This window comes from Oryctolagus cuniculus, chromosome 7 (genome assembly GCF_964237555.1).
Source record: "Oryctolagus cuniculus chromosome 7, mOryCun1.1, whole genome shotgun sequence".
Taxonomy (NCBI): Eukaryota; Metazoa; Chordata; class Mammalia; order Lagomorpha; family Leporidae; genus Oryctolagus; species Oryctolagus cuniculus.
Window position 1 is genome coordinate 151,671,358 of NC_091438.1, and position 68,048 is coordinate 151,739,405.

The 68,048-nt window shown below is 61.0% G+C and overlaps 2 protein-coding genes across 2 annotated transcripts; both read left to right on the forward strand.

Annotated features, from left to right (window-relative positions):
• Positions 1–1,927: 1,927 nt before the first annotated feature.
• ALDH4A1 (aldehyde dehydrogenase 4 family member A1) lies at positions 1,928–27,858 on the forward strand. The gene is made up of 15 exons (XM_008265808.3): positions 1,928–2,136; positions 10,573–10,666; positions 11,136–11,228; positions 13,038–13,085; positions 14,454–14,609; positions 16,347–16,496; positions 16,571–16,645; positions 17,623–17,810; positions 20,462–20,535; positions 22,293–22,489; positions 22,649–22,696; positions 23,395–23,547; positions 24,274–24,395; positions 24,926–25,044; positions 26,602–27,858. Exons 1-15 carry the CDS (start codon positions 1,943–1,945, stop codon positions 26,712–26,714), a joined length of 1,824 nt encoding a protein of 607 aa, XP_008264030.2. The 5' UTR covers positions 1,928–1,942; the 3' UTR covers positions 26,715–27,858.
• Positions 27,859–35,084: 7,226 nt separating this feature from the next.
• On the forward strand, positions 35,085–54,775 carry TAS1R2 (taste 1 receptor member 2). The gene is made up of 6 exons (XM_051858054.2): positions 35,085–35,407; positions 37,391–37,691; positions 40,063–40,818; positions 44,986–45,195; positions 51,461–51,584; positions 53,268–54,775. The coding sequence occupies exons 1-6, from the start codon at positions 35,229–35,231 to the stop codon at positions 54,194–54,196; spliced, it is 2,499 nt and encodes an 832-aa protein (XP_051714014.1). The 5' UTR covers positions 35,085–35,228; the 3' UTR covers positions 54,197–54,775.
• The last annotated feature ends 13,273 nt before the right edge of the window (positions 54,776–68,048 follow it).

The following is a 68,048-nucleotide window of genomic DNA, read 5'->3' on the forward strand; positions in this document are numbered from 1 at the left end:
TGTTCCAAATACAATGAAAATCTGAGCAGGCGTCGAGGTGCACTGGGTGAAGCTGCTGCTCGAGGCCCCTGCATCCCGTATCGGAGTGCCTCGGAGGAGTCCTGCACCCTGTGAATCACCCGGCAGGTGGCAGATGGTGGCTCAAGTGCCTGTGTCCCTGTCACCCATGTGGGAGACCCGGATGGAGCCCCTGGCTTCAGCCTGACCCAGCCCTGCCTGTTGCAGTCATTTGGAGAGTGAAAAGCTCTCTCCCTGTGTCTCCTCTCTCTCTTACTCTGCCTTTCAAATGAAAGGCAGAGTTACAGAGAGGCAGGGGCAGAGAGACAGAGAGAGGGGTCTTCCATCTGCTGGTTCACTCCCCAGATGGCTGCAATGGCTGGAGCTGGGCCAACCTGAAGTCAGGAGCCAGGAGCTTCTTCCAGGTCTCCCACATGGGTGCAGGGGCCCAAGCACTTGGGCCATCTTCCACTGCTTTCCCAGGCCATAGCAGAGAACTGGATCAGGAGTGGAGCAGCCAGGACTTGAACCCACATGGGATGCCGGCACTGCAGGTCGCAGCTTTACCTGCTACACTACAGCACAGGCCCCTAAATAAATCTTTTTTTAAAAGCAAGCAAATGAGAATTTAAAAAATGTAAATGGGGAAATTTCACATCACTTGTTACATTCACATCTCAGATAATCTATTTGGGAAGAGACAAAGCAGGAGTTGTTACATTGTTACAAACAGGAGAAGAGCGGCCAGAGAGGTGGTGACTGAGAAGGAGCACAGCCAGGTTCGGAAGTGGGGTCCTGTTCACCTCAGAGTCCCCATTTCTCAAGCTTCCCCCAGAGCGCCCTAGGACTCTGGAGCTGCTGGGGCCCAGCGTTCCCATTCCTGACTGTCCATGGCCACATTCAGGGCACTATGGCTCCCGTGTGAATGGGTCCACCTGACCAGGGCCTTCAACCGAGAAGAGAAATGGCCACTGCCCATTCCAAGTTGCCTTTGCTGTCTCTTTATGTAGCTGTCTTTCCTTCCTCTGCACTCTGAACACTTCAGCTCCCCAAAGTGTAATGAGATGGTGTTACCTGGAGGAAAAGGGGTGGTCTGAGATGGGCATCGCCACCCCATTTTACAGACTAGAAAACTGAGGCTCACAGAGGCTATGGGACTCACCCAGCCTTCTGTCAAGGACCCAGAGGCAGAGCTGACCAGCTAGCCGGCGAGAAAGACCACAGCAGAACTTCAGGAACAGAGTGGGTCTTCAGGACCTATGATCAGGGAAGACTTAGGAACCCGACGTTTAGGAGCCTTTGAGTGTTCAAAAAACTTTGCATGAGAAACCCGAATTTTTCTCTAGCAGCGGGGAAGAGGTGGTGCAGGAACAACTGGTCGCGTGGCCACACCTTCGAAGGAAAAGCTAAGCGTGGGCTTGCTCAAGTATTAGTTTGCATTGCTGCAACCTGCAAACTGGAGGCTGGCTGGCCCCGCGCCAGGCCGGGTGGCGTAGGGCGGCTGGGCCCTGGCCAGGAAGCTGCAGGCAGGCAGGCGGAGCAGTCCCCGGGGCTGCAGTCCCCGGGGCAGAGGCCCTGCGCGGCCGGGAGACTGGGGCGGACAAGTGTCCAGCATTCCACCTGCCCATGGCCCGGACCCAGCTTCACCCAGGCCCGGGCGCAGCAGGGCCTTCCGCCAGCCTCAGCACGTGTCCCATTCCCGCCCTCTTATTGGCTTTTGCAGGCTGCAACAAGACGGCCCCGCTGATTGGTCCAGGAGCTTCAATGTGCTACTCTGATTGGTCGGCGACGACCACGCCCTCCCCGCCCCTAGGTCATACCATAAAGCGAGGAAGGGGAACCGCCTATGTTTTTGGACTTTCCTTTGGAGTTCCCTTGCCCCACGTCACATAATGCCCCCTAAAATGCCAACACAGAGAGGCTGGGACTAACATGAGGCGACTACATGGAGAGGGGCCGCGATCTCGGGGATCCTGTCCCCCCTTCTCGCCGGGGTGGTGCGTTCCGGGCGGGGCCGCGTGGTCTGGCAGCTCCCAGGCGGACGCTCCGGGGAAAGCCGTGCCGGGAGCTGGAGATGCTGCTGCCGCCGCCGCCCGCGCTCCGCCGCGCCCTGCTGGCCCGCCCCTGGAGGGGGGCCGGGTGAGTGAGCCCGCGGCTGGGCGGCCCGAGAGCGCACCTGCTGACCCGCGGCCCCAACAGTCGCTGGGCACCCCCAGCGCCCACTGGGTTCCCTGCCCAGGGGCGTCTCTCCGCCTGGGGTCGGAGCTGCCTCTCGTGACCCCTGGCCCTGGCCTTCTGAGATCGCTTAGCCCCCTTCCCCCTCGGCCTCAGGCGGTCGTCTTCCCGAATCTGTGGCGGGGGTCGTGCCGCGGGAGTTGTGCCTCGGGGGCCCCCTGCTAGCCACACTGGGGACTGCCCTCGGTGCTCACGCCTCTTCCTCCGGCCTCGCTGGCCTGCGGCAGGCAGGGCGCTTCTATTTTTAGCACATCACGCTTTGCGCCTCCGCATGGTCTTCTCACGCCCTGGACCTTCCCTGGGATTCCTGAGCCTTCCTCCTCCTCCTCCTCCTCTTCCTCCTCCTTTCCCCCACACCCCCCACCCCGACCCCGGGGGTCTCGCTTCTCTCTGGTCCTCTCCCCCGTGTTCTCCCTGCCGAAAGAGGGCCCCGGTAGGTGGCTGGTGGCGCTCAGGGAGCGCTCGTGAGGCACCACACTGCCCCAGGCACGTGGTGGGTGTCTCAGCGCTGAACGAGTTCGTACAAGGGGACTTGAAAAAGTTCGCCGAAAAGGGGAATTAAGTGTGTACAAACTTTTTTTTTTTTTTGAACATCCACACGGTTTTTATCAAAATACATGCTTCCCATGGAGTTTTGGAAGAGTCTGCATATGCTTGGATTTAAACATTTTTTTTTGTACCCAAAATAACCTGGCCTTTTAATTCCACCGCAGTAACGGGGACACCGGGAGCAGCTGGGTGCAGCTCTACTTTAAACTCAGATTTGCAAAGCCCGATGCTGTTGGGTTCTTGGACTGCTGTCCCTTCTGTGGCGAAAGCTCACCTGGTGGGCTCCTGGCCCTGTCTGCCTCCCTCCCAGAGTTGGGTGCCTCCCGCCTGTTTCGCATTTGAGTTGTTTGCCTGACCCCTAGGGCCAAGACCAGCCTGCCGTCTCCCGGCTGCCTCTGTGCCCGCTCTGAGTTAATCAGTGTCCCTCTGCCTGCCCCCGCAGTGACAGGGCTGAGTTTCAGTTCGGCTGTGTGCCCTCTGCGGGGAGGGGGCGCGCTTGCCTGTCTCCTGCACCGAGCTCACCCCTCTCGGGCCCCAGGTGGAAGCCCAGGGAGGCGGGGTGTTCTAGATTCTCATGTTTACCCAGGACCTGCTATGTGCTCTTCTGAACACACTGGGGGCCAGAGGTACCCGGGCCTGCCAGGAGCCTTCAGCCGAGTTGGGGAGGCAGGCTTAGACATGAAAACATGCCAAAACCTGCTGAAAAGCAGTCCATATTCTAAAAGAAAAATCCCTAACAATAACATGTATCAAGTGGTCAATTCCGTGGGCCCAGTACTGTGCACTAGCGGCTGTTCCTGCACCTCGGGGCTCCTGGAAAACGGAATAAAAGGCGACTCCATCGTGGTGCGAGAAATGTTTGCAGCCCCTGCAGAGCTTTGCGCAATGCACACCCCCGGGAACTTTCTGAAGCTCCCCTGCAGGGCCCCATCTGCCAGGTGGGGTCCACGTGGGACTAATGCCCCATTTGCCCTGACTCCAGACCCAAGCTCCTCATTAGGAGGCCGCCCGAGCCGGGAGGGCGGAGAGTATTTTGCAACCAATCCCACAGCTCAGATTCCCCCTTCCAGTGGAGCCGCTGGCCTGGTGCCCTGGACACGGGTTCTCAACCTCCACACTTGGGGCCAGATAGTCCTGTTGTGGGGCTCACCTGTGCATTGTAGAATTTTTATTTTTATTTTAATTTTTTTGAGAGAGAGACAGATCTCCCCAGTCTACTCGTTCACTTCCCAGATTCCCCTGACAGGTGGGACTGGGCCCGGCTGAAGCCAGGAGCCAGGAACTCTCTCCAGGTCTTCCATGTGCGTGGCAGGGACCCAAGTATCCAAGCCATGGCCTGCTGCCTTCCATGGTGTGCATGAGCAGGAGACTGGAGTTGGAAGCAGAGCTGGGATTCAAGCCCAGGCCCTCCAGTATGGGATGCGGACGTCCCAAGCAGCATGAATGCCTGTCCCCGTAGAGTGTTGAGCTGCGTCCCCGGTATCTGAGGCTGGACAGCAGTGACACCCCCAGGCATGCGCTGTCAGAGGCCACCTGGGGGGCAGGACCCCCCCCACTCCCCGCCACGGTCGAGGTCCCTAGCTCCCAGATAACACTGGTTCGTTTGCTCAACAAGTATTCGGGGCACAGCTGCGGTGTGCGCGTGCGCGGCTTTCTTGATGGGGAAGCAGCAGCCAGGGAGGGCGGGCGACAGGCTTTGGTGTTGATCTTTGCTGCTGAGTGCCAGGAATCTCAGCCTTGGTCAATGTTTACTTCTAGAAAGTACAGAGAGAGCATAGAAGCATAAAAAAAAAAATCACCTGTTGTCTCAACACATGGAGGCAAGCGTGGTCGTCTTTGTGATCCATTCGTAGCCTTTGACCTTTCCACGAACATCTTAGCCAGCCTCAGTCAAGAGCCAGCAATGCCCTCGAGGTCTCCCTGTGGGTGGGAGGGACCGAACTGATGGGGCTCCCTGGGTGTGCATCGGCAGGCAGCTGGGATCAGAGTGGAGGCGGGATTCTGACTCGGGCCATCCAGTCCGGATGTGACCATCTGCGCCTCACTGCCACGCCACAATGCCCTGGCCCCAAAGCATGTGTGGGCCCAAGCATTTCAGATAAGGGCACTCAGCCTGGGCTTTTTTTTTTTTAATTAATTTATTTGAAAGAGTTTGGAGAAAGAGAGAGAGAGAGAGAGGTCTTCCATCTGCTAGTTCACTCCCCAAATGGCCACACTGGCTGGAACTGGGCAGATCCAAAGCCAGGAGCCAGGAGCTTCTTCCAGGTCTCCCACATGGGTGCAGGGGCCCAAGGACCTGGACCATCTTCCACTGCTTTCCCAGGCCATAGCAGAGAGCTGGATCAGAAGTGGAGCAGCTGGGACTCAAACTGGCACCCATTTGGGATGCAGGCACTGCAGGTGGCGGCTTTACCCGCTATGCCACAGCACCGGCCCCAGCCTGGAGTTTTAATGGAACCTTTTTGTGCCCCCTTTGTAGACTTGTCATCCCTCACTGAATGTGCCGGGGGCCCAGAGCTGTGTCTGGTACGTGCTAAGCCCCTGGCAAATGTTAGGTGAATGAATGAATTCACCATGCCAGCCCTTCCTTGTTCATAGGAATTTGTTGCAACCAGTCCCCACACAGTCACCATCACCACGTGGCCTTTAGCGATGGCCCAGGGATGGCAGCAGGTGACACGGTGACCTGTGATGTGCGTGGTTTTAGTCAGCTCCCTGTCCTCATTTCACAGATGGGACAGCTGAGGCCTGGGGACATAGGACGACTTGTCCGAGGCCTCCACTAGCAGACGGGGCCTCCCGCTGGCTGCCTGCTCTCTCCTCTCTCCACTCTCGTCCGTGTCCCTTGTTATACATCTGCACATTCTCTTTCAAAGTGGGCAGGGCATAGGAGCACTAACCGGGCACTTAGCAGACCCCAAGTCGATGCTAATTTTCCCTTTCTGCCCTAGTGCCAAACCCAGAGAAGGGACGCACGGGCTGGACCGGCACTGCCCTCTGCCTGGAGGTTATCCTGGGTGACAGGGGACCCCTCTCAGCCCACCTGGCTACTTACTTTTTGGAATCTCAAAACCACCTGAAGCTTCTCCTGCCTGCCCATCCTTTGCCTGGCCATTTTCTTCCCTTCCCATCCGTATTCCGTTCTCTCCTCAAAGAAGGGGTCAAGAGGGCAGGGCCTGTAGCCTGGGCCGCCTCACCTTACCCAGTCCCTTCTGCCCACGGGGAGGATGCCGTTAGCCACGGTGCCGTGATTGCCAGGGTAGGGGCTGCGGGGACCAGGGGCTTGCGGAGTGCCTGGTCCCTCGTGTGTGCCCTGTAAATATTTGAGCCATCGATGGGACCTACGCGATGGCGTGCTGGACTTGCTCAGGCCCGTGACCAGCAGGCGTCGGCCCCAGCGCCGAGCTTCCTGTGCCCGGCCCCTGGCTTTGTTACCACTGGACAGAGCATGGCCTGGGTCCTGGCCGGACCTTCTAGCAGCTCTGTGGACCAACGTGTCTGCTGCCTGCGGTTGTCCCGTGGAACAAAGATGCCCCTGGTGAGCACCTCGTGGCGTTATCTTGGGGATTAAATGATCTCCTGTAGGGGAGCCGGAGAGCTCAGTGGGCGACGCTGTGTCTCCTCTCCCACCCTGCGCGGTCCCCTGGGGCCGCTTCTGATAGGAATGCTAAGGACTGGCACCGGGAGTGGAGCCCAGGTGTCCTGGTCCCTTCCCCTGTTCCTATCAGCTACCCCAGATCCAAAACTCCTTCTGTTGGGGTTGACCGTGCTTGCCCCCGGGGAGGGGAGATACCTGCTGCTCTCGGGGCTCCCTACCCCCCAGACTCCCCTTCCTGCAGAAGCTGCATCCTGGAGTGGACAGAGCCCTGGGCCTGCGGACAGCCGAGTGACCTTGGGCAAGCCGCCGCCTTTCTGGGGCGGGAAAGAGGAGGCTCTGGCTGTATGCGAGGAGGACTGACCTGTCTCACCGGTCCCTGCTGCCCCGGGTCTCAGGCCACAGCGCGTCTGCACAGTGAGCAGGGCCTGGGGTCAGGTCCTGCTCTATCACTTAATGGGCTGTCCCATGAGCCGTGATCTGAGATAATCCAGCTATCTCAGTTAGTCCTTGGCACACACACAGTAAGTGCTTAATAAGCGCTCCTTACTGTCTCCTGCCGGCCCCTCCTGGGCCCTGCACACCTTCTCTCTGGCCTCCTTATCTCGCTGATAAGGGGGATTGGTCTTATCAGGCCCCAAATAAGGCGGGGAAAGCAAGAGGTGAGAGCAAGGTTTCCCTCTCATTTCTCCTGTCTTGGGGTTGGCCGTCCCTGACCCTGCTGTTGGGGGACCCCAGGGGCCTGTGCCCGGCTCCAGGTGTTGGCAGAGGAGCAGTGGCCTGAGTCCTGTCCTCGGGCCTGGGGTTGGCTCCAACCATCGTGTGCCCCTTGCTTGTTTCCAGAGGATGCTTGCTGTGGGCTTGATAGGTCGGTCAGGAAGGAAGGGGTGAGACTCCGGGTGTCCAGCAGGGAGGGGAGTGGACGTGGGCCGTGGACAAAGGCTGTTGCGCGGAGCTTGTGGCCGGCAGAGGCACTGCAGTGAGGGTTATTGCCAATGCTTGGGGCAAAGGGCGGTGCGAGGGTCCATGCAGAGAGGGGGTAAGAAAAAGCCAGGCTGGGGGCCGGCGCTGTGGCGTAGCGGGTAAAGCCGTGTTTGCGGGCACCGGCACCATAGGGGCTCCAGTTCAAGTCCCAGCTGATCCACTTCTGATCCAGCTCCCTGCTAATCTCTGGGAAAGCAAAGAAGATGGCCCCAGTCCTTGGGTCCCTGCACCCACGTGGGAGACCTGGAAGAAGCTCCTGGCTCCTGGCTTCAGATCAGCCCAGCCCTGGCCACTGGGGCTATTTGGGGAGGGAACCCCAGTATCAGCACGAAGCAGAGTAACTGTGCTGCCTGCCCTGGGTGAATGAATGAGGAAGGCGCTCCCCCTGGAGGACTGCAGTGCTGGGAGCGACCCCTCTCCAGGGCGCGGCTCTCGTCCTGGGTGGCCCACCAGCCGCAGCTGACTCAGGCTGAGTGCTAACAGGTCTCCGTGCCCCAAAGCCGCACATGGCCTGGCTGGGCCGGGGACAGTGTGAGGGTCCATGCAGTGCCGGGCCAGGGCCTGGAGGCCTTCCCAAGCACAGAGAAAGCCACAAGGGCTTGTGAGCCCCGGGGCCACGGTGGCCTCAGGTGGAGAAATTCCCTCTCTGACACTCCCTGGGGGGATGCAGGGGCGGGGAGCTGGTGGCCTCTGCATTTTTAAACTGCAGGTGGAACTGGGACTGAGCACCTGGGCGCCTGTTCGCCTTTGGAGGCTTCCCAGCGGAGGGACCGGAGCCGTGTGTGTGCTGCTGGTGCCCCGCGGGGGACACAGCGGGGACACAGCGCCACCCGTTCTGCAGAGGCTGGCCGAGACCAGCAGGTGTGGCTTTGATCTCAGATTTGCTTCCAGGCCTCTGTGTTCCCCCTCTGCCAGGATCTGGGCTCCAGGAGGGGGCTGGGCGGACTCAGTTTCCCGGAGTCCTGCCTGGCTCTTTGCCTGCGTGTGAGCTGCAGGAATGCGCTGCCATCAGCAGCCAAGCTCAAGTCCTGGCAGAACCTTCCAGATGGCCCCAGCTGGGAGGCTGGGAGACCTGCGGCTGCCTCTCCGTCCTCCAGGACAATGGGCGGAAGGTGCCGCACGGACTGTAACTCCCTGAGCACACGCAGAGCTTTGCAGCATTGTCTCCCTAACAACCGGGAACAGGTGACTTGCCCAGGGTCACTTGGCGTTGGTCCTCCTTTCCTTTCTTTTGTTAAGGGAAGGGTGGGGCCGAGGAATGTGCCCTGGCTCCTTTAAGTGTGTGGGGGTGGGGTGGGGGCTGGGGGTGGAAGGAGAAGGCCCCAGTGCGCCCTTTGCTCTTGGGGCCCTTGGGTGCCCTGGCCTCTCTCTCCTCCGCTGCTCCCCACAGGCCCCTTCTGCTGTTCCTCTCCTTGCTCCCTGCCCTGGGTCTTGGCACCTGCTCTTCCCCTGCCTACAATGCTCTCGCCAGCTCTGCTCAAACGACCTCCAGGTCTTGGTCCCAGGTTACCTTCCCCGGGAGGCCCCCCTTGACCACCCTGGTGAAGTAGCCCCACTGCCTCCTGATTTCCTGTTTCCTGTTCACCCTATGGGATTATCATCTTCAAAAGGTTTTATTTATGTGAAAGGCAAGGAGACAGATAAACAAAGAGAGATGGCAAGTGAGATCTCCCGTCCTCTGGTTCCCTCCTCGGTTGCCTGCAACAGCCCGGGCCGGGCCAGGCTGAAGCCAGAAGCCCGGAACTCCATCAGGTCTCCCAAGTGGGTGGCAGGGACCCAAGTACTTGAGCCATCACTGCTGCCTCCCAGGGTCCACGTTAATAGGAAGCTGGGAATGGAAGCGGAGCCAGGAACTTGAACCCAGGCACTCCGCCATGGGCCGCAGGTGCGCCAAGTGGCGTACCAAATGCTGTGCCAGTGTCGGCCCCCTGCAGTTGTGTCCATCTCCCGAGTGCGTCACCAGCTGCGCTTGGCTGGGAGCAGCCCGAGGCCTGGCACCGAGGTGCCTCCAGGGTCTAGAATGGCGCCCCCTGTAGGAGACCTGTCATAAGCCTGTGCAGTGCGCCCGGGACGCGTCTGCACTGTCCTGGGTTCTTTGACTGTCACAGCCAGGCCACTTGGTTCTCTGGCTGGACACAGACACCCCTGGCGGTGTCACCTGTGGCCCGCGATGGGGCCGCTTCGTAGTTTTGTCTCAGTGTAGACAGAAAGCGAGGTCTCTGTGCATCTTGCGAAGTGCGGGCACCCCCTCTTGCGCGATGAAGGACCACTGCTTTTCCAGGCAGCCGTAGGATTGACCCCCATCTGAGTGCATCTGATGCTGAGCAAACCCCTCCTCTGGATCTCCCAGCCAGTGCCTGAATCCGTCCCAGGCTTCTCCGGGTCTCCCTGGGGCCGCATCTAAACCAGAGGGAGGCCACGGGGCTTCTTCCAGACTCAGATCCGGTGCCTCCTAATCTTGGTCTTGAACTAGTCGGTTTCCTCTTAGGAAACACCCTCATTTCCCTAGACAGAGGCTGCTGGTGCCGCCCGCCCAATGCCCGCCTGGTGCCGGGGGCGTTGTCAGTATCCATGTGCTATGTCGTTACTGTCATCCTCATTTACAGAGTAGGAAACTGAGGCCTGGAAGGGGACATCCCAGTGCTGGGGACTGACCCGGGGGGTCTCAGCTCTGGCCCTGCTGTCCCCCTGCCTGGTAGGGGTGGGGGTCCCTTGCCGGCAAGGTCGTGGGATTCCAGCGAGGTGTTCTTGAGGCCCAACACTCTGGAGTCCGACACAGAGCCCCCCCCCCCCAGCCCTCCCTGTTGCTGTGGACTGAGCTCCAAGTTCATGGTCTGCATCTTGGATGTTGCGACTCAGCCCTCTGTGTCCGGGGAGTCCCAGGCTGGTTCACGTTCGGAGCAGGCTCTCCTCTGCTGCGTGTGGCCTTTTCAGCTTAGAGAAGGGTTCCCCGGGGGTCAGTTTGGGGTAAAGGCCGCCCCGTGCGGAAGTCAGCCTCTCCCTGTGCAGGATACGGCTCCGTGGCTTTGCATCCGTGCGTGCAGACTTCGCACGGCCTCGTGAGGCTGGCGGGGTTGGTCTCACTGAGCAGGCCCAGGGACCACAAGGCGGCTTTCCTCCTCTAATCCCCGGCGCAAACCCAGGGCCCCAGGTGGGAAGCAGAGGGGCTGCCACGGGCCTGACTGTGCCTCTGTCCCCGCCCCCGTGTCCAGGCTGTGGTGGAAGCACGCGTCCTCGCTGCACGTGGCCAATGAGCCCATCCTGGCATTCACCAGGGGCAGCCCCGAGCGCGAGGCGCTGCAGAAGGTAAGGGGGTGCAGGGCGCGAGTGGAGACGGTCCCCACTTCCCCTGCCTCTGGAGGTGGCTGGGGGAGGGCTGGGCTGGGGGGATCTGGAGTGGGGGAGTCGCAGGACCAGTGGGGTGGCAGCGGGGGTCGCTTGCGGCCTCTTAGGCCAGGTCAGAGGTCATAACCCCAGAATCTTTACACTTAACAGTCTCCGATTTGTTGCCAGTATACAGAAAACTGTGAGATTTCACATCAATTTCAGATGCAATTGTTGATCTTTTTGCGATGGGAAGACCTGGCCACATCGGCCTCCGCTTCCCCTGGGGTGATAACCGCTGGGGAAGCACTTGCCTTCTGTCCCCAGGGGACAGCACATGCCTTCTGATGTCCCCAGACCTGGCCTGGTCCCCCCTGCAGACCCATGTCAGGGTCTCCGGGGGAAGAAGGAGGCAGGAAGGGCCCAGCTATGCACCTGCCCCTCTCCCCAGGCCTTGACAGCCCTCAAGAACCAGACGGAAGCCATCCCGTGTGTGGTGGGGCATGAGGAAGTGTGGACGTCGGACATTCGGTACCAGCTGTCGGTGAGTCCGGCGCGGGGCAGGCCCGGCCCTTCCTGCATCTGGGGGCTCTCGCTCTCGGTCTCTCTCACTGACAGCTTGCAGGCATGTCCCAGGTGGTCTCCCTCTAGGCACTCCTAGGTTGTGAAGGCCAGGGGTAAACTTCCCCAAGCAAAGTGCTGGGCCTCTCCGTGCCAGCTGCTAACTGGGTCCTGTCCACAGGTGGGAGGGGCCATGTGGAGGCCCCAGCCAGCCTCCTCCATTAGTCCTGATGGGTACCCCCTGCAAGGTGGCCGGCAGCCAAGGGCCCACCTGCTCAGAGTTTATCCATCCAGGAGGTGGCACAAGCCTTATGCAGATGCTCCAGGGAGCTCGGGGGACAGTCATTCGGGGGAGAGTAAAGGTTGGCCCCTCTGCACGCCAGGTCACCACATTCTGGCTCTGTCCCGGTGGAACCCTCGGCAGGTGCTTGTAGGGTGGGGGGTGGGGTCCGTGCCTGAGAGAGGAGCCCGGTCCTGTGCCCCAAGGGTTCCAGCAGCAGCCTGGGGCAGAAGCTGCTCCCTCGAGCTCACAGAACGTGGCCGGGGCCTGCAGGGTCCTCAGCCTGCACCAGGCATGTGCCCAGGGGCCAGCCGAGAGCAGCGCCCACAGCCTGCTGTCTGGGCTCTGCGATGGCCTGGCCCAGGCAGCTCCCGGGAGTCCGAGGCCGCTGGGCTTCTTGACAGTGAGACTCGGGGTTTGGGGTTTGGTCACCAGCCCTTGGTGAGCTGTCTGCTTCCCGTTTTCCTCTTTGCCACACCAGCCACGTGGGCGGCGGTGGGTGCGAGGGTGGATCTGTGTGTGACGTGGGCGTGGCCTGCTTGAAGGCCCCAAGTCCTCCACACCTTCTTGGCCTCTGAGTGTTAAAAACCAGGCTCAGGTACGGGCAGGACACAGGTGCCTGTGCCAGGGGTTAGCATGATGGGAACAGGCCGCTTGCTACTCCAGCCAAGCCCTGTGCTGTCCAGTAGAACTTTCTCTTTCTTTTTAAAAAATTTACTTTTAATCTACTTGAAAGGCAGAGTGGGAGAGTGGGAGAGAGAGAGAGGGAGGAAAGGAGGGAGGGAGGGAGGGAGAGGTCTTCCACCTGCTGGTTCACTCCCTAAATGAGTGTAATGGTTGGGGCAAGGCAGATCCCAGAACTCCCACCTGGCTCTTCCAGGCCCTTCCAAGCCCTTCCCTCTTGTGCTGTGTCCCAGACTCATGAGCAGGGAGCTGGGTTCGAGGTGGAGCGGCTGCTCCAGGGTGGGATGCCAGCATCATGTAGCGGTCGCTTACCCTGCTTGTGCCACGACGCTGGCCTTGCGGTCAAACTTTGTGCAATGGTGATGAGACACTGTGGCCACGCTGTCCACCAAGCAGCCACCAGCCACGTGTGGATATTAGGCACAGGCTCGTGGCTCCCAGACAACCTGTTGGTGGATTAGCAGATGATAGAAGTGTTGCCGGCGATGGCACAGTCCGTCACCCCGTCTGGGCCTCCTTTGCGTGCTGTAAGGTGGGGAGCACACACCCCATTTTCCTGATGGGACCTGGAGAAGGGAAGTGAGCTGGGATTCGAACCCCTGCCTGCCTGACCACAAAGTACACGTGTTTTTCCTGGACCCTGACCCTTCCAGGGCAGGAACGGCGTGCATTGTGCAGTGGGTGCCCCTACCCCACCCACAAGAGTGCGGAATGGGTGTGGGCTGGGGTAGGGGGCGAGCACGTCCCGTGTTCCTGGAAGACAAGTCCTGTTCCCTGTGTGCCCGCACCTCCCTTCTGGGCAGTGATCCCGCCCTTCTCTCCTTTCAGCCCTTTAACCACAGGCACAAGGTGGCCAAGTTCTGTTACGCAGACAAGGTGAGTGCGTCCCTGCCTTGCCCTGCCCTGCCCTGCTAGCTGCTGATGGGGACCCCGGGCCTTGCTTCTCCCTCCGGCCATAGTGGGTAGGGGGAGCGGAGGAGGGGGGAGGGCGTGCCCAGGCAGTGTCCTGCCAGGACCAGGCGTGCCGCCGTCGTTATTTTGAGCCAAGTGCGAGTTGCCTTGGCCAGGGGCTGGTACGTTCCTGGACATGCCCATGGTGCTGGGGCCGACCTGGTGTGGAGACAGAAGATTCTAGAAGGCTGAGTCAGAACAGTTGGAGCCATCGTGGCTGGAAGGCCAGGCGAGGCGTTGGCAGGCATTGGGGTTAGTGGGCAGGGATGGGGCGACCTACGGCAGGGGCCCTTGGCGTCTGGGATGTGGCAGCACGTGTGCGTCTCAGGCTGCCTGCTGACCTCAGGGTGGGCTCGGGGCACCAGGTCCCAAGAATTAACATGAGGCTTTTTTTTTTTTTTTAAGATTTTATTTATCGGGGCCTGTGCTGTAGCCTAGCGGGTAAAGTTGTCACTGACAGTACCTGCATCCCATATGTACTCTGGTTCGAGTCCCGGCTGCTCTACTTCTAATCCAGCTCTCTGCTATGACCTGGGAAAGCAGTAGAAGATGGCTCAAGTCCTTGGGCCCCTGCATCCATGTGGGAGAAGCTCCTGGCTCCTGGCTTCTGATTGGCACAGCTCCAGCCGTTGCGGCCATTTGGGGAGTGAGCCAGTGGGTAGAAGCCCTCTCTCCCTCTCTGCCTCTGCCTCTCTGTAACTCTGCCTTTCAACTCTGCCTTCTATTTATTTGAAAGGCAGAGTTATGAAGTGAGATGGAGAGACAGAGGGACAGAGAGAGAGAGAGAGAGAGAGAATCTTCCATCTGCTGGTTCATTCGCCAATTGGCTGCCGTGACCCAGGCTGGGCCAGGCTCAAGCCAGCAGCCTGGAGCTCCATCCGGGCCTCCCACATGGGTGCAGGAGGGGCCCAGCCCTCCTCCCCTGACTTGCCAGCCACCTCAACAGGAAGCTGGATCAGTTGTGGAGCAGCCAGGACTTGACCCGGTGCTCCTATGGGTACCAGCGTCTCAGGCTGTGGCTTAAGCCACTGTGCCCCAAAGCCAGCCCCAACGTGAGGCCTTGATTAGACCATGAAAGGAGAGGGGAGCAGGGTTAACAGCCAAGGGCTGGGGCCAGCTGAGTCCCCGGCCTGCTGACCCACCTGGCAGGCCCCCGCGAACCTGATTGGAACAGCTGAGGGGCAGGGGTGCTGAGAGCCGTGGGAGCAGGGGTGCCCCCTGGGGCGGGGGGGAGGAGCCCTCTGGGCTCTCCTTGCTGCAGGAAGCAGCCCTGAGTCTTTGCTCTCCCGTCAGGCCCTGCTCAACAAGGCCATTGAGGCCTCCTTGGCTGCTAGGAAGGAGTGGGACCTGAAGCCTGTGGCAGACCGCGCCCAGATCTTCCTGAAGGCAGCGGATATGCTGAGCGGGCCGCGCAGGGCAGACATCCTGGCCAAGACCATGGTGGGGCAGGTGAGCAGCCTGAGGGCCCGGCCATGGCGGCGGCGGCGGCGGAGGGGCAGGGAGACCCTACCCGCTTCAGCAGAGCCAGGCTGCCCGGGCGCCAGCGGTCCTGTTGGAGACCAGAGATGTCCTCAAGGGGACAGACATTCTTAAATCATCAGACAAAGCAGATGCCGCTCAGCCCTTGTCCTGCCGTGGATGCGTTCCCTCCCCTCCATGTCCCTTGTCCCTGGGCCTTAGGCTTTGCTTGGACTGGCCATGGTCTGATGCCGCCATCTTGCTTCCTGGCTTGGTCAGACCCCTTCTGAGTGCCCTTGCTGCCACCTCCAGTGGCTCATGAGCCACCATGATCTCGGCATCACCGAGAGGCTGGTCCTCGTCCTGACCCCTGCCTCCAGGGCCCTTCTGTCCACTCTGTGTCCAGCGCCCCAGCCACCAAGGCCATCCAGCCCCTGGGGATGCCCTGGGAGCCGCAGGTGTTCCCTTGGCCTCTCTGCCCTGGGCCGGCTGCCTGGGATGCTGCTTGCCTCTCTCTGCCCGGTGAACGCCTCACCACCTGCTCTAACGCGGCTCTTCCCTCCTCCGTGAGGTTCCCTGAACCTTAGCCACGCAGAGAGCTCGTCTGGCCCCTGTTTTCCCAGAATGTGTGGTCTCGGCCACAGCTCAGAGCGCCCTGGGGGCACTGAGTTCCTGTGCGTTGCTCTCCCTTTGCACGCTTTTTGGGTGCAGTAGTCGTGTCTTGTACCAGCAGTCCAGAGTGTGCAAGGGAAAGGAGGCCAGGGAGGAAGGGCCAGTTTCACCACCTCCAGGCACTGAGCCGTAGGATGTTGGCTAAGCTGGGCTCCCAAGGGCAAATGACAAGAGGCTGAGCCCTGGTAGACCAGCGTCTGCTCCCTCATCCTTGTGGTGAGAGCTCCCTCTGCTGCACAGAGCTGGAATGACAGCTCCCACCTGTTCAAGGCCTCTGATGGGCTCAGCAGCCTCACACGTCAGCGGGAAGACAGACCCGTGGACATACACACTCATGCACCCTGTAAGATCATCTCTGGTTCTCATTATTTGGCTTAAGATTCAGAAGCTTCCAAGCAGCAGCTACACCTCAGCTCAGCTTCCCTGACCCGCGGGATGTGCACCTGCTATGCACCTGGGTGGCACTGTCATCTGGAGAAGCCCGTACCTAGTGTCCAGAGTCCTTGCGTGTGGCTCCCCACGGTCGTCGGGGAGAAGGGAAATCAGCCACCGGCCTCCAGGTTCTCAGCCCAAACCGGCAAGGCTGCGCCATACGCATCCCGGAGGAGGGAGCCGTCCGCATCCTGCCCACCGCGTCTCTGCCCTGCTCTCCCAGCGGCCGGCTTCCCCGTTCATGCCCGTGTGTCTTGGTGTCTGGAAGGTTCTGACCCCGAGTTTGGCTTGAGGATCTCATTCCTGTGGCTGTGTCCCCCCCGTTCAGAGTCGCCATGAAACCAAGGCAGCAAGTGTGAGACGCCTGCCCCCACGCGGCAGCAGTAAACGCTGTGGATCCTGCCGCAGCCCGGGGGGTGGGGGCCTGGCTGAGCGAGGCAGGGCTCAGCGGCTTGAGAAGCGAGGTCCTCTCCCTCCTTAGCCCCCGAGAGGGGACCTGGTCAGCTCCCTGGAGGTTCTAGTCCCTGCCAGGCACTTGCTGTGGCTGTGGGTTCAGATGTGGGAAGGGGGCTCACCGGGGACACCGAGCCTGCTCGCTGCTGATCCCGCCCCCCGCCCCCGCAGGGTAAGACGGTGATCCAGGCGGAGATCGACGCTGCGGCTGAGCTCATCGACTTCTTCCGCTTCAATGCCAAGTTTGCCATGGAGCTGGCAGGACAGCAGCCCATCAGCCTGCCGCCCAGCACCAACAGCGTGGTGTACCGGGGGCTGGAGGTACCCCGGGGCGCCAGGTGGGCGGGGTTTGCCAGACCGCAGGAGCCGGGACTCACCGTGGCTTCCTTCCCCAGGGCTTCGTGGCGGCCATCTCGCCCTTCAACTTCACCGCGATCGGCGGCAACCTGGCGGGGGCGCCTGCTTTGATGGTGAGATGTGGGTGCGGGGGGCCCAGCGGGGGCTGGCCGTGGTCCTCGTCCCAACCAACAAAGGCCGTCCTGAGCCCCTGGAGCCCCAGCTCTTGGTTGTGGGGAGCAGCGTGAAAACTGGAGGCAGCGCAGGGCCGCGGTTAGGTTACCCCTGGTCTGGGTCCCAGCTTTGTCCGTCTGTGTCTGGGAGACCCTGGGCGAGGCCCCGAGCAAAGCTGTGCTCCTGCGGGATCCACTGCAGCGGGCCGAGGAGGCGGCTCTGTCTGGGCTGAAGGCGGTCGCTCCCCGTGAGTGCTCACTGTCTGCCTGCTCCTGCTAAGACCTGCTTGCCGGTGATCCCACCTGTGCTCCCCAGCCGGAGGCTGTGATGACGCCCCCTGGCCAGGTGACCGAGCTGTCACTGGGGGGACATTTGTCAAGGTTGAATGGCTTAGTAAATGGTGGAGCAGACACGGGGGTTTGGAGTCTCTGCCATTGTCAGAGTGAAGGTGGCTGTCCCTGAATGAGCTGCCAGTCTGATGGGGGAGACGTAGGCCTGCCCTCAGACAGGCTGGGTAGGAGGACAGCTGACACAGTCATTGACTGGGAGGCCCGAGCCTCAGACGGGGCAGGTGGACACGGATGCCCAGCTATGTACCACGTGCCTGCACGGGGGTGTCCTCCAAAGTGCCCGTGCCCCTGACCCAGCACAGGTGCAGAGAACCCGCGGGCACGTGCCCAGCTGTGCCCAGAAACGGTGACTCAGCGGGGGGGTGGCTTCCAGAGAACGGGGTCCTTGGCTAGAGAGTGGGGTGGGCAGCCAGACCGGGCTTTGGGGTTCAGTGCCGGCCACTCGGAGGGGTGGGGTTGGGTAGGGGACATCCAGGGCAGCACAGGGCCTGCTGGTTGCAGGTGAGGGACCACCAGGCTGCGGAGCGGGGTGGAGATCGGAGCAGGAGGCTCCTGACCTCATGAGTCGTCATCTCCCTTCCGGGCAGGGCAACGTGGTCTTGTGGAAGCCCAGTGACACCGCCATGCTGGCCAGCTACGCTGTCTACTGTGTCCTCCGCGAGGCCGGCCTGCCCCCCAACATCATCCAGTTTGTGCCAGCTGACGGGCCAGTGTTTGGGGACACTGTCACCAGCTCAGAGCACCTCTGCGGCATTAACTTCACAGGCAGCGTGCCGTAAGTCCCCGGCAAGTGCCCCAGGCCACCCCTCGGCCAGCTGCTTTCGGGCTGGGGCTGGGAACCCTGATGCTGTGTGGCCATGGGTGAGCCATGCACCTCTCTGAGCCTCCATTCTTTCATCTGAACAATGGGCATGGTGTCCCCCATAGAGGAACGAGAGAGTGGACAGACAGGAAGGAGCTGAGTGGGGGCCGAGTGGGGGGGCCTGCAGGTGCTGGGCCATCTTGAATCCAGTGCCACCTGGAAAAGGCATGAGGGGGCAGGAGTCAGGGTTTCTTCTTGGAGGAGGTGGTACCCAAGCGGGAGAGCAGGCGAGGCAGAGGGGGAGAGGGTGGAGGAACCACGGGCCCCGGCAGAGACCCCAAGGCAGAAACACATGTGCTCTGTGGCGTGGCCAGGTCCCACGTGGCTGAGTGTGGCGTGAGGGGCTACAGGGCCCGAGGGTGGGGCAGGGCTTGGTGGGATACGAGGCAGGGCAGGCGGCAGCTGCCGGATCCTGGCAGTCATCTGTTTACTCACTCACTCACTGCCCGTCCAGGGTTTGCCGAGGCCCTGCTGTGCTCGGCTGTGCCCCTGCGTGCTCTGTGGTGAGGGAGCGCCACGGTCAAAGTCCCGGCTTCGGGGGACGAGAGCCCCTTAAGAGTCTGCACAGGTGTCCAGACTTGAACCTGAAGGTGATGGGAGCCTCCGAAAGTTTTTTTTTTTTCTTTTTAAGATTCATTTTATTTACTTGAAAGAGTTACAGAGAGAGAGAAAGAGAGAGAGAGAGAGGTGGAGAGAGACAGAGAAAAAGAGGTGGGGAGAGAGAGAGAGAGGGAGGGAGGGAGAGAGAGAGAGAGAGAGAGGGAGGGAGGCCGGGAGGCCTTCCTCCACTGGTTCACTCCCCAGATGGCCTCAATGGCAGGAGCTGCGCCGATCCGAAGCCAGGAGCCAGGAGCTTCTTCTGGGTCTTCCGCATGGGTGCAGGGGCCCAAGCACTTGGGCCATCTTCTATGCTTTCCCAGGTGCATTAGCAGAGAGCTGGATTGGAAGTGGAGCAGCTGGGACTTGAACAGGCGCCCATATGAGATGCTGGCGCTGCAGGCTGGGGGTTTAACCTGCTGTGCCACAGCGCCGACCCCGACCACAGAAAGTTTGAACAGGGAGTGGCTCAATCATTGAGGCCTGCTTCGAGTGGCCACGGCACATGGTGGCCCTGGTGTCAGCTGGCAGGTGGCTCTGTTCTTTGACTCCTAATAGTGATGGCCTGACCTGTGTAGTTGAAGCAACTTCATATAGAAATTCAAGTGTTGGTTCCCCTGGGAACAGGGACGCTCCAGGCACCCTGGGGGCTACCTTCCCCCATGCCCCCTTTGGCTGGCTAGGGGCAGGCACTGTCCAGTCCCCCACTGTCCCCACCAGCCCTGGGGCTGTGCGTCTGGGCTGCACTGTGTGCTTCCCCTCGCAGGCCTCACCCTGCACCCTCACTGATGCAGGAGAAGCCCCTGTGGCCAGGGCAGGTGCCTGGGGTGATGCGCTGGGGTCTGGGGCAGGTGATGACCCTGGGCTGGGCAGAGTGAGGTGACAGCATGGCAGGGGGGCCCGTGGCCGGTGCCCACCCGACTGTGAGGTCAGGATGAGGAGGAGAGGAGGGGTCAGTGGAAGGCAGGCACGCGTGGGTCCCTTGGCCAGTGGGGTGCCCCCCGATCATCTCGGGGTGATGTCTGAGGTGGCCAGAGGGCCAAGGTCTGCAGCTTCGGTCCCTCCGGGTGGGACACGGGCAGTGGCTTCTCCCCTCCACTGGCCTCAGGCTCCGCCAGCCGCCTTCCCGCCCAGGTTTGCTGGTGACAGTGGCCGCGTTAGAATTGCTGAGCAGGGCCATTTCCGAAAGGCCCGCTCTGCCAGCCGCGGGCCCCACGGGGCCCTGCCTATTAGCGGGCGGAGCGGGCCTGGCCCCATTTGCCACGCTCTGATGAGCAGCGGGCTTAAAGGTAGGAAAGTCATAAATTAGTATTAGCTACTGTGGCGCCGGCTCCCGGGTGATTAGCATTTTTATTGTTTTGTGGTGCCGAGGTTGGTCACACTCAGAGCCTGGGGAGGAGGCGCGGACCTCCGGGGCGGCAGCCCGGGGCAGGCGCCTGAGTTCCCCTCCTCGGTTGGGCCTAGGGTGCCCATCGCAGAGCCCGGCGGCGTCAGTGTGCCGGCAGGTGCCTGTGGCGTGCCCAGCGTGGCCCTGGACACTCGGTTCACGGTAGAGGTCATCGGGACCCTGCCCGGCCAGGTGGGCATTGCTTGCTCCCGTTCCCAGATGAGACGCAGAACTCGGGGTGCAGAGTGGTTGAGTCATGAGCCCACGGTCACAGAGCCCTATAGGTCTTGAGTCAGAACTGGAACCTAGTACCCGCCGCCTCCAAAGCCTGGGCCGTCTCTGCATTGCGTTGCTGCCCCACCTCCCTCTGCTGCAGCCCCTCCCCACCAGCTACCACCTGCTTGGTGCCCCACCCTCCGCCAGCTCCTCACTGCCGGCCCCAGCCCACCCCCTGCTGGGCTGCTGACCCCAGCCTCCCGCCCCAGGGTTTCTGGACCCCGCCCCTCCCCTGGCCCTGACATTCACCCACCTGGGTGCCTGAGCCCAGCTCCCTGATTCCCTCCCTGTCCTCTGGTTCCAGCACCTTCAGACACCTGTGGAAGCAGGTGGCCCAGAACCTGGACCGGTTCCGCACCTTCCCACGCCTGGCTGGAGGTGAGAGCCCCCTTTCCCACCCCTCCCCCTCTGTGGCCTCAAGGACCCCCCCCTTCCCCTGGCTGTCACAGAAGAGGAGGAGGGGGAGGCATGCAGTCCTGGGTGAGGGGGCTCAAAGCGTCTTGGACCCCAGCACCATCTGCCAGAACTTTCTGTCGGTGTCCACTCTGTCCAGCACAGCAGCCGCCAGCCCCATGGGGCCATCACGCACTTGAAACGGGGCAAGGGCAACTAGAGACTCGAGCTTTTGTTTCATCACGAGTTAAATTCCAATAGGGACACCCACGTGTGGCTGGCTGTGCAGAGGCCGTCAGTGGGAGTGAACTTGAATTTGAAGATGTGAAACCAGGCCAGTTAGCTAGAGTGGGGGTGGGTGGAGGAGGGGGCAGGGCCAGGTCTTGTAGCCACAATCTTCCCACAGAGAAGCCGTCCCGTGGTCCGGGAAATGTGGCAGGCGTTGTGGTCTGGGAAGTGTGGCAGGTGTCGTGGTCCGGGAAGTGTGGCAGGTGCCGTGTTAAACAGAGCACAGTGTGGTCCTCAGGGCTTCTGCTCTGAGAGGTGTGGCAACGTCCAGGGTCTGATCCTGCCGGAGCCCCATGGAGCAAGGGTTCGGGCTCACACGGCTTATAAGTGCCCCGCCCTAGAGAGGGGAGGGGCTGCCCCGGGCGCAGGGCAGGGGGTCTGAGGAGGCCACGGTGGGCATCTGGACCCCACTCCTGAGCTGGTGGGAGCTTGGATGGATGAGTCAGGGAGGGAGCCCCCTCCTCAGGGCCAGCCCCGCACAGCCAGTGCATCCCCTGTGAGCTGGCGAGCGCCGAGCCCTTGCGTGCAGCCTCCTACCTGCCACCTCCCTGGTGGGCAGAGACCACTGGGCAGCATCCCAGCCTGGGGCACGTGGCTCCATCTCCCTGTGCCTCTCTTTTCTTGTCTTTAAAATGGGACTATGGAGTGAGCATTGTGGTGCGGCAGGTTACGCCGCTGCTCGGGACACCCACATCCCGTAGCGGAGTGCCTGGGTTCGAGTCCTGCCTCCGCATCCAATCCAGCTTCCTGCTAATGCACCTGGGAAGTTGGCAGGTGATGGCTCAAGTGCTTGGATTCCTGCCGCCCTCATGGGAGACCCTGATGGAGTTCTGGGCTCCTGGCTTTGGAGTGCCCAGCCCTGACTGCTACGGGCATTTTGGGAGTGAACTAGCAGGTGGAAGATTTCTCTCTGTCTCTCTCTCCTCACTCTGCGGCTCTTTCAAATAAATGAAAACTAAACAACATTTAAATAAAGAAGTAGGCGTGCTAGTGGGAGGCTCTGGTGGGCTTCAGAGGGGGCTTCCCGCTGCCGTTGGCTGATGGTTCCCACAAGTGAGGAAAGTGGGGCTGGGGTCTTGCTGATGTGGTGTGGACTCCCCTCTCCCTTGCTGGCTGGGGGCACCTGGGGAGACTCAAACCTGTGCTTGTGTCTGGGACCAGCCCAGCCCCTAGGAGCCCTGGATCCTGGTCCTTCCTCTGACTTTGTGTTGCACAGTCTCAGTTTTGCCATCTGTGTAATGGGGGTGTTGGACCTGACCACCTTGTACCCTTCAGCCTTCTCTGGCCTGCTTCCTGTTGTGTAGAGCCGGGGAACAGGCCTCGCCGGGCCGCTTCTGGGAGGGTGCTCAGCCCTAGCTCTGCTCTGTGCACTGCTGGGGGCCTGGCGCTGGGGCCCTGGGCGGCCTGGGGAGCCCCCTTCCCCAGGTCACTCTCCCCCCTCCCCGGCCCTGTAGAGTGTGGAGGGAAGAACTTCCACTTGGTGCACCGCTCGGCCGACGTGGACAGCGTGGTGAGCGGGACTCTGCGCTCAGCCTTCGAGTACGGCGGCCAGAAGTGCTCAGCCTGCTCGCGCCTCTACGTGCCCAGCTCGCTGTGGCCGCAGATCAAAGGGCGGCTGCTGGAGGAGCACAGCAGGATCAAAGTGGGCGACGTGAGTGGCGCCCGCGTCCCCCGCCGCGGCCCAGCGGGTGGCTGATGGGATTGAGCGAGCCTGCCTCTCCGGGTGGGGGTGGGGAGCGCGGGGAGGGGCTCCCTTTGTCTCGGGCCTGCGGCCATCCTCTCTCCTGGTGCCTCCCGCCCTGGCCTCCAGCCTGCAGAGGATTTTGGGACCTTCTTCTCTGCTGTGATTGACGCCAAGGTAAGGGCCAGGAAGCAGAGCGCTTCCTGTGTGTGTGTGTGTGTGTGTGTGCTGGGGAGGGGGGCGCTGAGCCCTGGCCTTGGTGGGGGCGGGAAGAGATGGGGAGCCCTGACTGGGGGAAGACCCCGGCCCCGCTGTGTGGAGCGAGGCCCGTGAGGAGCCACAGTGCCCCCCGTAGCTTTGGAATGGGCAGAGTCATCCAGAACCAGAGAGGCAGGCGCACCACACACAGGCGTGCGCAGAGGAGCGGGCCTGTGTGTGCGTGCAGGTGCCTGTGTGTGTGTGTGTGTGTGTGTGTGCACGCGCATGCGATGTGCCTATCCGAGAGCATGTTCACGTGGGTCTCGGTGTGGCCGTACATGCAGGTCTGTGCACACACACACAGCCACGTCCGTGTGCACCCAGCACACACACGCACACCACAGACCTGCCGGTACCGGCTTGCTCGCACGTGAAGTCCTGTGGCTGTGTACTTTGCCTGTCTGTGTGTGTCTGTATGTGCACCTACAGTTGTACCACATGCACACGCACACACACACACACGAGTGTGCACGTCTGTCACGGCTCTGCCGGACACTGGCTTTTGCCCCCGCCCCCACTGCAGGACAGGGGTCCCTCGGGCACAGGTGTTTAGGGGTGAGCGCGTTGGGGCCACCGCTGCAGGGAGTGACCTCCCGCCTTCCTCTCCACCCACCCAGTCCTTTGGCCGCATCAAGAAGTGGCTGGAGCATGCGCGCTCCTCGCCCAGCCTCACCATCCTGGCCGGGGGCAAGTGTGACGACTCGGTGGGCTACTTCGTGGAGCCCTGCATCGTGGAGAGCAAGGACCCGCAAGATCCCATCATGAAGGAGGTGACGGGGGCGTGGCCTCGCCTGGCCTACACGCATGTGCACACTGGGCACTGTTAACTTCTCGAGACGTGACCCCATTTCTCAGATGAGGAAGGCGAGGCCCGGAAAGAGCATCTCACACCTGGAGAGAGCAGAGAGCCGGGTCGCAAGCTCAGGCCTCCTGACCCCAAAGCCGGGGCTCTGTCCTTGACGCCCCTAACCCTGGCTGGGGTCCTAGCACTTCCACTGCCCACAACAGCCAGCATCGGTACCAGCACAGAGGCTGGAACAGCTAGCCTTTGCCGACCCCCGCGTGGACTGGCCACAGCTGGGCACTAGCCTGAGCTGAGAGGCAGGCCATCATTCCCATTTTACAGATGGGAATCAGGTTCCCAGAGGCCAAGGCGCCTGTCCAGGGAGGCAGGGCAGGGCGGGGCTACCGCGGGGCACCAGGAGTGGGGTGGTCACCAGCTACTGCCAGAAGCCCCGTTTCCTGGAGTTTGGCAGGGAGCACCGGAGGGTTCTTGGGTCTTTGCCAGGTTGGAGCAGGGTGGGCGGGGTGAGGAGCTGGACACGTGACTGTGTCGGAGGGAGCCAGGAAGAGCCAGTCCCTGGCCCTTCGTGCGAGGGCTGAGGTGGGGGACTGAGCACTGGGGAGAGGGAAGACAGAGTGAGGAGACTGGGAGGGCTCTGGCCAGGAGGAGAGACTGACCCCAGGGCCTCTCTCTCTCTCTCTCTCTCTCCCAGGAGATCTTTGGGCCAGTGCTGACTGTGTATGTCTACCCAGACAACAAGTACAAGGAGACGCTGCAGCTAGTGGACAGCACTACCAGCTACGGCCTCACGGGGGCAGTGTTTGCCCAGGATAAGTGAGTGTCTGACCCAGCTCAGGCGCACACCGGCAGCCAAACTGTTTGTTGAATGTTCAGATGCCGGGGCCCTCTTGCTGACCTCAGAATTGGAGTCTAGGAGAAAGGAGGCCCGGGCCGGGGGCACCTGCTGTCCCGCAGAGGCCAGGCTCAAGCCAGGCCCCACGGTGCTAACCCTGGGGCTTTGCCTTTTCCTTCCTCCATGGCGCTGGTTGCTACCTGTGTCTGCCTCTGAGAGAGAGAAGGGCGGTGGGGCTGGAACCTGAGAGGGACCCAGAGTCAGGGTCCCCCACTCCTGGGGACAGGAAAATTGGGCCTGGATAGAACCTCCCGTGCAGACCTCAGCCTAGTGAGGCGGTACGCCAAGCCCCTACCTGGAGGAGCAGCCGGGCTCAAGGCCACCACTGGCAGCCACTCCAGTCTTCTGTCCCAGCTTGGCTCCGCCCCTGACCTGGAAAGCCAGTGTGGGCCGGGCAGGGGTGCTGGAGGGGGATGGGCTAACTGCCCTCCCACTGCTCCCCTGCCTGCAGGGATGTCATCCAGGAGGCCACGGAGATGCTGAGACACGCCGCCGGCAACTTCTACATCAACGACAAGTCCACCGGCTCTGTGGTGGGCCAGCAGCCCTTCGGGGGGTCCCGGGCCTCTGGTGAGTGGGTCCCCCTTTCCTGATTCCTGTGGGGGACTCTTGACCCTTCATCACCTCGAGGGCACGGAGAGTAACTGGGTCTGTGCACCCTGGGCTTCCACAGGCTCCTGGGAGAAGGTGCCACACCCCCTCCCCACTTCAGAGAGGACACTCGCGAGTGTAGTGGGGGCACCGAGGGTGTTGGTTCCAGTAAGGATTTTATTATGCAGGGGGAAGTCCCACATTGTAATTCACACGACACACTGGGGAAACCGACCACCCGAGGCTCCCAAAGTACCTTAGCCCCAGAGGGCGGAATTCTCACGGATCTGCATGGGAGGGGCCTCTGAGTGGCAGAACGCAGGTCTCCAAGGGCGGGTAGAGCCCTGGCGTTGGGCGAGCTCAGAGCCTCGGCGTCGGCAGGCGCAGGGCTGGCTGGGAGAACTCTTGGGAAGGTCTGAGGGCGGTGGGTCAACCCGAGCTTTCACTCTGCCGCTGTCAGGCGAGTCTGTTCAGAGTCCCCGGGCCTCTGTCCCTGTGTGATTTGGGGCCCAGCACCCTCCTGGCACGTGGAGGTGTTTTACCAGCCCGGAAGCTCCCAGAACCCTCTTCTTTGGGGTTTGGTGGTGGTTTCATGATGTAGGCGTGGCTGACACGAGCATCAGGGATGAGGGCATCTCCAGCCGCTGCAGTCCCCTGGGACGGGGAGGGCCCGGGAGCCGAGCAGTCGGACCCCTGGCAGCCGCTCCGCAACTGCCGGCGCATCCCGAGGGCTGCAGGGGCTCTGGCGGGGGCACAGGACGCTTCCCACTGCAGCTGCAGCCCAGACCCCAGCCTCTTCCCGAGTGCTCCCGGTCTCCCAGACGCCCTTGCTGCTGGCGCCCCAGTGCTGCGTTCTCGGCACAGGTGGGCTCTGCACTTCCTGCAGTTCATGGGAAATGCGTATCGGGAAAACCAACATGGACTGCAAGAATTTTATTCACCAAAATGAACTTATTCTTTATTTGAAAGGCAGAGTTACAGAGAGAGGGAGAGGCAGAGAGAGAGAGAGAGGTCTTCCATATGCGGGGTCAGTCCCCAAATGGCCGCAATGGTTGGGGCTGGGCCAGGCTGAAGCCAGAGCCAGGAGCTTCACCTGGGTCTCCCAGGTGGATGGCAGGGGCCCACGCACGTGGGCCATCTGCTGCTGCTTTCCCAGGCCATTAGCAGGGAGCTGGGTTGGAAATGGAGCAGCCAGGATGTGAACCAGTGTCCACGTGGGATGATGGTGTCACAGGCGGCAGCCTTGCCCGCTGTGCCAGGATGCCAGTCCCAAACTTATCTTTTAAGTCTGTTTTCCATGAACTTGTAGACGGCCCCTCGTGCGTGTGCTGGAGCTCTCAGGGCCCCTGGCACCCTGCAGCCTCGAGGCGGGCTCCCCTGTCCCTCTGACTCTCCTCAGCCCCAGGCCGGGTCCGTCTGCAGAATGAGCCTGGCCTTGCTGCTGTACCAGGTCCCTCTGTCGGGCAGCTCCCCCCTCCTCCTTCCCCTGCAGCCCAGAATCTCGGTCTCCTAGCTCAACAGGACTGTCTTCCACAGGAACCAATGACAAGCCAGGGGGCCCCCACTACATCCTGCGCTGGACGTCACCCCAGGTCATCAAGGAGACGCACAAGCCGCTGGGGGACTGGCGCTATGCGTACATGCAGTGAGCCCTGCTCGGTGCTGCCGCCACCCGCCACCCGGCCCCCGTCCATCTGTCCAGGCCACCGATGTCCCTGCACCGGCCCCGCCAGCCCCTCCGCCGGCTCCTCATGGGCGGCCCCTTTCTGGAACCACGGTGACCCCCTCCTTGCCCCTGGCCTGCCCCACCCTGGTGTCAGGTGCCCGGCTGTGGCTTCAGAGCAGGTCAGGCCCACGCCCCCCTTACCTTAGAAATTCCCCAGGGGGCAGCCCTGGTGCCTGCAGGCTCTCTGTCTCTCCGTCTGCCTCTCCCCAGCACTGGGGCTCCTGGCTCAGGGGCCTGGGGAGTGGCGAGGGCCCAGGAGAGAAGAAGGAGGCAGCTCTGGGCCCCGGCAAACCTCGGCACTCAGGGAGGCTGCTGGCCTGGGCTCCAGTGCCAGGTGTCCAGGCTGTGGTGTGGCTGCAGGGTGTGGGCTGCACCTGCTGGCCTTGCCCTGTGTGGCCTGGGCTGCCCACCTCACTCACTGTACCCCTGCCCAGACCCTGAACCAGGGACCCGCGCCCAACCGCGAGCCTTACAGAACCCCGGTGCCTTCTGCCCCACACGGCAGGGCTGGGGCCGCCAGAGGCCACCTGCCGGGCTGCGGGCTGCGGCAGCCCTTCCTGCTGGAGCTGTGATTTGGGAAAACCAAGGGTGGGCTTCCTTTTGCCAGGAGTTCGCCCGTCCTCCCTCGAGAGGCGTCCCCTCAGAGCCCTTGTCAGGGCCTGCTTTCCAGGTGCTGTGGTGGGACGCACCCCGGCAGGAGGCACCAAGCCGTGCCTGCAGGACGGCCCCTCCCCGCCTTGTGGGCCATGCTGTGTGGCCGGGGCGCCGTCTGCTGGACGTGGCCAGCTGGTGGCCGGGGGCCCCTCCTGCTGGTTGTGTTCCGGGCGGTCAGCAGTCTCTCAGACATGACTTTCAAGATGACTGTCAGACCACCGTGAGCCCCAGGTGTGCTGTCCCCAAGTGTACCCATTTCACGCCGTGGGCTGCAGCCAGGAGTGGGTGCCAGTGCCGCCCGGGCCCCGTGGACTCTGCTGTGTGCTGGGGTCTGTGCCGGGGAGGGTGTGGGCTGCACTGTGAGGGGGCGGTAGGACACAGCCAATGCCACCCAGTAAAATCCTGTCGCGGAACCCAAGCGGTGTCTTCATGGTGCGGTGGGCGGCCGCCAGCGACTCCTTCCAAGTCTGATGGCATCGATGATGTGGGGGGGGGTGGGGGGGCGTGGCACCCTCAGTGTGTCCGGAGAAAGAGTGGAGCCTGACAGGGGTGAAGGGGGGAACGCAGGACCCGGATGCCCTGGGTTTACATCCGGGCTCACTGCCTCCCAGCCAGGGGCTCTGCAGCCCCCCCGAACTTCTGTCTTCATCCGTGATTCAGGGCTGATCCTGTCACATGCATACACGCTGGGTTCATTCATGTCGGTGCTGAGGAAGGCAGCAGGCTCTGTCCTGGCTCACAGGTGACCCCTCGGCCACAGCTGGCCCAGCCACTCCAGGGGGCTGGTTTCCTGTGTCAGCCCAGCTGGGCCACCAGTACAGGACAAAGACGGAGCTCCCCCAAGCAGGAGAGAGGGCACCCAGACTGCCCTTGGCCTTGGACTGCAGTGTGTGTGTGCACACAGCTGTGTGCGCATCCTGTTATTTCTGTCTCGGGAGCCCTAACTCAGGCGCCACGGACTCTGCCTGTGTCCTCACTCACAGCGGTCCCAGAGGAGGCTGAGTTCCGGGGGAAGTATCGCTGCGACACAAACCCGAGTCTCTGCTTCCAAACCCCGTCTCCTTCACCCCATGGCCACACACCGTGCAGATGGCCTTGGAAGTTCCTGCTCGGCTGGCTAAGTGACGACTTGGTGGTGGTGGTGGTGGGGACCAGCCTGTTGAGCCCAGAATCTCTGGGTGGGAGCCCGTGCAGGAGCTGACTGTTGGGGCTGGGGGAGATGGGTGTTTGGGCCTCTCGCCACCTGTGGGTCACAGAAGAGGGGCTGTTTCCTGAGCCACAGAGACACCTCCCTGTCCCGGGGCCCCTCCATCAGGGCTGTGGGCATGAAGGGTCTCCGTCCAGAGGCAGGCAGGGGGACACTCCGCCCCTTGGCAGAGCCGCTCCTCCCCCGGCTCTCTCAGCAGCTGCCAGGGGTTTATGTAAGAGGGAGCTGGGCTCCAGCAGGGAGCCCATGGGTGACTGTGCCCAGGCCTGAGCTTGAGGGAGGGGAGGGCGGCGACATGTAGGCTCTGTCAATGGAAGCGGGTGGGGCTGGCTCAAGGTCATGCTGAGGAAGTAGTGCAGTTGGCCAAGGTCACGCGGGGGGATTGCTGGCCGAGAGCTGACCCGCCTGGTCTCCTCTCACCTTGACAGTGACCTAACATGGCAGCCTGTGTCGGGGCTGATGGAGGGGTGGGTAGAGCCCCACGGCGGTGACTAGGAGGCGGGTTGGGACCCAGCGCTGTTGGACCCAGCTGCTCCATCAGGTCCCCGACCTCCAAGCCCCTCCTCTACCACTGTCTTCTTATCGCGCCCTCCCCCAGCCCCCACCTTTGCTGCAAAGCTGTTGGGCTCTGTTCTCTCCGCCCTCCCTCGGGCCCAGACTCAGGCCCTCATAGGCCCCCTTCCTGCTCAGAACCTGCGGCTTCTTTGCATGGTTACCACAGTAAGTCCCCGTGTGTGCGGTGGCCCAAGGAGCCCCTCATTTCCCTGCTGTGGCCAGGGACCCAGCCCTGGGCCTGGAGCGTGAACCATTTGACTGAGGCCGGATGCCGCCGTCACCGCTGTCCCACAGGCCACCAGTTGAGCGTGCACTCTAAGGAAATGAGAGGGCACCTGTGCTGGCTGCTGGCCACCAGGCCGGCCTGGAACTCCTGGGGGGCTGGAGGAAGCAGCAGGTGCAGAGCCACATCTCCGTCGCGATCGTCCCCACTCTTGTTCTGCTGGGGGCGAATGGTAACAGGTAACAGGCGCTGCTCCTTGAACTTGGGCTGTGTGCCGGGTGTTGTGTAGGATGCTCCTCGGATCCTAAGCAGCCCCGTGGCGTTCGTCCAGCCACTCCCCTTTCACAGGTGAGGAAAATGAGGCACAGGCTGAGTAACTGGTCCCTGGGCAGGAAATGACCCAGCTGAGTTGCGGTCCCACATCTCCGATGGCCAGACAGGCCTGGGCTCAAGTCCCAGTCTTCACGTCTCTTCCTGCACCTTTCCCGCTCCAGCCTCAGACTTGACCTTCCTCCTGGAGCTGGGGATCAAATGAAATACTCAAAGTGCTGGCCCAGTGAGGTGCTCAGTAACGGAGACTTCTTAGTTTGGACCTCGACACGTGCGTGCCCAGGAAGGAGGAGAGGTCCTGCTAACTGGCCAGGTGCCCCCACCAACTAACCTGGAGCTTCCCCACCAGCCTGGGAGGGAGGAGGTCTTGTGGTAGCCCCATTTCACAGATGAAAAACTGAGGCAGGGGCAGAAACAGATCTTGTGCCAATGGCTGCACCTGCGCTGCTTGTCCTGGTCCCTGCCGGGCACATCAGAATTCTGTCCAGGCCTCTGCCGTGCCTGCCTTCAGCCCCAAGTGCCCAGGCAGTGGGCCTCAGTCCCTCGTTTGGCCCAGCATGGCTGGAGTGCACTGCGGGGGGCGGGGCATGGTCGGGAGGCGAGTGTGGCTCAAGGAGACAGATGCCTGGGGGAGGCCAGCAAGTGGCAGAGCCAGGACTGGGATCCCGGGTGGTCAGATCTTAGCGTCACAGAGTCACCCAGCCTCTCATTGGAGCTAAAACTGAGGGACCTGTGCCAGGCAGGAAGCCTCCAACACTGTGGTGTGATACCTGCCATCATTTATCCAGCAGGGGCTCATGTCTCATTGTTTGGGGGTGGCTGTGAAGAAGCTGGGAGGAGTCAAAGCCTGCTGGCCGGCCCCTGACCAGGCTGGGCCCTCTAGAGCCCCACACAACGTGCCCACCCCCTTGTCCCCATCCCAGCCCTTCAGGCCCCTGCCACAAGCTTCCTGCCCCTCCCCCCCCAGGCTGGACGTCCCCAGCTCCGTCAGGGGCAGTGTCTGAGTGCTTTCTGTCCAGTGACCTCCTGTCGGGGTGCCAAGGACAGCAGCCTGGAGTCCTCCTGAATCGGGATCCTGGCTGGGTGACCTTGGCCGAGTCACATGACTTACTTCTCTGAGCCTCAGTCTCTCCGGGTATAGAATGGGGATAGAGTGCTGACCGTGCTCTTTCCTACAGTGGAGCCGGCTAAAGGTGAAAACCAGCTTCACCCTGGAAGGGCTCAGTCACCGTGAGCTGTTACTTGTACGATCATCCACTCACGGGAGGGCTGATGACCTCGCCACATAGGGGGTCAGCTCCTCCCACGTCTGCTCCTTTTTTTTTTTTTTTTTTCTGGACAGGCAGAGTTAGAGAGAGAGAGAGAGAAAGGTCTTCCTTTTTTCTGTTGGTTCACCCCCCAAGTGGCCACTACGGCCGGCGCGTGTGGCCGGCGCACTGCACAGATCCGAAGCCAGGAGCCAGGTGCTTCCTCCTGGTCTCCCATGTGGGTGCAGGGCCCAAGCACTTGGGCCATCCTCCACTGCACTTCTGGGCCACAGCAGAGAGCTGGCCTGGAAGAGGGGCAACCGGGACAGAATCCAGCGCCCCAACCCGGACTAGAACCCGGGGTGCTGGCGCCGCAGGCAGAGGATTAGCCAAGTGAGCTGCGGCGCCGGCCCTCGTCTGTTCCTTTTAATCCAGCCTTCGACTTGGTGCAATGGAGAGCGTGTGAGCCCTGGAGTGCCACCAGCCCTGTGTTCAAGTCCCAGTGACCCTGGGCCATTCCGCCGCCCCACTTGGCTTCCTTGCCTGGACAGTGGGGACGGCAAGCCTCCCACAACTCTGATGGGCAGGTGCGGGGCCGCTGGAGCCCGCCTTGCCAAGGCTCCCCAGGGTCGCTCCCTTTCCTGTAGGCCGGAGCCTCCACCGCCCTTTTGGCGTTAGTTGAACTTGTGGTCATTCGAAACCTCCAGATCTCTTCCTGGCTGAGATGCCGCCTGCTCCAGGACAGCAGCCAAGAGTTTGGCGAGGAGGTGTTGGTGGGTCCTGGGCCCAGGAGGTGTCCCCACCACAGCAGAGTCCCCCCCCCCCACATGACCTTAGCTGACCCTGGGGACCCCCAGAACGCTGGCTCTTTGGACTTCCAGTCTTCCTCCTGCAAAGCGAGGGGCTGGGGCTGTCTCAGAACTGTCTCACAGCCCGCTGTCCCCACCCTCAGCTGCGCTGGAGCTGCGGCTGTGCTGCTAGGAGCAGGGGCTGGCGGTGGCCAGAGAACAGAGGGCAGGGACAGGTTGTGGGGGTGGAGCTCATGCAGCCCCCAGCCCCACTCCTGTGCCCCTGCCCTGGTCCAGCCGGCAGGGCGGGGGGAGGCAAGCGGTCGGGGAAGCCCCTCTGGGTCTTGAGCCCCTTCCTGTCTGGGAGCACCGGGCAAGCATTTGCCAAGGAAAATGGGCAGCTCCCGGGCCTGCCCTGCCGGAGCGGCCCCTCTGCCTAGGCCACGTGCTTTGCATAGGGCTGCCACGGCTGTCTGCTCTCTCTGCAGCCGGCAGCCACACAGATGTGTACATAGGGACCTCAGCCCTGGACTGGACCCCGAGGGGGACAGCTGTGTGGGGCCACACTGGGGCTCATGGTCTGTGTGTAGCACTGAAGGAAGATGACAGTGACGTGGCACTCCGGGTCCTTTAACACATAGGATGCATCCACTCGCCCCTCCTGGTTGATGTCAAGGCTGGAGTGGCCTAGAGGTCACCTGAGCCCACAGTCCGTGGACACGCCCCGTGGGCTGGCAGCACCCTGCACTAGGATCCACAGCCGTGTTTAGGGGGTGGTGTGTTTGTGTGCAAGGCTTTCCTTGGGATCCCAGAAGGGTCCTCACTCTCAGCGTGTTCAGAAGCACCGAGTCCATTTTACAGATGGGGACACTGAGGTTGGGAGAATGGAAGTGACTTGTCTGCACACTGGGGCAGAGCTGGACCAGAAGCCAGGTCCTCGAAGCTCCTTCCAGAGCTGTGCCCTCAGAGACATTGTCCATCCACAGCCACAGGAAGCGGCTCTGCACCAGTGGGATGCCCCACTCCTGCCCTCACCACTCCCAGGAGGACCCCATGAGGGTCTTAGCTTGCTCCAGTCCGCACACTCGATTTGGGGCTTCGAAGGAGTCACTGCTGCTCTCTGCACCTCTCCTGCAGGACGGGGAGATCGCAGAAGCAATCAGGCAGAACGGGGGCAGGTGTCTGGCCTGGGAGGTACGACGCAGCTCGGGCCGCCCGCATCCCAGATGGGAGGGCCTGGGAGTGAGCCCCAGCTCTGCTCTGGTCCCAGCTTCCTGCTAAAGAGCACCCTGGGAGGCAGCAGGGGACGGCTCAAGTCCCTGGGTCCCTGCCACCCACGGGGGAGACTCAAATTGAGTTTCTGGCTCCTGGCTTTGGCCTGACACAGTCCTGGCTGTTGCGGGCATCAGTGGCTGGGGGCTCTCTCTCTCTCTCCCTGCCTCGGTTTCTATCTCTCCACTAAAGCAGTTTTTTTCGAGGCAGAGTTACACAGGATGGTGGAGCCCACTGCACGTGCTCACGGGCGCCATTTATCTCCTGCTTCCCCTAGGCTGGCCCTGCCCGGCTTCCTCCTTACCCTGTCTCGGTGACACCTTGGGGCTGGCCTCACATACTTTTGATCGACTTAGCTGGGGCTGGGGGGCAGCCACCTGAAGTCCAGACAGGAGGCTGCCCCTGTGTGGGCCTCAGTTTCCCTCTCTGCGATGGGAGGGTTGGGGATCTCTGCAGACCCTCTCGTCAGCCACACTCAGCACCTTCCAGTGTGCACTGCCCTCCCCGGAGCCCCAAGTTCTGCTCCAGACACAAACCTGGCCCCCGCTCTGCCTCCTGTGCCACACGGGCTGACACAAGTCTGCGTGGAGCCGTCTCTGTCCATCCGACTCCCTGGGGGTGGTCATCCTTGCCTGTAGGAGTTTCTAACTTTCCTTTCTGCCTCTGCCCCATCTCTGTCCCTTGTCATGAGGTCCAAGGGGGACACCCAGAGGGGCTCGGTCCCCGTGGGCTCACAGATGGCAGCCGTGAGAGGGAGCAAGGCCAGCCCTCCCTCCTGGCCACCACCCATTCTCCCATACTCTTGCTCCTATTGCCTTTTTTTTTTTTTTTAATTTTTAAACAGTTAATGGATTGGGCTGAACTTTTTTAAAATATATATTTATTTTATTTATTTGAAAAGGCAGAGTTACAGAGAGAGAGGGAGAAACAGAGAGAGAGAGATCTTCCTTCTGCTGGTTCACTCCCAAGTGGCCGCAAATATGGGGCTGGGCCTGATTGGAGCCGGAAGCTTTATTCGGGTCTCCCACGTGGGTGCAGGGGCCCAAGCGCTTGAGCCATCTTCCATTGCTTTCCCAGGTGCATTAGCAGGGAGCTAGATTGGAAGTGGAGTGGCCAGGACTGGACTGGAAACAGGTGCCCATACGGGATGCCAGCATTGAAGGCAGTAGCCCTACCTGCTGTGCCACGGCACCGGCCCCCCTGCTGTTGCTTTTTAGTCAAAGCAATGACCTGGAGGTGTCACATGGCATGGCAATTAAGTGCCAGCCCTGGGGTCAGACTGTTTGGTTTGAATCCCGGCTCTGCCAGTGGTGCAGCCTGGGTGTTTCTGGCTTCTCGGGGCCTCTGCCTGCTCCCCGTGAAATGGGGTTGGGGACGGTCCCAGCTACTGTGAGCCTCACACGAGAGCCCTCGCAGGAGGCCTGCTTCTTGCTGAACACGGTTTCTGCTTTCTGAGCATCTGCACGTTGCCACGTGCCAAGCCCAAAATGGAGTCGCTCGAGCCAAGCCTTAGCAAAACAAAAATAAATAGAATCCAGGGGGTTGTGAAGCTGGGGGCCTCACAGTCCCCAGAGACCCTGCTGGGACCACAGCCTGGTGCCCAGGTCTTTCTCCCGTGAGCTCACACAGCGAAGCCCCAGCCGGGCCGTGCGCCCGGCTGACGCCACCTTGGCTATGGATCGTTGTCACCAAAGATAATTGCTTCAAAATAACTTATGCAATCCTTCTTATTTTGGCTTTGTCTTATTTCTTGAAATGACTGATTGTAGCGGTGAGCACGCCCAGGGTTCGCAGTGGCCTGCATGAGCCCATGCAGTGCTTCTCCGCAATGAATCCAGCAGTCCTGGGAGACTCTGTCTCTGTTGGCTACTTAGGTTGAGCACCTGTGCCTTTTTCGCAAATGCTTGAAGCAACAGGGGCACAGGCCCTGTTCTCAGCTGAGTGGCAGGTGGCTGGGGTGTGGCCCCTCAGCAGGACACCCAGGCCTCAGTGTGTGCCAGCAGAGGATCATCCCACCGCTGGCCTCCTCTCCACCCCTCTCCCCTGCCCCGGAACCTTCACCCGGACCGTCACTATGTAAATGTCTGTGCAAATGCCCTGGTGTCCAGCTGCCTGGTCTCCAGCGAGGCAGAGTCCCTCCTGAGACTGCCACTGGCCAGCCATGGGGCCCCAGGCCAGGAGAGCCTGCTCCTTCTTCCTCCTGCTGCAGGTCCTGGCTGAGCCGGCTGAGAACTCGGACTTCTACCTGGGTGGGGACTACCTCCTGGGTGGCCTTTTTACACTTCATGCCAACGTGAAGACCACTGGCCAAAACCAACTGCATGTGCCCAAGTGCGAGGAGTGAGTGTCCGGAGTGAGGGTGGGGTGGGGGGAGACGCCTCGCTCAGAACACTGCTCCTCATCCCTCCCAACCCTGTGTGCTGGAGCCACCCTGCTGGTCCCCGGGGAGGCCCCCCACGATCCATGGCACCACAACTTTGGCGATCAAGTTCTGAAACACGGAGACCTGGTGTTCCCGAGGGCGTGTCTGTTTATAACGTGGCGAGACGTTTGAGCCTGGAAAGGTTTTAGGTCTAATCCACCTGCACCCGCTCTGGCAACTGGGGGCTCCTGTGAGCCCACGGCCCAGGGGCTCTAGAATGCGGGTGCCAAGGCTTTGGGAGGAAGAGCGTGATTTTCTGCAGACTGGGGTGGGGGGAAGGTTTGTATTTTTAAAGTCCTGGTGGGGAGTAGGGGTGCTCCCAGGACTTGGAGGGGGGTCTCCTCTCCCCCCACTTTTCTGTAGGACTCTTGGGATGGCAGCAACTTGGAGACTGGGTGGCACGCTAGAGCCAGCCTGGGCTTATGCAGTATCTGTCCGTTCAGAGAAGATGGAGCATTCTGGGAGACAGACAGAAAGGAAGGAACGTGTAAAAGACCAGAAGCGCTTGCTGCACCATCTGTGTGGCGTCGGGGGTGGCGAGGGTGGTAGTGCCAGAGATGGTGCCGAACATGACATGGCATCTCCTGACACGTGGCGTAATGGCGGGGAGTCTAAGGAAGGTAACAGTGGTGATGGGGTGATGGTGGTGCTGATGTTGACACTGTTGATAGCAGTAGTACTGGTGATAACGAAATGGTGAAGAGGATAGCGATGGGGTGGTGATGATGGTAATGATGGTAATTGTGCTGGTGGTGGTGGTGGTGATGCTGGTGGTGGTGATGGCCGTGGTGGTGGTTGTGATGGTGGTGATGTTGATGGTGATGGTGAAGGTGTTGGGTTGTGATGGTAATGATTGTGGTGATGATGGTGGTGATGGTGGTGATGGCGATGGTAGTGATGGTGATAATGATGGTGGTGATGGTGATGGTGGTGGTGGTGATAGTGATGGTGGTGATGATGGTGGTAGGTATGATGGTGGTGATGGTGATGGTGGTAATGATTGTGGTGATGATGGTGATGATGGTGATGATGATTGTGGTGGGTATGGTGATGGTGGTGATGGTGATAATGATGGTGGTGATGATGGTTGTGGGTATGATGGTGGGGATGGTGATGATGGTGATGATGGTGGTGATGATGGTGGTGGGTATGATGGTGGTGATGATGGTGGTAATGGTGGTGGTTGTGATGGTAATGATTGTAGTGTTGATGGTGATGATGGTGGTGATGGTGATGGTGGTGATGATGGTTGTGGGTATGATGGTGGGGATGGTGATGGTGGTGATGGTAATGATTGTGGTGGTGATGATGGTGATGATGGTGGTGATGATGGTGGTGGGTATGATGGTGGGGATGGTGGTAGTAATGGTGGTGGTTGTGATGGTAATGATTGTAGTGTTGATGGTGATGATGGTGGTCCTGATGATGGTGGTAGTGTGACGGTGGTGATAGTGGAAGCTATGCTGGTGGTAATGATGGTGTGACCATGGTGATCATGGTGATGACAGTAACCATGGTGATTGTGGTGATGGTGGTCACAAGAATGTGGTGACATGATGATGGTGGTGGTGATATTGGCAATAGGGGTAGTGGTTGATCGTAGAGCTTATTTGGAGTAATAGTAGTCACATTAGCAGACCTCAGGAGAGGTGGCAGGAATCATAGGGGTGGCTGCGATGGTGGCCACAGGGATCCTGGCACCAGTGATGGTCACAGGGGTGATGGCGACCCTAGAGAGGTGGTATGGTGACAATTATGCGGAGAAAATGCCGGGATCTTCTGGAGCGGCTCTTTCTCCGTGGCTTTCCTGTGCTGGGCGGGGGGGAGCAGGCTGGCTGTCCCATCCCTGCCCCCCTCACCCTGCACCTGCTCCCACCCCACCCTCGCTGTGGCACCGACAGGTACGAGGTGAAAGTGCTCGGCTACAACCTCATGCAAGCCATGCGCTTTGCCGTGGAGGAGATCAACAACCAGAGCGGCCTGCTGCCGGGCGTGCGGCTGGGCTACGAGATGGTGGACGTCTGCTACATCTCCAACAACGTGCAGCCTGTGCTCTACTTCCTGGCCGGAGACGACTACTTCCTGCCCATCCTGGACGACTACAGCTCCTACGTGCCCCGCGTGGTGGCCGTCATTGGCCCTGACAACTCTGAGTCCACCATCAATGTGGCCAACTTCCTCTCTCTCCTTCTTCTCCCCCAGGTGAGGCCCCGGGGCTCAGGCAAAGAGGATGGGCAGGGACAGGATGGTGCTTGTGCGCAGGGTTCAGAGCCGCTTCCCCCTGTCAGTCATGGGGGAGGGGCTAGGGACTGTGCAGGGTCAGGACATCCATCGCAACCTTGGGAAGGCAGCCCAGCCTGTGGGTCAGTTCAGGCTTTGGGGGTTTACAGACCTTTGGCAAATCTCTCAACTCCATTGGGCCTCAGTTTCCCTACTTGTAAAGTGGGAGCCTGAGAGCTGCATCCCAGGACGGTCGGAAGAAGGAGGTGTTCAACTTGAAAGAGTTCCTGGCACGCAGTAGGCTGTTGTTATTATGTAAAGCGTCTTGCCCGTGAGTGAAAACTCAGAGAGTATTCCACGTTGTCCGTACACTGGCTCAGCCCAAGAGCTGCCTCATAGGAGGTCCTCCAGGAAGTGCTGTTAGGGTTACTCCGGCTTTTCTAACTGCCACCATCAGCCTGATTGAAAGTGCCTCATCTAGCACCGGTGGAGAGCATCTGTCCACTAGAGCGTGGCCAGCATAGACTTGGCACACAGTAGGTCCTGACCACTGCTGGAGTTACTGCTGCCAAAGCTCTCACACACAGTGGGTGCTCAATGAATATTGTAAAGTATTTCTTGACTTTTGTTTATTTTCAAGGTAACACACACACACACACACACACACACATACATATACACACGCATCTTCCATCTGCTGATTCACTCCCCAAATGCCCACAACAGCCATGCCTGGGTCGGGTCAAAGCCAGGATCCTGGAGTTTCATCCGAGTCTCCCATGTGGATGGCAAGGACCCAAGTATTTGAACCAGCAGCTATTGCAGGAAGCGGGATTGGAAGCGGAGGAGCCAGGACTCGAATCAGGACTCGGATAAGGGATGCAGGAGCCTCAGATGATGTCTGAGCTGCTGTGCCCACTGCCTGCCCCAGCGCTGACATTTTTATCTGAAGCATCCAGACCAGGGCTGAGTTCACTCTTTTGTTCCTGTAGCAAATATTTACTGAGTGCCTACTGCATGCCAAGTACTGTTTTAGGTGCTGGGGACAAAACCAGCCAGCATCAAGGAGCGCCCCCGCGGGTGGGGAGAGACAGCCTCGCCAGCCTGAATACATCAGTGGCCCAGGGTGTTGGAAGGTGGGTCAGGCAGGAGATGGAGGACAGAGTTGGGGCTGCTGGGTGCTGGAAAGAGGACTGGAACGGCTATAGGGAAGGAGCAGTTTGCAGCCGAGCGGCAGGTGGGGCTCACTGACAATGAACGGGACAAGGACGGGAGAGCGAGAGAGGGAGCTGGCAGGTGTCTCAGGGAAGAGCCTTCCAGAAAGGGGTGTCACCAGTGCGAGGGGATGAGAGGTGCCTGGTGTGTGCATGAAGCCAGGTGAGCAACCCAGGCGGTGGAGGGGAGAGGGGGGCTAGGAGGCCAGGCAGCCTGAGGGGGGAGGGCTGGCATGTGAGGAAGCCCCTCAGGGACCACCGCGGGACTCTGGCTTTTCCTGGGTAACCCGAGAGGAGCACCGTGATGGGACGTGGGCGTGAGCAGGGTCAACGCAGCTGCCCCGTGAAATGCAGATTGTGGGGCACGAGGCGCAGGGATCCTCTCACCTCCAGGCCAGGATGGGGTGGGGAGGGGGCAGGCTCGGGAGGGACACGCACAGAAGGTGGATCCAGAAGGATTTGCTGGCGGATGGAACGTGGCTGGCGTGAGAGAGAAGATCCAAGGGTGACACCGAAAGTTTTGGTCCGAGTGACTGGAAGGGAGGGTTTGCTGTCCGCCGAGCTGGGTTCAGAGGAGAGCAGGACCTCAGGCTGGGATGTGTTCCTGTGAGACGTGTGTCAGGCAGCCGTGAACACCACCCTGAAGTCCTGGAGAGAGGCCCCAGGCCGAGGCCACCAGGGGCAGTGGCACGGAGCTGGTACTTCCAGCCAGGAGACTGGATGGGACGGCCACAGAGGGAGAGCGGGTGGACAAGGGGGAGAGGAGACCCTGGCAGGGGGCTGGGAGGCCAAGGGGAGAAATGTGGTGAGTGCTGGGCTGATGGTGATGGTGAAGGTGAGGAGGAGCTGCTCTGCTCAGAGATGCACACAGTAGGCGCTCAATAAGTGTTTCTAGACGATGGGAATGAGAATGATGTATGCCACCTCGCCCAGGGTGTGGCATACTGTAGGTGCTCCCCACGCGTTGACCGTGCCGATGTGGTGCACCCAGCCTAGAGTCTGGCCCACGGTGGCTTCCTGTCACAGGTCACTGCCCGATGGCCGTGGTAATGGTGGCGTAAACTGAATGCCTGCCAGGAAGGTGACGGCGGGTGGAGTCCTGTGGCGCCCTTGCTAACGCCGGGCCCTCCTGTCGGCAGATCACCTACAGCGCCATCAGCGACCAGCTGCGTAACAAGGAGCGCTTCCCGGCCATGCTGCGCACCGTGCCCAGCGCCAGCCACCACGTGGAGGCCATGGTGCAGCTGATGCTGCACTTCCACTGGAACTGGATCATTGTGCTCATAAGCAACGATGACTACGGCCGCGACAACAGCCAGGCGCTCAGCACCCGCCTGGCCCGCAGCGACATCTGCATCGCCTTCCAGGAGGTGCTGCCCACGCCGGAGCCCAACCAGTCCCAGACCCCGGCGGAGCGCGAGCGCCTGGCCAGCATCCTGCAGAAGCTGCGGCAGAGCACGGCGCACGTGGTGGTCATCTTCTCGCCCGAGCTGTCCCTGCACAACTTCTTCCGCGAGGTGCAGCTCTGGAAATTCAGCGACATCGTGTGGATCGCCTCCGAGTCCTGGGCCATCGACCCCGTCTTGCACAAAAAGCTGAGAGGCGCCGGCACCTTCCTGGGCCTCACCGTCCAGGCAGTGCCCATCCCGGGCTTCAGCGAGTTCCGCGTGCGCCGCACCAAGACCAGGCCACCGCCACCCAACAGGACCACCTGCAACCAGGACTGTGACAACTGCCTGAACACCACTGCGACCTACAGCACCATCCTCACACAGTCGGGAGAGCGCGTGGTCTACAGCGTGTACACGGCCGTCTACGCTGTGGCCCACGCCCTGCACCGCTTCCTCCGCTGCAACCAGACCGGCTGTGCCAAGGTCGTGGTCTACCCGTGGCAGGTGAGGGCCCCCACAGGCTGACAGGTGCAGGCTCCACGGTTGCCATGGAAACGGCAGGGCACCCTCTCACTATGGGGGCGGGGTGGTTTCTGGACACAGGGGTGGAGAGGTGATGGGGGCGTCCCTGCCCACGTCACACGGAGCCAGAGGTCCTTCCTAGTGCCAACCCCAAATTCCCTCTACAGTGAGTCCAGGAGAGTGCGTCCTTGGAGATTCAGCTGGGACTCTCTAGAAGAAGTCCGATGGCTCCCGCTGTGGGGGATGGGCCTGTGTTCTCTCCTGGGCCAGCATCAGGCTGTGGACTCCGCACTGCCCGGTTCTGCTTCCTCTGGAGTCAGATCTGGAGTTTGCATCTGTATCTTCCTGACCACACATACGCACACGTATGCACACACATGCACGCATGTACACAATGCACAGGTGCACGCACACATACGTGCAGGTACTTACACACACGTGCATGCACCTGACCATGAAGACTTGGGCGGCACAGGGGCACAGGGGTCCGTGAGCGATGCACACTTCAGACTTTGCCGCTCGTGTCTCTTCTCTGAGCGAGTGCCATGGCTTTGTCACAGTTTGGGACTGGCTTCCTACGCTAGCCCTCAGCCACCTCCCCCTTCTCCCCTCTTTCCAGCCCCCTCTCTGCTCCCCAAATAGCTGTCCACTTCCTTAACAGAGCACTTCATTAGCACTGAAGAATTCTCTCTCCTATTTTTTTTTTAAGATTTATTTATTTGAAAGGCAGAGTTACAGAGAGACAGAGGTGGAGAGAGAGAGAGAGAGAGAGAGAGAGGTCTTCCATCCACTGGTTTACTCCTCAGATGGCCCCAACAGCTGAAGCTGTGCTGATTTGAAGCCAGGGGCCAGGAGCTTCTTCCAGGCCTCCCATGGAGGTGCAGGGGCCCAAGGATTTGGGCCACCTTCCACTGCTCTCCCAGGCCATAGCAGAGAGCTGGATCAGAAGTGGAACAGCGGGGACTTGAACCAGCGCCCATATGGGATGCCAGCACTGCAGGCGGCGACTTTACCCACTACGCCACAGCGCTGGCCCCTTGCTCCTATTTTAATTGCCGTTTCTACCCTGTAATCTCAGGGCCCAACCTGGAACTATGCTCTTATCTCTAAAAGTACACAGCTACTTTTGGAAAGGAATCCTTGTGCCAGCAGGGAAAGCTACCTGTGGCCACGTGTCCTGCCGCCTGGGGAGAACACGTGATTATCACGGGGGCTTGACTGTGTCCAGCACACAGTGTGTCTCTGGCTGGACTGTCAGGCAGCCGGGAACCTACAGATAGGGACCCGAGGGGCAGGGAGCCGAAGTGACCTGCCTGTGTTGGCCCAGTGGTGAGTGACCATGACCTTGAACTTGGGCCTGGCCCACTGTGCCATGGTTCTCCCAGCCACAACTGGCAGGACTGTGCCTTCCTCTACAGCAGCCCAGACCAAAGGGCACACGGCACAGCAGTCAGGATGTCCTGATTTCCTGAGCACCTACTGGGTGCCAGGCCAGGAGGAGGTGAGGATGGTTACTATGTCCGTCTCTGCCAAGTGCAGCAGGAAGTCAGAGCCGCTGCCGGACAGGGAGGGCAGAGGCCGTCGCGGGGCGGAGGGTGTCAGGGAAGGCAGGACTGGAGTAGACGGGAGGGCGGGCACTGGCTCTTCCTGGAGGAGAGTGGGAGAGCAGTAGCCTGGCCCCCAGGTCAGGCCAGCATCGTGGGGAGCTGCAGGTGACGCTAGAGGGAGAAGCAGGGCTTTGTCCCGGAGGCGGACACGGCCCTGGGAGGGCACCCCACTTGGTGAACCACATGTGGCATCTCTGCACGGCACTAACCGCATCCCCTTGTGCAGGACACAACCTGTGCGACTGTATGTAGCACTCACACACTGCCCGGCGTTGGGCCATGCCATCTCTAGTCCTCATGGGCTCAGCTGGTTGCCAATGTGTTGATTTGCCTATGTGCGTTCTGTCTCCCACCCCAACTCCCAGCCTAAGCCTGGAAAAACAGAGCCCTATCAGCCTTACCCAGGGCTGTGTCTCTGGCTGGCAGCACTGGCCTGGCTCACAGCTGACTCTCAGGATGGGGGAAGGAATGGGCACTGTCCACGTGTCTGTGCCGTGCTCCCCCGGGAGTTGACGCTCTCCCTAGGTGCTTGCTTTCCAACGCACAGATGAGACTGTCAATCAAAGAAGGGACAGTGGCAGGTGCAGGGCGGCAGCTATGAGAGGCAAAGCTGAGGGGGTGACGAGGGGACTTAGGGTGGCGGCTGGCTGCGTGTGCTGCTCCCCGTGCTACGGGGACAATCCTGGAGGGCAGTCTGGAGGGGCCGTGATTGTCCAGGTGAGAACGCCCAGCAGGGTGCTGAACCAAGGGTCAAGGTTCGAGGTCCTCTCAGAATCCCTTTAAACCCAACTGGGCCTCCGGGCCTTCAACGGGAGCCAGGATCTGCAGCTGGGTTCGCCTGCTCGCCTCCATCGTCGGCGCTTCTCCTTACCTGTCTGCCGCCACTGCTGGCGCTTCTCCCGCGTGTCGCCCTCGTGGGCCCTCTGTCCACGTGGTGACAGGCAGGTGGGGACGAACTGAGCGGAACTTTACTGTCACGTGGTCCGGGCCTGTGGTGGTTGGGGTTTTTGTTCATTTGAAAGAGCAGGAGCGAGATAGCAAGAGCTCTTCTCTCCTTGCTCACACCCCAATAGCCCTCAACAGCCAGGGCAGGGCCAGCCCTAAGCCAGGCGCTCAGAACTCAGTCTGGGCCTCCCATGTGGGCGGCAGGGACCCGAGTATTCAGGCCATCCCCTGCCGCCTCCCAGGGTGCGCATTAGCAGGAAGCTGGATGGGAGGCCCAGACGCAAACCCTGGGCACTCCTGTGCAAACTTGGGCAAGCGATGTGATGTCTCAGAGCCTCACTCGTCCTATGTGTGGTGCAGAGGGGGGTTATTGAGCAGGCAATAAGGAATGCATCTTGTCTGCTGACAGTGCACTTCCTCCCCCTCCCCCTCCCCCCTCACTTCTGACTCCAAGGCCTGGCCTCGCAGGGCACGGCTGGAGAGGTGGACCTGACTCTGCCTGGGATGAGGAGCCAGTGCTGCACATGGGTGTGGGGCTGGGTGAAGGAAGGGAAACGGGGCTCACACCCAACTGGGGAGCCCCCAGGTGCCCAGGCCCCTGCCCACTTGGGTGAATACAGGGACAGTGCTTCCCCACCCCTTTGGGGGGAGGAGTCATTTATTACATCCCTCCAGTCCCGGGTTGCTCAGCTCTGCTTGGCCCGGCCCCTGCAGGGCGGTGACGTGGACACCCAGGGTCTGAGCCCCGAGAGGCTTCCGCCATGCTGATGTCCACCAGCAGGCTGCCCTCCTGGTCAGAGCGCCTTCGCCCCTGCAGCCCCGAAACCACTGCCTGGCAGCCTGTGCGGGTTCCGGAGAGGCTCCTCAGCCAGCGCCTCTCCCCCGGGCAGGGAAGGGAGGAGGCGAGGGCCCCGCTGCTGGGGCGGGCTGCCTGCCTGTCTGTGCGTCATCCCCCCAGGTGACGTGGGCTCTGGAGTCCAGAACGATGTGTCATCTGAGCTGGAAGCCTTTTGGAGGTTAGCTCAGAGAGGCTGAGTGGGCTGCCCGGAGTCACACAGGAAACAGAGCAGGGCTAGGACTGAAATTCAGGCTGCAGGATGCCCTGTTGCAAGTGTGTTCTAGTGCATACCAGCTTCTGCCCCGACAGGGCTGGGGTGGGCTGGGGCGAGACTGGAGGGAGAGCTGACCCTAAGGTGCAGGGAAGCAGGAGGGGCCCAGGAGCAGGAGCAGGTGCAGGGACAGTCCCCGGGAGGGGGTGAGCTCCCGCTGGCCTGAGCTGGGGCAGGGTTCTCAGCCCCTGAGATGAGCCCATGTTGCTTCGGAGCCCAGGAGATGGGCTCCTTCCTGCCCTCATTTTGCAGAAGAGGTCAGGGGTTCAGAGAGGCTGAGCAGCAGGTCCAAGGCCGCACAGCAAGGGTGGAGCAGAGACCCAGACTCAGTGCGTTGGACCCCAGAGCAGAGTGCGCGGCAGCCGCTGCCCCCCGGGCTCGCTCCTTCCCGAATGCTTCCGCCCCATTTGACAGTGGTGCAACCAAGGCTAGCGGGAGGGGCCGGGCTCTGATGCCAGCTCTGCCTCCCTCCCCTGCCACCCTCCCAGCTACTCAAGGAGCTCTGGAACGTCAGCTTCACCCTCCAGGGGCAGAAGATCTTCTTCGACCAGCAAGGGGACGTGCCCATGAGCTTGGAAATCATCCAGTGGAAGTGGGACCAGAGCCAGAACCCCTTCCAGAGCATTGCCTCCTACTACCCCATGCTGAAGCACCTGACAGTCACCCACAGCGTCTCCTGGCACACCCCGGACAACACGGTCAGCGGGGGGTGGCGTGGGGGGGGCAGGGGCGGGGCTTGGGGCTCATGCTGGGGTGCCAAGGGCCCTTGTCATCCAGGAGGATGCCCAGAGATTCAGGACCAGTAGCTGCAGAGTCAGGATCAGTAACCGCAGAGTCAGGATCAGTAGCCGCAGAGTTAGGATCAGTAGCCGCAGATTCAGGACCAGTAGCTGCAGAGTCAGGATCAGTAGCCACAGATTCGGGATCGGTAGCCGGAGGTTCAGGACTGATAGCCAGAGATTCAGGACCAGTAGCTGGAGATTCAGGACCAGTAGCTGGAGGTTCAGGATCAGTAGCCGTAGATTCAGGATCAGTAGCTGGTAGGGTCACCATCTGCACCTGCACAGTCTCTGGTCCTGTCTTTCCTGTGTTTTTTTTTTTTTGTTTTGTTTTGTTTTTTTTTTTTTTTCCTTTTTTACAGGCAGAGTGGACAGTGAGAGAAAGAAACAGAGAGAAAGGTCTTCCTTTACCGTTGGTTCACCCTCCAATGGCCACTGCGGCCAGCGCACTGCGGCTGGCGCACCACGCTGATCCGATGGCAGGAGCCAGGTGCTTCTCCTGGTCTCCCATGCGGGTGCAGGGCCCAAGGACCTGGGCCATCCTCCACTGCACTCCCTGGCCACAGCAGAGAGCTGGCCTGGAAGAGGGGCAACCAGGACAGAATCCGGCGCCCCGACCGGGACTAGAACCTGGGGTACCAGCGCTGCAGGCAGAGGATTAGCCTAGTGAGCCACGGCACAGGCCCTGTCTTTCCTGTTGGTTCGGTGGAAGCTCAGGGTTGGTAAACTGCCACCAGTCTGTCCATTTTACCGATCAGGAAACAGGGCACAGAGAGGTTGCGGGACCTGCTCTGGGCCGCACAGCTTGGCCGCAGTGGAGTTTCCCTACGTACAGCATTCACGCTGTCACCTGCTGTCTATAGCTCCTGCCTTGGGACTAGCGGCTGTGCCTTCCACTGCCTGTGCCGGTGATATCTACAGCCGTCAGCTTCCCTCTGGGTACTATGTGCACAGTACCCCACATGTTTTGCATTGTTTTTCAAAGTGGCTTTATCGTTAACTGTGGCAGAAGCACGGTGCGTGGAATTCGCCACCTTAGCTTAGCATTCGGACTGTGGCACCGCAGCGCTCAGGGAGTTTTCGTCCCTAAACCTGACACTCTGGGCTGGGGGACAGTCAGCCTAAAGGACGCGTTGCACCTCCCCTCCTCCCCTCCTCCCCTTCCTCCCCCCCTCCCCGTTTCCTCCCTTTTGTCGAGGTCCCTGGCGCTAACCAGACCCTTCTCAACTGCCTGCAATGCGGACGGCAAAGCCTTCTGCCGCCTCTCCTTTCTGGCCAGAACCCCGAGCTGTTCCACACCGAGCCCGGCCCACGGAATCACTGGGTCCGGCGCTGCCAAGGCAGTCGCAGGCGGGACTCCAGACCCCGTAAATCTGTAGCAGGTGCATCTCTAAGCTGAGCATTTGTATGGCCTGGAAATGTCGATGTCCTGAGTCTCCAACTCTCCGAGTGGCCCTGGGCAGGAAGAAGGTCCCCGCCCCTCCGCACCCCTGACACCTGCTCTCGGTGTCCCTTCCCACAGCCTCACTCCTTGCTTCTGCGAGTTTGACAGCTTAGACGGCGCGTGGCTGGAGTCGTGCAGTAGGTGCGAAGGCGTCTTGTGTTTCTAGCTTTGTGGCTTCTGTAATCTCTGCTTTCCCTTGTGAACCCCTCTCCGCCCCGTTATTTAACAGTGGGCTTCGTTGCACAGCCGTGTGGATGCCCCACGTATCTTTCTTTTTTTAAATTTTTTTAATATTATTTATTTAACAGGTAGAGTTATAGACAGAGAGAGAGAGAGAAAGGTCTTCCTTCCATTGGTTCACTCCCCAAATGGCCAGTACTGCTGGCGCTGTGCTGATCCGAAGCCAGGAGCCAGGTACTTCCTCCTGGTCTCCCATGCGGGTGCAGGGGCCCGAGCACTTGGTCTATCCTCCACTGCCTTCCCGGGCCACAGCAGAGAGCTGGACTGGAAGAGGAGCAACCGGGACTAGAACTCGGTGCCCATATGGGATGCCAGCGCCACAGGTGGAGGATTAACCAAGTGAGCCATGGCGCCGGCGCCCCACATATCTTTCCATCGCTGAATTCTGACTCCGTTGTGCTGTGGTTGGAGAGCATGGTTTCAATCCTTTTACATCGGTTAAACCTCTTTTTTTTTCTTTTTTAAAGATTTAGTTATTTGAAAGGCAGAGTTACAGGGAGAGAGAGGAAGAGACAGGAAGAGAGAGAGGAGAGGTCCTCCATCTACTGGTTCATCCCACAAATGGCTGCAACAGCCAGGATGGGCCAAGCCAAAGCCAGGAGCCAGGAGCTTCTTCCAGGTCTCCTATGTGGGTGCAGGAGCCCACATGGTTTCCCAGGTGCATTAGCAGGGAGCTGGATCAAAAGTGGAGCAGCCAGGACTTGAACCGGAGCCCACATGGGACGCTGGCTTCACAGGTAGCGGCTGTACCGGCTACGCCACAGTGCCGGCCCCTAAACCTTGTTTTCTGGCCGTTTCTACGTTAGTAGAGTTCATGCTGGACAGCGTTCCGAGGGCCCTGGAGAAGGCTGTGCCTCCGGCTGCTGGGAGCGACGGCGGTCTGTGGGGGTCAGCCTTAACTGGTTTATATATGTGCTGTCCTTATCCGTCTCTGTGTCGTTCGATTCAGTGCTGCAAGTGGGACATTGGAGAGTGCACTGACTACTGCTAACTTATCCATTCCTCCTTCACTCGGGATCTCTGCTTCTCGGATTTTGGGGCTCTCCTGCTGGGGCTGTATGGATCTGGTGGATGGACTTTTCCGTCGCTACAGACGTCTCTTTTCCTCCCTCCCCACCTCTTCTGAGCTTTCCCTGAGCCTTCACTGTTCGCGCCTGACCATGACGCTGCAGGCGTCACTTACTTGGTATTTTTTCTAGTCGGGGTCCTCCGCGCTCCCTGGGTCTATGGTCTGGTGTGGTCATTAACGTTGGAAAACTGACTGCCATTATTAGGTCAAATCTCTTCTCTCTCTCATTCTGTTTCTCTTCCTCTTCTTGCTTCTTCTTTTTCTATTCTCATTGCGAGTATTTATAGCTTTTGTAATTGTCCCATAACCCCTGGATATCCTATTCTTTTTCCTCCACTTTTTCTCTCTGCCCCCTACTGTGGGGATTTCTGCCAACACGGCTTCCAATGCACCGATTCTTCCCTCAGCCACGTCTGGCCTCTGTTGGACCGGCATTGCTCATCCCTACTAGCGTGTTTGTGGCCCTGGTTTTACAGCTGGCGCTAGTGTTTAGAATTTGCATGACGCATGCTTTCTTTCATGGTTTCTGCTTTTACAACTGGGGTCCTTGGCAAATGAATCACTTGCCATAACTTCTCCACGTGATGGTTCCCAAGGAGAGGCCACGCGTGAGTTTGCTGCAGAAGCGTGCTTCGCCTCTTCCGACGGTGTTTTTTGGCTGCTGTCCTGCCTCGGGATTTGGGGTTGAAAGTCTAAACGGGGTGCGTTTGGGCAAAGAGAACTGAGGAACTTGAGAGGGAGGGCTTCTGTTGACTTGGGTGGGAGACCGACCACAGGTCCCGTTTCCTGTAGCTGTGATCTCCCTGCTGTCACCTCTGGGTTTCCCTAGACGCCTTCCGACAAAGTCTGAGCTTTGCCAACCTTTGTGCAGGGTCTGATGGCTGTGGTGGAAAGGCGGGGCGGGGGAGTGTCCTCTAACCCTGGCTTTCAGGGAGTCCGTGCCCCTGGGCTAGCCTTTCTCAGTGCCCCTCCCCCTCCACCCTTGGACAAGACCGGAAGGCTCAGGAGGAGCTGGAACTGGGAACCTGTAAGGAAAGAAGAGCAAGACACAGAGGAGGCAGGACCAGACCCACAGCCGCACCAGTCTCTCCGGGAACGAGCCCGAGAGGGGCTCAGGGCCAGTGAGACACAGCAGAGGGCCCCTGCGGTCCCCCAGCAGAGAGCAGGCTCTCATACAAGCTGCAGGCTGATGGCGTAGGCAGGCTGGGGGACTCGGGGCTGAGCTCTTCAGAGAGCGGGGAGCACTTGGGAGAGTTGGCTAACAGTCAGGGCAGGGTCCAGCTGGTCGAGGAAGAACGCAGGGTCTGGGGTCTGCTCTTGGTCACGCAGGCAAGGGACCAGCCTGGATCTAAGGCTGTTGCCCTTGCCCACCCGAATCGCCCCTCCTCCGTGTCGGGTAAGCTCTGGGAAAACCCGCGTTTGCTGGGCTATGGTGAAACAGCTCTGCTCGAAGATTCAGCCCGAGCTGTGGCTCAGGATGGTGACTCCTCCCCTCCTCCCGCTGGAACCCATGGGGGGCTATGAGTCTCCAGTTCCACCCCGGAGAGCTGGGGGGCTGCTGGGTGAGCTCACGAAAGTGGCCACACGTCCTCACCTCCGGCCGGCCAGCAGTCCTCACCTCCGGCCGGCCCGCATGCAGCCCCCGTGCTGAGCGCCTTATTTTTCAGGTTTGTTTGCCACTCGCTATCTCAGAGGCAGCTTCCGCTGTGGGACGCTGGACCCCGCTGTCCTCCAAGGCGCGTGGCTCCAGCGTCTGAGGCTGCGGGTTGCCCTGGGAGCCCCGTCTCTGATGGAACCGACAAGAACTCAGGTTTCCGCTTGTGAGCCCCGGAGTCAGGGCTCCCCGGATCCGTGCACGTGGCCCCCAGTGGCTCCCACACCCACCCCGGTGAGGCCATCACCCACGCCACTCGTCTGAGCTTGCTTCTGTCTAGATGGATGCTGTCTGCGTGTGGCTCAGCCAGTGGTGACCGTCGCAGTGGACCCGTGACTGCCACGTGACACAGTCAAGCTCATCTCTTCGGGCGCTGTTTTTATTCGGCTTCCGGATCATTCTCTCGGTTCTTGTATGCCCGCAACTCCCCTCCCCGCGTCTCCTTTTCCAGCGCCTCAGTGAGTGCAGGAAGAGCGGCCTGCTTTATTCTTCCTCTGCTCTCACACCACAGTTCTCAAGATGGAGGGGCCGGCGCCGGGCGTGGCTGGCAAAGCCACTGCCCGCGATGTTGGGATCCTATGTGGGTGCCGGATTGTGTGCCAGCTGCTCCACTTCCAATCCAGCTCCCTGCTAACAGGCCTGGGGAAAGCAGCAGAAATGGCCTAAGTACTTGAGCCCCGGCACCCGCGTGGGAGTCCCAGATGCAAGGTCTCCTGGTTCCTGACTTCAGCCTGGCCCAGCCCCAGCTGTTGCAGCCATCTGGAGAATGAACCTGAGGATGGAAGACCTCTCTCTCTCTCTCTCTCTCTCTCTCTCTGCCTCTCTTCTCTCTCTGTGTAACTCTGACATTCAAATAAATAAATACATCTTTAAAAAAAAAAAGGAAGTGGAGCAGCCAGGACTCGAACCGGTGCCCATGTGGGATGCTGGCGCTGCAGGTGGCTGTTTAACCTACTGCGCCACGGCCCTGGCCCCCATCAGTGTGGTTTTCACACAACCCAGCTCACTCCCCATTCAAGAACCTCACTGACCTCCTGCTGGCCCCGTCTCAGGGCACCCATGAGCAGCCTTGGAATGGGGCTCCCCTACCCCCACCTTCCCCTCCCTCCACTGTGCACCCCAATTCCCGCCTGCCCCACCCACTCTGCCTTCCTCCTCCCTGCATCTGCTCCATTGCGCGCGCTCTCTCTCTCTCTCTCTCTCTCCCTCTAACACTTGTCTTATTTATTGAAAGGCAGAGTTACTGGGCGGGGCAGGGGAAGGGCTCCTCCATCCTCTGGTTCACTCCCCAGGTGGCCACAACACCCGGAGCTGGACCAGGCTGCAGCCAGGAGCCCCGTTCTCTTTCCCCATGTGGATGCAAAGCCCCAGCCCTTGGGTCTCCTTCCTCTGCACCCTCCCCCTCTGTGTGTCATTCATTCACTCCTTTAGGGCCCAACGATCAGACACGTGTGTATGCTTTAGGCTCTGGAAATAGAGCAGGGAAGACCATAGGCGCGGCCGCTGCCCGCCTGCTCTCGTCCACCTGCAGAGCCGTGTTAGCTAGGAGCCTGGGCTGCAAGCGGCAGAGAGTGACACAAGCACAGGTCATGGATTGCCCGGATCACTGAAAATGCTCAAGGTAGACCAGGAGGCTGCAGGCCAGGCCCCTGCCTGGGTCTCACTCAGCTCTGATGGCGATCAGGCATCCAAGTCCTCCTGGGAGGGGCTGGGCATCCTGCCAGGGAGCCGGAGTGCGAGAGGCGGAGCCTCAGGGTGTCCTACACACCTGCCCCAGGTGCCGGTGTCCATGTGTTCCAAGAGCTGCCGGCCCGGGCAGAGGAAAAAGCCCGTGGGCATGCACCCCTGCTGCTTCGAGTGCCTCGACTGCCTTCCCGGCACCTTCCTCAACCAAACTGCAGGTACAGCTCGCACGCCCCTCCCCTGCCCGCAACCGCCCCTGTGGTCTCTGGGGCACCTCCCTCTGGCAGGGTCTCTGGGGTCTCCCCGGGGGCTGTAGGTGTCTGAGGACCAGCGGCCATGTCTGTCCAGGGCCCACTGGACAATGAATGAATGAATGAATGAATGAGTGGATAGATCTCCCTGCAGGACGCTCTCTGGCAGGCAGGCCAGTGTCTGATTTAGGAGGGAACCTGGAAGGTTCATGAGAAACGGGATTAAAAGATGGGGCCGGCGTCGTAGTGCAGCAGGGTAAGCTGCCGCCTGCAATGTCAGCATCGCATTTCAGAGCGCCGGTTCTGGTCCCGGCTGCTCCACTTCCGATCCAGTCCCTGCTGATGTGCTGGGAAAGCAGCGGATGATGGCCTGAGTGCCTGGGCCCCTGCACCCACGTGGGAGACCCGGATGGGGCTCCTGGCTCCTGGCTACGGCCTGGCCCAGCCCTGGCTGTGCAGCCGTGTGAACCAGCAAATGCCCCATGTCTCCCCCTCTCTCAGTCACTCTGCCTTCAAGTGAATCAATCTTTTATGAATGAACTTGAGAGAAAGTGATTGTGGTGCAAAACATTTCTGATACAGTTTATTCACCACACGCGTTTCTCACAAACTTCTGGAAGGCCCCGCATATGTGTGGATTCCAAAATGAATTTTTTAAAAGGTTTGTTTATTTGGGAGTCAGAGTTACAGAGAGAGGAGGAGAGACAGAGAGAAAGAAGACTTCCATCCACTGGTTCACTCCCCCAGATGGCCACAGCTGGCTGGGGCTGGGCCAGGCTGAAGCCAGGAGTCAGGAGCTCCATCCGGGTCTCCCAAGTGGGTGCAGGGGCCCAAGCACTTGGGCCATCTTCCACTGCTTTCCCAGGTGCATTAGCAGGGAGCTGGACCGGAAGTGGAGCAGCTGGGATTTGAACCGGCGCCCATATGGGAACCTGGCGTCAAAACAGCTTAATCCACTGCGCCCAAAGATTTCAAAGACTTTGCACCAAAGAAGCCTGTCTCTTAATTCTGTTTTCCACGAACCTTAGACGTCCGCTCGTGTCCTGGTCTCCCCAGGGCCCAGCAGGGTCCTAGCACCCAGTGGCTGCTCAGCGAGACGGGGGGCGGGTGACTTCCGTGACAAGAACCGACAGCTCTTGGCAGGGTGGACGCCAACATCTCTGTCCGCACAGAGCAGAACCGGGGCTCAAAACAAATTCCTTCTCCCGACCTCACTGATTAGTAGATCAAGCGAACGCTTTCATCTCCCGTAAAAGCACCTACTGTGTGTCTGTGCCTGGCAGAGGCCAGGGCGCGCAGCAGGTGCTAGGCAAAAGCTGGCTAGTGAGTTCCTTGGCCTCCCTCCCGTGGCCTCCAGAGTCCATCCCAGTGGTTGAACGTCTCCCCCACCGGGTCGGAGGAGGAGGAACGTGGAAGGGAGGGGTCCTAGCTGGTAGGAGACCCGGATTCCAATCCTGCCTCTGTGACACATTGGCTTTGTGAGTTGGGGCAAAGTATTCCCCCTTGCTGGCCTCTGCTTCCTCACCTGTGACACGGGCTGCCGTGTGGATCTGACCAGCACGTTAGGAGGCTCCGTGAGGGTGGGCTGTGGGCGCGGGGCTCCGAGGGCGCGGGTGCCTGGCTGACGGCGGCGGCTGTGGGTCTCTGCAGATGAGCTTGACTGCCAGCCCTGCCCGAGTTACGCGTGGTCGCACAGGAACGACACCTCCTGCTTCAAGCGGCGGCTGGCCTTCCTGGAGTGGCACGAGGTCCCCACCATCATGGTGGCCCTGCTGGCCGCCCTGGGCTTCCTCAGCACCCTCAGCACCCTGGTCGTGTTCTGGAGACACTCCTCGACGCCCGTGGTCCGCTCGGCCGGGGGCCCCATGTGCTTCCTGATGCTGGCGCTGCTGCTGCTGGCCTTCGCCGTGGTGCCGGTGTACGTGGGGCCGCCCACGGTGCTCACGTGTCTCTGCCGCCAGGCCCTCTTCACCCTCTGCTTCACCGTCTGCATCGCCTGCATCACCGTGCGCTCCTTCCAGATCGCGTGCATCTTCAAGATGGCGCGCCGCCTCCCGCGCGCCTACGGCTACTGGGTGCGCTACCACGGCGCCTACGTCTCCGTGCTGCTCCTCACGGCCCTCAAGCTGGCCATGGTGCTGGGCAACGTGTTGGCCACGACCACCAACCCCACACACCGCGCGGACCCCGAGGACCCCACCATCATGATCCTCTCCTGCCACCCCAACTACCGCAAAACGCTGCTCTTCAACGCCAGCCTGGACCTGCTGCTGTCCATGGGGGGCTTCACCTTCGCCTACATGGGCAAGGAGCTGCCCACCAACTACAACGAGGCCAAGTTCATCACCCTCAGCATGACCTTCTCCTTCACCTCCACCGTCTCCCTCTGCACCTTCATGTCCATCTACGAAGGGGTGCTGGTCACCATCATGGACCTCTTGGTCACCGTGCTCAACCTGCTGGCCATCAGCCTGGGCTACTTCGGCCCCAAGTGCTACCTGATCCTCTTCTTCCCCGAGCGCAACACACCCAGCTACTTCAACAGCGTGATCCAGGGCTACACCATGAGGAGGGACTAGAGCCACCCGGAGGGGGAGGGCCTGGGCTCGGCAGCAGAGCGGGCCGGGGGAGGGTGTGCTTGGGCACTGCCTGGAGGATGCTGGGCGGCCACCCCCGGGACTCCTCCCCACCGGGACTGCAGCTGGGCATTATTTCTCCGCCAGTCTCTGCATCCTGGCTGTCTTTACCCGCTTATCAGCAGGTGTCCTCTGTTCCACTCCTGTGGGCTGTTTCGCTTGCCAAGTGCGGTCATCTCCTCTAGAAAAAAGGACCCAAGGTGACCTGTTGGTCGCCAAGGGCAGGCTGCGCTGCCAGCTTACAGCGCCATCTGGTGGCCACAGCAAGCACCTGTCGTCCCGGGCCATTTCCTTCACTCACGTTCAAGGTGGGGGCAGCCCTGCTGGTGGCTTGGGCGGGAGGGAGGGGGGTCCAGTGTGAGCTCTAGGAATGCAGCCTGGGCATCGCTCCCCACCTGTCTCTCGTGTTTCATTTTCCGATTCCCTAAAGGCTCAGACCCAGGCCTTTGTGTATCCCTCGGTGATGGCTGGGCACAGCGTGTGCTTAGTTGAATACCTATGAATAAACTCCCTTGGGTGAAATGAGTGAGCGTCTTGCCTTCAGAGGGGCCCTGAGAAAGGACATGGGGGGTCAGAGAGAGCTCGGTTTAAATCCCCGCATCGCCACTTCCAAGCTGTGTGTCCTGAGGCCAATTCCTACTGCCCTGAGCCTCCACGTCCCCACCTCCAACAGCTTCACGGGGATCTTAAAGGAGCAAAGACAATATGTGTAGAGTGTATACAGTAGGTGCTCAATAAGTGCCAGCCACGGAAAACCCACGAGTCCCCAGAACCCTGAGGAACATCAGGCTTGCCTTGTTTCCAGTCCTCGGATTCCGTGGCGCATCCAGGAGCTGGCCTGTTCCCCTTGTTATCCGGCAAATTCCGGGTGGTCTGGGGCGCTCAAGCCTCGGGGACCTCCCAGGGCCCCTGTGGAGCACCGTGCTGCTGGGCATGGCTGTGCCTGTGCAACCCCCTCCCCCCACCAAGCCCCCTCGGAGGGCTCCCTAACTTCTCAGTGTTGGGGGGCCAGGCCTGGCCTGTCCGCTCACCAGTGCAGAGGCCTCAGGGTGCCACAGAGAAGTGGCTTGCCTGGCTCAGGGGCACCCCCTCGCGGGTGGGAGAGCCAAGCTCAGAGCCTCCTCCGCTGTCCCCCGGGCCCAGGCGGGACCCAGGGGCCCTTGAGGGGTCGTCACTGCAGCAATGCTGGGGCAGCCCGGGACCCCTCTGGGGGTGATTTACGGTTTGCTCAGCACCGACCCTGGCAGGAGCAACTTCCACAAGCACACGGGCGGCCAGGCAGGCGGCTGCCTCTCCTTTGCCCTTGGTTTCCCTCTCTCCCAGTTCAAGGTCAGAGCTGGAAGGAACTGGGCTTGAATCTCTGGCTTTGGGGGCACGGCTGGGGCCACTTGTCTCTACTGGCAGGGCAGGGGGCTGTTTCCTCCCAGAGCCTGGCATGTGGCAGGTGCACGTGAGTCACCTTCAGGCTACGTCGCCATCAGCCCCGTCCCCCCACCGGCCGTCCTCGCAAGCCACTGCCTCACTGATTCAGGGCTTCTCGGAGCTGGGGCGCGGGGTCCCGAGCGGCGGGAACGACACGGGGGGGCAGGGATCTGAGGCAGGGGTTAAGTCGCCGCTCGGGGCACCGACATCCTGTCTCGGAGCCTCTGGGTTTGAGCTCCTCGGCTTCCGATCCAGTTTCCTGCTAAGACACAGCCTGGGAGGCGGGAGGTGACGGCTCAAGTGCTTGGGTCCCTGCTGTCCACGTGGGAGTTTCCAGGCTCGTGGCTTGAGCCTGGCCCAGCCCTGGCTCTTGCGGGCATTTGGGGAGTGAACCAGAAGGGAGGAGCTCTCTGTCTCTTGTCTCCTCTGTCTCTGTCTCTGTGCCTTTCAGATAAATAGACAGATCCTAAAATTCACAACAAATGCAGATTGACACCTGGGAACGTGAGGGACTGGTTCCAGGATGCCCTGAGGATACGAGCTCCAGGAATGCTCCAGTGCCTTACATAACAGGGCAGAGTGGGGGCGGGCAGGCGGCTGGCCAGCCAGGACGGGGCCACGCCCACCTCCACCTCCTGACTGCAGCTTCTGGCTCATGTGGACCCCAGGAGGCGGCAGTGACGGCTCAGGCCATTGCGTTCCTGCCACTCACTCGGGAGGCCTGGACGGGCTCCCCAGCTCTCAGCTGGAGCCTGGCCCTGGGCCCCGGGTGTTACAGCCAGAGGATGGGAGCCCTCTCTCTGTCTCTTTGCCTTTCAAGTAATTATATATATATATATATATATTATATATATATAAAATTTGAAAGTCAGAATTACACAGAGAGAGGAGAGGCAGAGAGAGAGAGAGAGGTCTTCCATCTGATGGTTCTCTCCCCAACTGGCCACAATGACCAGAGCTGCGCCAATCCGAAGCCAGGAGCCACGAGCTTCTTCCGGGTCTCCCACACAGGTGCAGGGTCCCAAGGACTTTGGGCCATCCTCTACTGCTTTCCCAGGCTATAGCAGAGAGCTGGATCAGAAGAGGAGCAGCCAGGACTAGAACCGGCGCTCATATGGGATGCTGGTGCTTCAGGCCAGGGCGTTAACCCACTGCGCCACAGCGCTGGCCCCAATATATATATATTTTTAAAAGCAAGTATTATTTTTTAAAAACGGGCTCACATTTGCATATTCCCTGAACACACCCGCCTGCAGCCTTCCGTCCCCTGATTCAGTGGAGGTGCTGGGCAAATGGTTTGTTGTATCCCTGATGTTTGGGGACTCGTGACAAGGACAAGTGTCTCTGTGTGGCACACGTGGGCCTGACCTAGTGCCCTGGAGTCTGCTTGGTGGGCAGGATCTTTCCAAAACCTCCTTCTCCGTCCCCTCCACCGGGTCCAGGGGAGCCCACAGCTCTGCCTCGCTCAGGCCCTGAGCGTCCATGGGACCACCCTGCCCGGTCTGAGCCTGGCTGTGGCTGCGCCCCGTCCCCCTGGCCCTCGGGACCAGATTGCCAGAGGCTCAAGAAGTTTTAAGCTCTTAATTCTCTTTTCTTGCCCATTTCTGAAGGTTTAATTTTTTTTAACGGAAAAGAGTTAATGACCTTATTTCTTGGTTCTGCCTCGTGGGCCACCATTAGAGGAAAGAGTCCCCGCATCCCACAGCCCTCCCAGGACACCTGCTCCCCACCCCCTTTGGCAGCTGCCCTCTTGACCACATGCCCAGAGTTCTTGATGGCTTTCTTGTTCCCTCCTGGCGACGGGAGGCTCACTGAGGATGGCACAGCGCACAGCGAGGAGAAAACTCAGAACCCACCTGCCTGGCGTTTCCACTCACGGACACCAATCTATCCTTTGGGACCACAGAGGAGCTCCACCTCCCCGTGCGAGGGTCGCCTCTCCAGGAGCGCCTACTGCATGCTGGGCACCCCCAGCCCCACAGTGACCCTGTGCCCCGAGCGCCAGGGTCCCCGCCTCCATCCTGTTCTCAGAGGCAGAGCTGGTGGCCTAGGCCAGCTGACGCTGTGTCCCGGGGCCAGCGGGGTGGAGCAGATGGCCCAGCCCAGGCCAATCAGCACGCGCCCTTCCTTGCTATGGGCTTGGTCGGTGCAAGTAGAAGTCGGCTCAGGGCCTGTGCTGGGACAGAGTCCTCCCGGAGGCCCTGGGGGCGGTTCTCGGTGGGGCGGGGCCCGCTCAGCTCCCACCTCTGTGACCTTGTCCTGGCCTCCTCTTCCCCCACACTGCTCTGCAGCTCGCCATCCTCGCGATTCCACACACATGCCACGTTCTGCCCCAGGGCCTTGGCACTGGCTGTCTCTCTCCTGGAAATCTCTTCCCCAGACGGTGGCACAGCTGCGGCCTCACCGGCTTCTTCCCACGCGTCCCTGTCCGTCACGCCATGCCTTCCACCTCCTTGTCTTGCTGATCTGCCCGGTCGGCCGCGCGCCATGAAGGCAGGGGTCGCGTCTGCTTTGCTCATGGATGTGTCTCGAGCACCGGGGAAGGCCCCCGGCACAGAGGTGCTCAGAGGCGGGAACAGCCAGCAGCGGGCAGGAGAGCGTGGAGGGCACGGCCAGGGGGAGTGGCTCAGGGCTGGGGCCTGAGCAGGGAGCGGCTCTGGGAGGCAGCACTCACCCATTCATCCACTCACCCACCCACTCATTCCCTCACCCACCCACTCATTCCCTCACCCACCCATTCATCCACTCACCCACCCACTCATTCCCTCACTCACCCATTTATCCACTCACCCACTCATCCACTCACCCACCCACTCATTCCCTCACCCACCCATTCATCCACTCACCCATCTACTCATTCCCTCACCCACCCATTCATTCCCTCACCCACTCATTCATTCCCTCACCCACCCATTCATCCACTCACCCATCTACTCATCCCCTCACCCACCCATTCATCCACTCACCCACCCACTCATTCCCTCACCCACCCACTCATTCCCTCACTCACCCACACATTCCCTCACTCACCCATTTATCCACTCACCCACTCATTCATTCCCTCACCCACTCATTCATTCCCTCACCCACTCATTCATTCCCTCACCCACCCACTCATCCACTCACCCACCCACTCATTCCCTCACCCACCCACTCATTCCCTCACCTACCCACTCATTCCCTCACCCACCCATTCATTCCCTCACCCACTCATTCATTCCCTCACCCACCCACTCATTCACTCACTCACCCACTCATTCACTCACTCACCCACTCATTCCCTCACTCACCCATTTATCCACTCACCCACTCATTCATTCCCTCACCCACTCATTCATTCCCTCACCCACCCATTCATTCCCTCACCCACCCATTCATTCCCTTACCCACCCATTCATCCACCCACCCACCCATTCATCTACCCACCCATTCATTCATTCACTCACTCATGCCCTCACTCACTCACTCATTCCCTCACCCACCCATTCATTCCCTCACCCACCAACCCATTCACTCACCCACCCACTCATTCCCTCACCCACCCACTCATTCCCTCACCCACTCATTCCCTCACCCACCCGTTCATTCCCTCACCCACTCATTCACTTACCCACCCATTCCCTTACCCACCCACTCACTCATTCCCTCACCCATTCACCCACCCACTCACTCACACATTCATTCATTCACTCACTTGCTCAGTCACTCACACATCCCTCAGCAAGTGTTACTCAGGTCTGGCCGTTTGTGGTTGCTTGCAGCCCTTCCCTGGACTTGGGACCGCCCGACGGAGTCCCACCCAGGCCGCGCTGTCATAGAAGCGCCAGATTCCTGGAATCCCCTGAGAACAATTCTCCCAGAGCAGGCCTCCGAGCCGCTGCCCCCTGGGGGCGTGGGGGCAGGGAGCAGAGGCCCACCTGCTTCCAGCGAGCAGCTCCCAGGGGTTCCTGGGTGGAGGAACCGCCCGACGTTCCGTGCAGGACGAGCAGTGAGGTCCGTCCCATGGAGCCTGGCGCTTCTGAACGGAGCCCAGACCTCACCGTGAGCGCTGCGGGGGCTGGGGCACGGATGCGGTCCAGGCCCCCCACGCCCAGAGGCCCCGCCCAGGAGCAGGAGGCAGGAGGCTGTGATGCCGACTCGGGCGCCCCGGGTGCAGGCCCCCGAAACTTACACTTGGAGGTTACGAGCAGGGAGGGGTCCCCAGAAGGTGGTTTTCTGGTGCCAGCCGTGGCTGGGATGTCCTGGAGCCCACAGCTCCTGTGCGGGAGGGAGACGCAGGTGAGAACAGGGCTCCACTTCCGGTGGGATCGCTGCGGGTCACAGCCACGCAGGAGCTGACGCCGTGCGGCTCCGCCTCCTGGAGCCTCTACTTCCCCACCCGTAAGGCGCAGGAGAGTCCTGCCTGCCCCACTCAAGGGGACAGAGGTGGGCAGGACCCGGCTTTGCTGCCAGGGACGACGCTGGGCACGGGTCTTTTTCCTTGTCATTTTTTTTTTTTTTTTAGATTTATGTATTTATCTGAAAGGCAGAGAGAGGAGAGACAGAGAGCGAGTGAGTGAGCGAGTGAGAGAGAGCATCCATCCCCAGAAGGCCACAGCAGCCAGGTCTGGGCCAGGAACTCCATCTTGTTCTCCCATAGGGGTGCTCGGGCACTTGGGCCACCCTCCACTGCCTTCCCGGGTGCATTAGCAAGGAGCTGGATGGGAAGTGGAGCAGCCAGGACTGGAACCAGTGCTCTGACACGGGCCACCAGTGTCACCTGGCCTCACCTGCTGCGCCACAGCGCCAGGCCCTGGGCTCAGTCCTTAACCCACCAGTACTCACCAACCCCATCTGTGAGGCAGGGTTGTGTGCGGGAAGCCCTGTCGATCCAGCACCACTTCCAGTGTTTTAAGTAACCCACAGTCAACCAGCCTGAAAATACTCCATGGGACGTTCCAGGCACACACAACAGACACGTTTTCATTTGCACGCTGTTCCGAGTGGTCTGATGGAATCTTGCTCCATCCAGCCCCGTCCCGCCCAGGATGTGAATGAGCCCCCTGTCCGGCGTCTCTACGCCGGGGACACCGCCCGCCCATGAGCCACTCAGCGGCCGTCTCAGCCATCAGCCTGTCGCAGTGCCACAGAGCAGGTGTCCAAGCCGACTTATTTTATCCAGCGTCAGTGCTGATTCTTCTCGCGGGCGGCCGGGGTATTTCAGGCAGGCCGTGGTTAGCAGGGCACTGTGACTTCCGTGGGCCACCCAGATCAGAAGCCACCCTAAAACCCAGTGACGCCGTCGTCATCGTAGGCTGCACCCAGCGGGCCACTTCCGGTGAGCGTGCACATCTCACAGCCCAGGTTTAAGGACTTCCCCGGAAATGGAGCGGCCGAGCGACTAGCGACCCATCATCGGAAGAGCCGCAGTGCAGAGAAGGAAGCGTCGCTCCTCGGCGGGCCGCTGTCTCCCTGGTGCCACCGTCAGGTCCCTGATCCTGTCACACCGGTGACATCTCGGGGGTTGGGTCCAGGCAGGGGTCTGCGTTGAAGGGAGTAAAGTTGACATTGCAGGCAGGCAGGGAGGAGGGAGGGGACATACAACCGGGTGCCGTTTTCCCACGCCATCGAGTATTTGTGCCATGGTGGCTGCACGTTTGTCAGCGGCAGGGACTCCGACCACCCGGAGCCAGGAGGAAATCTCTGAAATGAGACGGGCTGGGTGTCTCCCCCATGACAGCCCAGCCTGGAGGACGTCTGTGGGGAGCTGTGCGTCTTCCCCCCAACCAACAGTCAGGTGTTGGGGCCGGCGCCGTGGCGTAGGGGGTAAAGCTGCCGTCTGCAGTGCCAGCATCCCATATGGGTGCTGGTGTGAGTCCTGGCTGCTCCTCTTCTGATCCAGCTCTCTGCTGTGGCCTGGGAAGGCAGTAGAAGATGACCCAAGTCCTTGGGCTCCTGCACCCATGTGGGAGACCCGGAAGAAGCGCGTTAGCAGAGAGCCTGATCCTTCCTTCTCCAAGCCTGCCTGGGGGGTGGGGGCGGGGCTCCTTCCTGCAGTCCCTCACATCCAGGCCCGAGCCGGCCTGTCTCCTGCCCTCCAGTCCGCCTCCCTGCTGACCAGCGGGCCCCCTGGCGCTGCCGGGGCGCTGCTGCCTGGCCTCTCTCCCTCTCTCCGGGGAGCTTTCTGGGTTCAGTGTTGGTCTCCGGTTCAACCCAGTTCTGATCTGGCTCAGCCTGGGTGGTGGAGATGTCGGCGGTGATGACGTCGGCGGTGATGATGGCGGTGGTGGCATTGCCAAGGATGAGGCTGGCGGCAGGGTTCATGCTGGCGATGGTGCTTTTGCTGGTGATGGGGTTTGTGTTGACGGTGGTGGTGATGGTAGCGCTTATGGTTACAGTGTCGGCTGTGGTGTTGTGGTGTTGGCCACATGGGAAGTGGACCAGTGGGTGGAAGATCTCTTTCTCTCTCTCTCTTTTTGGCTTTTCCTTCTCTCTCTCTCTCTCTCTCTCTCTCTCTCTCTCTCTGTCATCTACCTTTCAAATACATCTTTAAAGAATTTTTTATAAAAGTAGATTCTGTTACTTCCCCGCTCCAAGTGGCTCCCGTTTCTGCAGAGCGGAGCTCCACCCCTACAGCAGCTCCCAAGAGCCTGTGCGCACTCCCTGCTACCCCCAATGTCTCTCCCCATGCTGTGCCCTCTGGCTTCCTTCCTGCTTCTCCGAGACGTAAACCGTGCTCCCGCCGCAGGCCCTTTGCACAGGCTGTCTCCTCTACCAGGAAGCCGCACGCATGGGGCTGGTCCCTCACCTCCCACGCTCCCTTCTCAGTGATAATTTCAGAAGCCTCCTGGCTATCGTCACCCGCTTGTGTCCCTCAGCACTGGGGACCGAACGTGGCACACGGTAGGTGCTCGGGAAGCACCCACGGATGAACTTCCGTGTGCTTTGTATTTGCATTGCAGGTGGGCACCCACACGCTGAGCAGGTGCAGGGCCACGAACACCGCCCTGCTCTGTACCGTGGGGCGGTGGTGAGGGCCTCCGACGCGCGGCCACTGCCGGAGAGCTGGCCGAGGCCCCCCGCGGCGTGAGCCTCAGTGGGTGAGAACGCCCCACCCTGCACGAGCAGCCTCCAGGCAGCAGCAGCCGCGGGGCCGGCGCGGTGACGTGGTGGTGAAGCCGCCGCCTGCAACACCCGCATCGCATACGGGCACTGGGCCGTGTCCCAGCTGCTCCACATCTGCCCCAGCTCTCTGCTGATGTGCTTGGGGGGGGGGGTCGCCCGAGGCCCGAGAGCTTGGGCCCCTGCTGGATGAAGCTCCCGCCCAGCCCTGGCTGTTGCGGCCACTGGGGAGCGAACCAGTGGATGGAAGATCCGGCTCTCTCTCTCTTGCTCTCGCTCTCTCGCTCTCTTTGCTCTCTCTCTATGGCTCTGCTTTTCAAATAAACAATAAATCATTTATAAAAACACACTGCGGCCGGTGCCGCAGCTCACTAGGCTAATCCTCCACCTTGCGGCGCCGGCACACCGGGTTCTAGTCCCGGTCGGGGTGCCAGATTCTGTCCCGGTTGCCCCTCTTCCAGGCCAGCTCTCTGCTGTGGCCAGGGAGTGCAGTGGAGGATGGCCCAAGTGCTTGGGCCCTGCACCCGCATGGAAGACCAGGAGAAGCACCTGGCTCCTGGCTTCAGATCAGCGCGGTGCACCGGCTGCGGTGGCCATTGGAGGGTGAACCAATGGCAAAAAGGAAGACCTTTCTCTCTGTCTCTCTCTCTCACTGTCCACTCTGCCTGTCAAAAAATTAAAACACACACACACACACACACACACACACACACACTGCCTGGGGGACCATGGTGTTAGTCGGCTCTGGCTGACCAGGGGAGGGCCCTCCTGGCCACACACTGCTGGCTTCCTGCTGTTCCCTCGGTGGCAGGAAGAGGGCGCAGGAGCTGTCCGGGGCCGCTCTTCAGGGTGCTCCCCTCTTGTGCCCCCTCCTGATCCCATCAGGTGGGGGCCGGGAGTGTGGGTGGGGGAAGGGACACAGATGTCCAGCCGCAGCAGCTTGACACCACTGCCCTGAGCCCCGCAGTCCCTGGGAGTCACCTGAGGGGGAGGTGGCAGGGGGAGGCGCAGCGGGTTTGGCTGGGCTTGGGCTTAGGAGCCTCACCCCCAGGCCTCGGTGCCTCCTCGGCTTGCCCTGTCTGGTGGGGAGGCCCCTCCTGCCGGAAAGGTGCAGCTGACCCCATGCGTGGGGGATGCTCCGGGCTGGCGGCCAGGGGACCTGGTCCCATTCCCCACTGGCTTCTGGCTCCTGTGCCCTGGGGCCCTCTCTGGGCCTCAGTCTCCCCGTGTGCCACACGAGCGCCAGGCCAGGACATGTCTGTGCTAAGGCTGCTGTCCTCTGCGCTCAGCACAGTGGGGCCTCGGCCCCCACGTGGTTTCAACCCCTCTGTAAGGGGGCACCCTTGGAGGGAGATGAGATCCCTGGGGCCTTCCTGTCCCCCAAGGCATGGACAGGGCCCCTGCTACCGCCCTTGGGTGCCTGCATGTCGGTCAGTGGGCACAGGTGAGCACAGGTGGGCACAGGTGAGCGCCGCCTGAAACCAGCTGAGGACTTGGAGAAGAGCACTCTTCCTGGGGCCACCCCTGGGTCTCGGCACCCCCAGTTCCAGCCTCCGTCTCCTGGCCCACAAAGGGCACGTGGTCCTGATGGCCACCCCGCTCCTTGCAGACCGTGGGACTGGGGTGTCCCGTGGCCCGGGCTTGGTCTCAGGTTCACGGCTTTGGCCTGGGGCCTTCTACAAAGGGAAAGCCAACCCGAGGGCCTGGCATGGGCTCTCTGAAGGGCAGTTCCAGAAGCCGACAGCAGATGGTGCTGTTGGCCCCGTTCCTAGCAAGGGGCGGCTGAGTGACTGCCCTGGGTTACAGCACCCGGGAGTCCTCGGCGGGGCCTGTGTCTGGGCCCCGGCCCTGTCCGCAGGTGCACGCCTGAGAGCACGCGGTGTGCAAGTGGGGGTGGGTGGGCACGCTCGTGCGTGTCCCGCTGGGCAGAGCCTTCAGTGTGTCTACGGTGGCTCACGCACAAGCCTGGACGGGTGTGTGGGTGCGTGCGTGTGCCGGTGCCATGTTCACAGACTCCCAGCAGCCTCCTGGCTGGGCTGATGGACCAGAGCAGGAGGGACGAGGCGTGGTTCAAGGAGCCAGGGGGCTGGGGGTGGACCGGAGAAAGACCCTTCTCCTTGTGCAGAGAGTGGGGGCTGAGGCAGGTGGGCCTGGTTCTCAGAGACCCCGGCCCAGCCCGGGCGGGGGCTCAGCGGGCATGGAGAGCTGGCCGCAGAGGGGCACTGGGCTGCGGTTAAATGGGTGACCGCTCTGTGTGACGTGTCCCCAATGCCGTGGCTTTACAGGTGAGGTCTGGGGCGGCAGAGGAGCCTGCTAGTGGCCGGGCAGCCAGGAGGGGGCGGTGCTGGGTTCTGAATGCCAGTCCAGTCCTAAGCCCTTGGCCCCCAGCCTGCCTAGGGTGTGCCGGGGTGGGCACTGGTGAGCACCAGGCAGAGGCCGAAGTGGGGCAGAAGGTACGAGGCGCCAGGACAGGCGTGGGGAGGGAGCCGCCCGGCGACTCCAGGGGTCGGGAAAACCTGGGCTTGGGCTGCAGAAGCTCCCCAGAGCCGTGCCCTGGCCCCAGTGCCTCAGTTTCCCTGTCTGCAGACAAGGGGTCAGTGCAGGCCGTTGGGCAGGAAAGCTTGCTGGGCGCTGCCCGCCCTGCCCATTCAGCGCGTGCACCCTGAGCACTGACTCCGAGGTGCCGGGGCCCAGTGGGGACAGCGCGAGGCAGCGCGGGAACCTCAGGAAGGCGAAGTCCTGAGCGTGGGAGAAGCAGAAGTGAGCGGTGCACGGAGAGGGTGCGTGACAGCCGCGGCCAGGGCTCTTGCACAGGGGGCACAGGGGTGTCCCCCTCAGAGCAGCCACGCAGCTGAGCCTGGGGGTGTAGGGGAGGGCACAGCAGGGGGCCCGGGGGTCACTTTCTGGGCAGGGGCAGGAGCTGCCGGAGCCTCAGGAGGTGGGGGGAGGGGGCCTGACCTGTTTTGTGCTTTAACGATGCAGGTGTGAGGGGAAGGAGGTTCCGCGGCGTGGGCCCAGCTGGCCCCGGGTTTCCGGTAAAAAGCCAGGCGGGGCAGCGGGGCAGGCGCTGGAGCCCGGGCAGCTGAGGCCCGAATGCTGGGTCCTGGCTCAGCCTCCTCCTTCCCCTCGGCTGTGGCTGCTTCCCTGGGGTGCTTCTCCCCTGCCGGGGTCCTGGGCGTGAGGTCTCCAGGTGTACACTCCCTCCTGGCTCGGGGCTCGGGGCTCAAGCCCTCACTCGTTTCTGACCGGTGCGACCATTTTGGTCACGCCTCCAATAGCCTCCGTTTTCCTATCTGTGCACTGGGAACAGTGACGCCTCTGGGGGCAGCAGCGGGGGTGGTGAGGACGGAACAGGACAGGCGCACACGGGGCTCTGGACGGTGCCGGGCCCTGCCCTGGGCGCGCGTTGCACACTCACAGGTACTGCAAAGCTACCCATCAGGCCTGGCAAGTCACCTAACTGAGCGCTGGTGTCCCGCCGCGTCCCGCCCCTGAGTCTTTGGGACGCAGAACCTGTGCCAGCCCTGCAGACGGGTGGCTCCCGGGGGGGAAGGGGTGCGGCCAGGAGGGTGTCAGGGTGAGCACGGGCCCCTGCCCCTCCTCAGTCTGCCCCCCACTGTGCTCCCCAGCCCCCGAAGTCTCCCCTCCTCTCCTCGCCGGTTGGCCCACCTAGGGTCTGTGTGCAGAAGCAGCGCCTCTTGGTCCAGCCTCCCTTCTCCGGGAGCTGCGCCAGCTGTGCGCACAAGAGCCCGGGGAAGCTCACCCCCTGCCCCTGCCCCCTGCCCCAGTCCCCTGCCCCAGCCCCACGGCCTCAGCCTGGCCAGCACGGCCGTTGCGTCGGGGATGTGGGTTTCCACTCCTGGCCCGGTGGGGCTGCGCTGGCTCTGCGGGGTGGGTGACGCTTTCACGCCGCGGCCTGACAGTTGGGCGTCTGTGTCTCTGTGCCAGCCCGAGCAGTCGATCCTCCCCGCATAGTCGCTAAGCACCGCTGGCCATGGCGTCTCCTCAGCCCCTCGCCCTTCGGCTGCCTCCTCCGTTCTGCACCCTGGGCTGCCTGCGCCCTCTCGTCTCTGTCCAAGTCCCTTCCGCTCTGCGCGGGCTGGTAGAGCTGCTCTGGTCTCTTACCCCCCCACCATGCCATCTTGCACCTGCCTCACTGTTCCCTAAGAGGAGTGCCTTCCCTGCCTCAGGGCCTTGGCACAGGCTCTGCCCCTCTGTACGGTGGAGAATGCCTCCAGTCCCTTAGCTGTCCAGTGGACTCACCGAGGCCCCACGCCTAGGGCACAGCTGGGAACAAGACAGGATGAGTGGACAACTTCCGGCCAGGCCTCCTGTGGCCTCGGCGTCACTGGTGAGGAGGACTCGGGGCTGCGTTTGGGGTGAGGGCGACGGACACGGTGACGTTGGTGCCTTTCCGGTGCAGGAGTGGCTGGCGATGGCGATGGCGGCCGTGTTAGCGATGGTGACGGTGACAGAGCGATCGTGATTTAGAATTCAAGCAACGAGCAGGTGTCTCAAGCCAGCACAATTTAGGGGGAAAATATAGAATCCTTGATTTGGGGGAACCATGAATAATAGAAAATCCACACGCTCATGTGCGTGCACACACACACACGCATGTACACGCACACACCTCACGGAAAGGACCAGGTGGCACACGCCCAGGTGTCAGGTGATGTTTTGTACCCGACACGGTGCAGGGCTTGGAGGATCAGGGCGGGGCTGAGGGATGGTGGTCCCAGGCAGGACTGGGCGTTCCAGGGGCGGGCAGGGGAGGGCACAATACAGTCTGCAGGCTCAGGGAGGAGGGGCTGGAAGGCGCCTCACTTTGAGAGCAGCTCCTTGAAGAAAGCAGTGGTAGAGGGGGCTGGCGCTGTGGCACAGCAGGTTAATGCCCTGGCCTGAAGCGCCGGCATCCCATATGGGCGCCGGTTGGAGACCCGGCTGCTCCACTTCTGATCCAGCTCTCTGCTGTGGCCTGGGAAAGCAGTAGAAGATGGCCCAAGTCCTTGGGCCCCTGCACCCGCATGGGAGACCAGGAAGAAGCTTCAGGCTCCTTGTTTCAGATCAGTGCAGCTCTGGCCATTGCGGTCATCTGGGGAGTGAACCATCAGATGGAAGACCTCTCTCTCTCTCTCTCTCTCTCTCTCTGCCTCTTCTCTCTCTGTGTAACTCTGACTTTCAAACAAATAAATCTTAAAAAAAAAAAAAAGCAAGCAGTGGTAGAAGCACCAGGTGGGACCCACGTCTGAGCCGTCACCCCCTGGGCTGC

What these genes read in the sequence shown, in the direction of transcription:
- ALDH4A1 (XM_008265808.3), top strand. Translation starts at nt 1,943, where the DNA reads ATGGAGAGGGGCCGCGATCTCGGGGATCCTGTCCCCCCTTCTCGCCGG. An exon ending in CCAAGACCATGGTGGGGCAG is followed by an intron (nt 14,610 to 16,346) that starts GTGAGCAGCCTG and finishes CCGCCCCCGCAG; the next exon opens with GGTAAGACGGTGATCCAGGC. An exon ending in TGGTGTACCGGGGGCTGGAG is followed by an intron (nt 16,497 to 16,570) that starts GTACCCCGGGGC and finishes TTCCTTCCCCAG; the next exon opens with GGCTTCGTGGCGGCCATCTC.
- TAS1R2 (XM_051858054.2), top strand. Translation starts at nt 35,229, where the DNA reads ATGGGGCCCCAGGCCAGGAGAGCCTGCTCCTTCTTCCTCCTGCTGCAG. An exon ending in CTCTCCTTCTTCTCCCCCAG is followed by an intron (nt 37,692 to 40,062) that starts GTGAGGCCCCGG and finishes TCCTGTCGGCAG; the next exon opens with ATCACCTACAGCGCCATCAG. An exon ending in CTTCCTCAACCAAACTGCAG is followed by an intron (nt 51,585 to 53,267) that starts GTACAGCTCGCA and finishes GGGTCTCTGCAG; the next exon opens with ATGAGCTTGACTGCCAGCCC.